General features: G+C 35.0%; 3 protein-coding genes across 3 annotated transcripts; all 3 read left to right on the top strand.

The window, feature by feature from the left end:
- Positions 1-8,905: 8,905 nt before the first annotated feature.
- LOC130798977 (gibberellin-regulated protein 1-like) lies at positions 8,906-10,989 on the top strand. Its single transcript, XM_057662066.1, has 3 exons — positions 8,906-9,474; positions 10,074-10,116; positions 10,609-10,989. Exons 1-3 carry the CDS (start codon positions 9,391-9,393, stop codon positions 10,788-10,790), a joined length of 309 nt encoding a protein of 102 aa, XP_057518049.1. The 5' UTR covers positions 8,906-9,390; the 3' UTR covers positions 10,791-10,989.
- Positions 10,990-37,046: 26,057 nt separating this feature from the next.
- On the top strand, positions 37,047-39,562 carry LOC130798901 (uncharacterized). Its single transcript, XM_057661997.1, has 2 exons — positions 37,047-38,910; positions 39,024-39,562. The coding sequence occupies exons 1-2, from the start codon at positions 37,047-37,049 to the stop codon at positions 39,560-39,562; spliced, it is 2,403 nt and encodes an 800-aa protein (XP_057517980.1).
- An 11,051-nt stretch (positions 39,563-50,613) lies between these two features.
- LOC130798976 (LRR receptor-like serine/threonine-protein kinase GSO1) lies at positions 50,614-55,549 on the top strand. Its single transcript, XM_057662065.1, has 2 exons — positions 50,614-54,439; positions 54,937-55,549. The coding sequence occupies exons 1-2, from the start codon at positions 51,028-51,030 to the stop codon at positions 55,302-55,304; spliced, it is 3,780 nt and encodes a 1,259-aa protein (XP_057518048.1). The 5' UTR covers positions 50,614-51,027; the 3' UTR covers positions 55,305-55,549.
- The last annotated feature ends 16,540 nt before the right edge of the window (positions 55,550-72,089 follow it).

Genomic DNA, 72,089 nt, shown 5'->3' with positions numbered 1-72,089 from the left:
GATTCAAAGAAAGTATATTAAGTAAAATGCATATGCCAAAAATACTAACGGCCCGTTTGGTTAGTGGTATTAAATGGTGGTTATGGATGATTTATAGTGTAAATTTTCATCAAAAATCTTATGTCATTCCCATGATGTTGAAACTTTGATCACAAAAAAGTTTTTTTTCTTTACAAATTTTCATTACCATCTAATACCACTTTTCCCAATGGTAATGCATTGGAATGAAATTTATGAAGAAAATGAGATAATTGAAGTTGGACAAGCATGACTATCAAGGATTCAAGGTAGCCAAGAGATTTTTCAATCAAAATTACACTAATTCTCATTTCCATTACCACCATTTATTACCGCCTACAAACCAGACCGTAAATAATCAACCCATGCATGTAAGGCAAGTAATGTGACCCCTCTATTTTTAAAATTATAGGTCATATTAACCTTTGACATTTGCATATACTCAAACCATTTTTGTTTGGAATTATTGTCTCAGTTTCTTGTTTTCATTAGTCATTTTGAATTGTTTTATTTTTTTTCTCCTGAAGAATCTTTCTATTTATATCTCAACTTTTAGATATATATATATAACCTTATCATATTCATTCTAATATTTTATTAATGCATATAGTTCTTAAATATTATTTACTAACTTTATTTTAACATTTCTATACTTCTATTGCTTATGTTCTTCATATGTTTTCACTAACTTTATTTGAATATTTTTAAAAAAATTTATCCCATATTATTTTACTAACTTTACTTTAATACTTTTCTAAAGCGTATGATCTGCACTTTTTCTCTATTATACAATTTGAGATAACCCTTTATAAATGATGGATTATTAAAATTTTTTTACCACACATCAAAATCCTCTTTCTCCCTCATCCATTAACCATCGTCAATATATTCCTATCTCCAAAACAACTCAAATTCCTCTTCTTCTCATACCTTTAAAATTGAAGAAAATTAGATAAAACTCAAATTATATATCTCCTTAATTATGACTTTAGTGATTATTTTTGTGCCATTGAGACTTATCAAAATTATGAACAAGTAATTTATTTTCAAGAAGAAGAAGCATGATGCTCATGATTTTCTTAGTCTATATTTGTTCTTTAGTATATTTTGTATGATAAATTATACCACTCTCTTTGTTTCTTAAAGTTGTTCTCATGATCATTTGTAATTTTGGGTTGTTCAATTTGTTGTTCCAATAAAGAGTTTTTCTATTTTATCAATAATTTTGGACACAATTAACCTTATTCATCCTTATTTTAATATTGCTTATGGTCTCCACTAAGAGTGTTCAACGGGTCGGGTGCCCATTTTGAGCCCTTATTCGATCCATTTTTAAAAGGGTTTTGTAAGGATCGAGTTGAAATTGGATCGGGCCAAAAAGGGCTCTACTATAATTAAATTGAAGCGGTCGAAAATAGGCCCTTTACAATAGTGTAATTAATAGATAATTTAATTATTATAAATGACAATACCAACAGGGATCATTAAAGTTGCTACAATCTAATTATTATAAACTAATCAATAGGGATTATTATAATTTTAAGTAATAAAAACGGGCGAGATGGGGCCATGCCCGGCTTTCAAAGCCCGACCCATACAAAGCCATATTAAATTTGAGAAAAAATTACCATTATTAATACGAACTTTCACTAATTTCCTACAATAATACAAACTTTTAATTAAGCTTGAATAATACCAACTTTGATATGCATTTTCCTCTGGCAACCTTAACCCTTTTGGAAACCTACACTTGTATATTAGCTTTCCAAAAAAAAGATAAAACAAAAGAATATTTCTCAGAGTTAAAGATGGTGAAAGCAGATGTCACAACAGTCATTGGAATAGTCAAACTAACAGAAGGATCTGGAAAAGCTCACATAATACTTCCAAATAGGACAAAACTGGTAACTAACGATTCTTTATATACGAGTAAATAAATCTTGACGACGTCTCATAAATTTCAAAGATATGCGCCAAAACATAATGAGTATTTATGCATCACACTCGAAAGTTGTGGTAATAAATGTATTCTTAAAAAAATACCAATATATTTATAAGGATTATATCGTATTGATATAAGACCAATTAAAATAAACATGGAGTCTAATCGGAATTTAGGTAATAAATAAATAATGAATATGTGACATGACCGATTGGGTCATCTTGGTACTGAAATGATGCGAAAATTATTGAAAATTCAATTGGACATTAAATGAAAAAGCCAGAATTCCCCAACCAAATGAATTATCATGTTCTACATGTTCACAGAGCACATTGATTATTAAAAGGTCTGTTAATAAAAATGCTACATAAAATCCTAAATTTCTAGAAGGAATTCACGGAGATGTCAAATTAATATCGCTTTTGGACTCTTTAGGTACCTTATGTTGTTGATTGATGCCTCAACACGATGGTCATATGTAAACCTTTTACAAATCAGAAATGTGGCACTTGCAAAATTACTTGCTCAAATCATTCAATTAAGAAATCAATTTCTAGATTATACAATAAGGCGAATAAGACTTGACAATGCTAGAGAATTTAAATCGCAGACTTTTAATGATTATTGTATGTCAATTGAAATTAACGTAAATAATCAAGTGGCTCATGTTCATACTCAAACTGGTATAGCTAAATCATTCATTAAAAGACTCCAATTAATTGCAAGACTATTAATGAGATTAAAACTGCCCTATTTTGCTTAGGGTCAAGTAATAATACATTCCTCATTGATAAGATTAAGTACAATAATACAATGCTATTCTGTGAAAATTTTTTTTAAGATTTGCTACCACTGGAATTTCATAAAAGTATGTTGCTACCATATAGAATATCCTTAATTTATATGTTTCTAGTTTTATATTAAGGGTCAAGCTTGTATAGTAAGATGTAAACTGGTAGATTCAATTATACTAAGTGTGTTTCGTTGCAGGAACCTAGCATTCTGAGGATCTGTCTCTAGCCACTCTATTGTTGCATCCTCCTATATTAATATGGATTGTCGCATTCTCCTATATGAATATGGGTTGCCGTATTCCTTAACTTCTCAGATCCTGATCATAGTTTTCTATTGGCGAAATACATGGTACGATGATGATATTGATGATGATAATAGATATTGTTGTACTCTCTTTCTTTTAACCAAGGGTTTTTTAGTTACAATTTAAGAATCGATTAACAAATTTCCAAGAGTGAAAAGCAATCAATGCTTTTACATAGAGGTGAATGCTTACAAATAATTACCTATTTTTAACTATTTGTTGGTACAATCCATTATAAATACACGAATTCACGAATCATACATACTAATAAAAATGTTGAAAAATGACAAATGTCATTAATAGAGAGCCTGAAATTATTTTATTAGATGATACATGACAATATTTACTTAATTTATAATTTGATTATTTTTAAAATTAGAGCTAAATTATTTAGTGTATTTATAAAATTTATTACAATAATTCTATATATCTAATAACCTAGATTTTAATAAATTTAATTGAATGAAAAAGAGATGTATTCGATTAATAAATTTTAAAAAAATTAGTATTTAATTTTTGCTTTAAAAAAGTCATATATTCGAAAAATTTATTAACGATAATATATACTTGCATTATTCTTTGAAGTTATATATTTATATATTTCATACTCATAAAAATTCATGTATTGCACGAGTTTCTATACTAGTATTAAATAAAACAATTAGGTAAATACTTTATTTTTCTTACTTATTTGCTTGTTTTAATGTCTTTTTATTCTCTAAATGTTTACATGAAAAGTAGGGGCGGAGCAAAGATTTTAGATGCCCTATTTATTTTTACGATATCTTTCAAAATGGAGCCCTTTATTATATCAAAAGAAAAAAAAATTTCAATCCAAGAAAAATAATTTAAGACAAAATGTATTATAGCATTATATTCTAAAATTACAGTAAATATAAAACAAGAAGAGGAACCAACGACCCCTATTGGAATACATATATCTTGACAGTCATCAACAAGATCACATGAAGAACAAGGAGAACAACAACAACAAAGACAAGCTCGTGGTAAACAAGTCAATTTCCAAACTATCGGTTAGTTTTATAATTTTATTCTTCAAATTAATTAAATTTTAAATTATTTATTTATTTAATTATAGTTTTATAATTTTAAATTATTTATTTAGATGAACATGAACCAGTAAGACAACCTTTTCCGGCAATGCCACCTCCTGGTGGTAGAGCTGTTTCACATGTGTGGTCGTATTTCACAAAAGAACCAACCGAAAATCCAGATGTTTTCTTATGCACTTGCCAAATTTGTGAAAGTCAAGGAGTAAAGCCCTTAGTTTCATATAGTTTTGCCAGAGATAAATACTTTTTAAGTTTTTTATACATACATTATATATTCATATTTTATAAAAATTTATTTAATGTGTTTTGTGAATACGTGTTAGGTGGTGGTACGGGATCTTTTAACAAACATTTGGCAAAGAAGCATGGAATCACAAAAGAAACTCATGAAGCAAGCGGCAGCGGGACCACAAGTGGAAGCCGACAGACACAGTGGGACATTCCCAGCACAGGTATGTCTTTTAGATATAATCGTAATGATATGATTGATGAATTTTCTAAGTATGTAATTTGTGATGAATTGCCTTTTAGCTACGGTGAAAGTAGGGCACACGAGCGTTTCGCTAGAAAAACTTTGCAACCACAATATAGAGCAATCCCTAGGAGCACTCTTAAAAGACGCACAATTAAATTATATGAATCATTGCGCTATGAATTAGTTGAAATGTTTAAACCTTTTAATGGTATGGTTAGCATAACAACTGACATTTGGTCTGCTCCCCCACATTTAGAATCTTATATGTGTGTAACAGCACATTGGATAGATCAAAGTTGAATTATTCAAAAAAGAATAATTGCTTTTGAGACAATGCCAGAAAGACATACCGGTGAAAACATAAAATATAGATTAGTAGAGATATGTAGAGAATGGAACTTATTAGATAACATATTTTGTTGTTCAATTGATAATGCAACCACTAACATTAAATGTATAGAACTTTTGTATAACGAACCTGCACTTAGTTTTATCCTTGGGGGTAGCTTATTACACATACGTTGTTGTGCGCATATAGTTAACTTATCTTGCCAAGCAGGTATAAAACAATTAAACGATTTATTAGAATCAATTAGAGATATAGTGAAGTGGCTTAGGATTGGAAAGATAAAGAGACGATATAAAAAATTATGTGACCAATATCAACTAAAAAAAGTGTATTGGTCATTAGATACTCCTACACGTTGGGGCTCAACCAACGATTTATTAAGAAAGGCGATTGCTTATCGTATAGTTATAACACAACTGTATAGTGAGTGTACAGATAGCTATATAGTTGATGACACTTGGGAATTAGCTATAGGTGTACATAATATATTAGAAGCGTATGACCACGCAAATAAGATTTTTTCATATGTTTATGAACCGAACGTTCACTTAATAATAAGTGAGTGTATTACTATTTTTTATCATCTCCTTAAACATACGCATGATGATACTAACCCATATTTGAAGCCGATTCTTGCAGATATGATGGAAAAATGGAAGACATATTTTACCGACTTTCCTTATATTTATGGAATTGGAACCATTTTAGACCCATGTTTTAAAACTGAAGTCCTTACTAAAGTAATAGGATTTTACTACCAATCCTTAGATCGCCCGCCTACTGATGTACATAATTATGTTGGAACATGTAAAAAATATTTAGCAGAACTCTATAATTATTACGCTAGTGTATATAACTCAAAACGCGATACGTCTAGGCGTGCTAGCGTTTCGGCACGTCCCTCTTATTATAATTCGGTAATAGCTAATATAATGAGTCAAGATGATAGTTTTGTAGGATCATCTTCTTCTTCACCCTCCACCTCATATTTAGAATTAGATAGTTATCTTAAACACCACTTTGAAATTGACCATGGTAGCTATAATATTTTAGAGTGGTGGAAAGAAAAATCTGTAAAATTTCCCATTTTATCGAAAATTGCAAAGGATATCTTTGTAATTCCTGCGTCAACAATTGCGTCGGAGTCTGCTTTTAGTGCAGGTAGAAGAGTTTTGGACGAAAAGAGATCTCGTCTTGCTCCACATAGTATTCAAATATGTGTTTGCAAGAAAGATTGAGATCAAGCGCAGATTCGAACACAAGGACTAAGGAACGATGATGATCAAGACGACGACGATGATCCATGGATGATGATGGATACATCTGCATCATCGTCAGGAGGAGAGTCAGCGGAAGCATCTAACCAACCAGATGATGATGACGAAGACGAATAGGATCAATCGGACAACGATAAATCAACATTCAACAACTATAAATAAAAGGTATGACAAAGAACTACGTGGGCTTTGATTCCTTCGGGATACGTAGGCAGCTTAGTATTCCTTTGGGTACTAGGTTCAAGTCCATTTTCTCCCTCTTTTCTTATTAATCATCTTTATCGACATTATCATTGATTCGTTTCTTATTAATTTATTTTTTTCATTCTTTTTAGTAAATATTTTAATAACGATGACAACTTGACAAGCAATGAATTTCGCTAATAATCAAGTAATCATCAAAGGTACGTCCGCAATATTATAGTATTTTTTTATTATATAAATATTTAAAGAAAAAATAAAAATGGAACCGATGGTCCGACCCGCCCGTCCCGTGAGTTGGAACCGCCGGAACCGCCTCATGAACCGCCAAGGAACCGTTTGGAACCGCCCGGAACCGGAACCGGTCGCGACAGGTTCCAAATGGAACCGGAACCGGTCGCGACAGGTTCCAAATGGAACCGGAACCGAATGGAACCGGAACGGAACCGGACCAACCCGGACCGTGGCCATGCCTACTACTATCACTTCAACAAACTTCACAGCAAATCGATTTGGCATTCAAATATAAAGAAGAAAATCAACATACAAATAGGGAATCACAATTTCATGAGTTTATGAAATTCGAATACAAATTCAATGAAATTCAAATGTAGTTTTATTTGTTCATTTGGGGAAATAAAATTTCATCGAATTGAATTGCTATACTGGAACACCAAACTTTGTAATTAACGTTTGTTAACATTTTCATGGTAAAAAGGTCACGAAGAAAGAATTTGGTAAACCACAGGATTACTGTATTGATTTTAAAAAAATTTTAATTACCACATAAAAACAAGATTATCATATAAAATTTCCTTACAATTATTTTTAAAAAGTGAAATAGTGTGAGATTATTCAAAATAGCTGGAAAGAATTGATGAGATGTTAATTTTATCTGAATGATTATGAGTTTTACATTGGACCCCACAATCCCATGGTAAAGCAGCCCTAGGATGAAAAGAACGTTACTACGTTAGTATACATCACAAAACATGGGGTGGCTACAGACTATAGTATAGTACTTCTACTCGTGCGTTGACTCCTATAAGTCCATAACCCACACGTCGGTGCCTAGCTTTAATTGATTCTACACGGAAGTTGTTTTCGACACTTGTGAGATGCTCACTTGCGTGTATAATACTTTTTATCCATTTTATTAGTTGCTATAATACCAATTACTCCTCATCAACTAGACTTGGGAAAACGGTCGGTCGGTCGGGTTTTGGGTCGGATCAATTTTGGTCGGGTCATTTTCGGGTCGGGTCATTTTCGGGTCGGATCACTCTGGGTTTCGGGTAGGTTCGGATTGACCCAACGGGTTACCATAAAACATTAGAATATCCAATCGACAAATTCAACATAAAAAAAAAATCATTAAAATGTCTAAAAAAATCATTAGAGAAATTACATGTACGATTTTCAAAAAATAGTTGGTATGTCAGGTTCATTTAAGTGCAAGAAAAATAGGGGAATTAATACTTATTTTGAAAGACTTGTAAGATACGCGCTTTATAAAAGTTATTTTGTTTATTATAATTGTAACGTTAGATAAAAATGACGTTAAAATTATCTTCACAATTTTCATGTTGGAAAGATATACAACTAACTAAGTACTTATTTCGTCTTATAAGATACGTCGTTTTATAATTTAGGGTAGCGACATTCGTTTTTTGAAAAGCTCATTCAAACGTGCGAAACGTTCGTATAAATTATATTGATTTGCTTACTGAAATGTAGAAGAATTAAAAACTCATTTGACTGATTTAACAAGATACATGTACTCAATTAAGATGATTATAACGTCCTGTTTTTAAAGAAAAATAATTACGATGGCTAAAAAGACGTTAAATACGTGTTTTTTGAGATCTATTGATGAGTTTTAGGGTTCAAGTGATATACTCAATATGTTGAGATACTTTGAAAACTAAAATTTTATTTGAAATGAATTCTAACATTGAAATTACTCTAAAAATTGATATTAAATCTGTCAAAACGGGTCGGTTTTCGGTCGGGTCATTTTCGGTCGGGTAATTATCGGGTCGGTCATGTTTCGGATTAAGTCGCTTTCGGGTCGGTCGGGTTCGGGTTTTGTCGGGTCGGGTCCCGGGTTCATTTTCGGATCGGATCAAAATTTCCCAGGTCTATCATCAACCTATCTTGGTTTATATTTCTTCATATATAATATAAAATATAATTAATTAAAATTTTGTTTGATTTTTCTTAATGCGTATTTTTATATTATTAACTTTTTAAAATTTTAATAATTGTGTTTTACATATTTTTTTATTAACTTTATTTAATTCAATATCTTTTTAATGTTTATAATCCATGTTCTTCTCCATTAATATTATTATTTAATAAAATAATATATTATCTAAAAAACTCAACTTTTTAATTTCTATAAATATTCCAAACATGAATAGGTAATACAAAGTTTATTTGTTTATTCTCTAGAAGCAAGAAAGTAGAAGTTGGTAGGGAAGTGCTCTTTTTAGTCATGATGGAAATAAATAAGAGCTCCAAATATGAGTCAATTTTATATTAGTTTATACTTTTAATTTTACTTTAATTTAATTATTTAATTTTATATCACAATTAAACAAAAACATAAGATAAATGGAAACTAAAAAGTAAATGTGAATTTTATTTTGGTTTATTGATTCTATAGAAACCATAAGTTGGTAAACAAGGGTATTTGAATTGAATTAAGAAGGTCCTAGAAGTTTGTCTCAACTCTCCCAAAAGAAATACTTTTCACCCACTCAAACCCACTTATTCTTGGCTACTTTAATTTTGTTTTTGTATGATGATAAATAAAGCTAAAATGGTGTGCTTAGCTTTCAAATATTAGCTGTAGACTCCCTTGCATTATCCCTCCTTTTTCACTCTATAAATATTGCCTTCCTTTCTATTTTTCTTCTTCACACCAAAATTAATTAATTAGTTTAGTCACTTCATGAATATGGCAATTTCTAAGCTCCTTATTGCTACTATTGTCCTCTCTTTTTTGCTTCTTAATGTGGTTCAACCTCATCAAATGGTAATATTTTATCATATATGTATTCTTATTTCTCTTCTTATTATTTTGATTTTTCTAATCTATACACCTTGTGCACATGCTTAAATTACAAAATACATAACTTTGCTGAAATCGATTTATATTATCTAAAAATTTATTACAATTTCTAATTTTAGAGAATAATATTACAAATTATATTTTAACAAATTTACTTATTTTGTAAATTAAACCTATGTATGTTTCTGGTGCATAAGTTAGAAAAACCGATATTATTTTCTATTATGTTCTTACTATCTAGAGGGTTTAACTATTTATTTTCGTTGATTATATATTTTTATCAAAACTTTAAAAATTAACAAGATGAAAATTTTAGGAAAAAGAATAAACCTTATCATCTTATTTTATCATTCTAATATTATTAATTAGTTTCATTTAGACTTTTGTCTATTACTATAATTTATTTCTATTTCTATTATTTAATACCAATAATCTAACAGACAATTGTTGATAAGTAAATTACTCAAGGACAAAATTTGTTTAGTTTGTCCGCATGGAATATCATGTTTATAACTTTTGTGTATGTATTCGTTTTATTAATAAATTTTTATTATGGGTTGCAGATTGAGAGTAGCGGTCCAAAGAGGTCTCTCCTTGGAGCTATAAGTACGTATTCATTTTTATTTGATGGTGACTGTACTGTACTCATTAGATTAACTTACACAATACTCGATTTCCCAATTTTTTATTTTATGAAAAATTTAAGCCTACTTTTCAATTTGAATTATTGATCTTGGCCTAATTGAATTGAATTATAATCAAATCACACGCTTAAAATAACGATTTAACCTCCTTATATAATATTTTTATCTCAGAAGTATTAAACATATATTTTTATAAGTTTCATATATACATGTAGTGAATTGTTATTTTGATTTTTTATTTCATGATACGTTTTTTTTTTCGTTTTTCTCAAATAAAAATTTTCAGAAAATTTTTTGCATTATTAATATTGTCAAATGGGTGGAATATTCATCTAAGACAAGCTCGAGCCTAAAGTCTCTTGAATACATGTTTATTCTATTATATCTATAATAATTCAAAAAGCGAAGAAAACATCTGATATAATATTAATGTTTGTAAATTTGAACGATGTAGATTGTGGGGCGGCATGTGTGGCAAGGTGCCGACTGAGCAGCAGGCCAAATCTTTGCCACAGGGCATGTGGGACATGCTGTGCAAGGTGCCAATGTGTTCCACCGGGTACTTCCGGCAACCAAGAACTCTGTCCTTGCTACTACAACCAGAGGACCCATGGTGGCAAACGCAAGTGCCCTTAAATCATTTTTATGAGCTATATCATCATTATATCAAGTTCATATATATTGTTTAACTTGTACGTTTTTTTGGCTGAGTATTGTTATATATTTGAAGTATTTTTAATTCCATTTGATTATTGTAATTAAGTTCACTGTTATGTAATACATAAATAAATATATAATAAAAGTTCAGTCAGATGATCTGTTATTTTACTTGGAATTATTATATTGGTGTTGAAAGAATAAACAATATGTGATTCCACATTAAAAATTAGAGAGCAGTTGACTAACATATAAGTTTATAAGTAGATTACGTGATCTTGTTTAGGTTCCTTTTGGTTGAGTTTGTTTCTTTAACAATTAATGTTCTGTACTCATTAGTCTATTTGAATGAAGTTAAAAAAATAAATGAAGCCAATTTTAAATGCTTTTTTTTTTTGTGTGTGTGTTTTTTGTTGTGAAAATACCAAAAGGAGAGCCATGTTTATATAAGCATATATCACTTTAAAACATCACCAATCACTATATGTGATTGTAGGATTTAAGGAAATTCCACATGGTAGCATTTAATTTTCATGAAACGCCAGTGGTAAAGTAAGAGTTTTCCGCATTGTAGCATCTACTTTATGCACTATCTAACTGCCGTTGCATTTTCCGCTAAATTCTTGTTAATTTCCGTTTGATTCATCGTTTTGTAAGATTTTCGCATATTATAGCATTCAATTTTTGCTCTCAAATATTTAATTCTAAGGTTTAATTCACCGATTAATTTATCAACGCCCTTAAATGCTGTAACGATTAAGTAGATATGTATCAGTGCTTGTAATACACCTTTTGAACTTATGAAATGCACCTTTTCAGCTTATAAAATGCGCATTTTGAATTATTTATTAGTGTTTGTAATGTACCTTTTGAACTTTATAATGCCAATAATTTGAATGAAAATAAAATTGTCACAACATTTAAGGGCGTTGATAAATTAATCGGTGAATTAAACGTTAAAATGGTGAATTAAACATTTGAGAGCAAAATTAGATGCTACCATGTGGAAAAATTTTACAAAAGTGCTATTATTGGCGTTTCATGAAAACTAGATACGACCATGTGGAATTTCCCTAGAATTTATAATACAAGCTATTCAGGCCTCATACAAGTAAAAAATAAGAGTGAAACCACATAAAATCAATGGACGAAAGAACACACAATGTAATGAGGTATCCTTGATACCTCTTCCCTTAAACTATATTTATTTTTATGATGATTCAACAATACAATAATAAATAACTATCCCTCTTGAGAATAATGTCATGAGTTAACCTTTTAAACCCTATAATTATTGGGAAAATAGGTGTGGGATATTCTACAAGAGACTAGAATGCTCCGAAAATGTCTAGAAAAATCTAAAACATTCTAGAAAAAAACTAGAACATTTTAAAAGAGTGTGAAAGTATCTTGAATGTTCTATTAGTGACTAGAACACTCTAGAAAAATAGGATAAGCTTAGAATATTGTAGAATGTTTAAGATAATGTAAGACTTTCTAGATTGAAAATAATATAGAGAATTCTAGAACTTAATAAGTTAAGGGGGCTTGCCTATAAATAGTGAACCAAGTAATTTGTACAAACCATTTTGGAAAAAGCCTTATAAAGTTTTCCTAAATAGTGCATACGAAGTATTCACTTAAAAACTTTCTTTTCTCTTTGCTAACATTCTTTCCAACACTTAGCCCACAAAAAGCTTTAGTAATTAGTCACTAACCTTGAGCGCTTAGCTCGGATATGCTTGACTTGTTTTAACTTGTTTTATGAAGGGAGTGTAAGCAAGTAACCCTCGTGTTAAGACTAGGAAAGAGTCCACCCATGACAGGTGGTATCAAAGCCTCACTGAAACAGCCCAAACCGGCGTAAACAATATAATAATATTGTCTACAAAGCACAGCGGAAGACTTATAGAAGTCTGGGCTGAATCCGACCTGTGGCTCGATAGCCACAGCAACCAATATCAGAGTATTTAAAAACTTTACAAAACTGTAATACAATTACTTACAACCCAGTTATAAACTAAGTTAATACATTATAAAACTATTTTTTTATTTTAAAAGACATGATTTATCAAAATATCATTATAAGTTAATCTTCCGGAAACGATGTCCTCGCTATCGCAACACATGACACATAAATGAGCAGCACATCCATCTACACTAAAAATGGCAACCTGAAAGTGGATCTACCCCCTGTAAGAGATAGACCCTATAAAAAAAACTGGCAACAATTGCATTGTTGAGTAATCCAACAAACTACTATATTTGTATACAAGTCATTAACAAATATTTCCAAATCAAATTCCTTGTTCACTTGGTAATCATTTATAAACATTATTTTATCCAAGTCAAAACTCTTATTAAAGACCGTTTGGTATCGACATAAATACGGTTATGAACCTTTAGTTCATAACAAATCAAAACTCTTTTAAAAGATCGTTTGGTATCGACATAAATACGGCTATGAACCTTTAGTTCATAACGAATCAAAACACGGCTATAACTTTACAAGTTAATAGCGTAAATCAAAATGCGGCTATTACTTTACAAGTCAATAGCGAAACAATACGGCAAATGATAAATATGATATCATTTGCAAAACGACAAAACTTTATGTACCAAACGTATTTATTCAAAACTCTTATTAAATCAATAATTTAACAACACTTAAAACGTGGGAATATATGGACCGTCAGGAAGTAGGCTTGATCTAAATCCTGAGAACACGGGTGATCGTCATCACCGAAAATACGGTTCTTGCAAGAACGAAACGGGATCGGGGGCTCGAGACTGATTCGAATAACCATTACCTATTATCAAGCTATAGGATTTCACAATAATCCGGATATAAGTATCCGTTGCCAATTCCCAAAAACGGACATTTTTCAATGTCGAACATTTCAATATAAAACAAAACAATGATTGATTTTCTTTGAAATCAACAATCATACCTCATTTTCATAATACAATGTTGAAAAGCTCGTATTTATAAAATTGTGAACATACAAAACATAATTTTGACCAAGAACTAGAAACAAGGTCAAAACAAAGTTAAAATCCAAAGTTTCGAACACCAAAAATTATACGATTTCGCTCTATTATCAATAGCAGTAATACCACACCTTATAAAATATAAATCAATTCATCATCATTTAAAATACCAATCAATTCATATGTTCTCAAATTTTATACCTGAACCAAACACTCATATTATTCAAATAAGATCCATAACCCAACATTTCAATCCATAAAAGAAAAATAATAACCCTAAATTAATCTCAATTATCCAATAAATAACCTTAAACCTCCAATTTATTTTATACTTCATAATCCCACATAATAAATTCCATTTTAGTACCATAACAGGACACTTGTTAGTAATTTGGTCATAACTCTCTCATACGAACTCATTTTGGGGCGATTCAAGTGCCCACACAACCATGACTCGATGCTCTACAAATCTCACGCAGACACCAGAACCCAAAAACAATCAAAACTATCCCAAAATAGCCAAAACAGAAGGGTCAGTATTGATTTTCATGACAGCCTGCTGGTATGTCACTGTTTTGAACATAACTCTCTCATAGGAACTCATCTTGGGGCGATTCAAGTGCCTACGTGATTGCGACTCAAAGCTCTACAAATCTCATGAAGACACCAAAACCCCAAAACGATTCTAACTATTTCAAAAACAGCAATACAAATTCGGACAGAACAAAACGGAACCTCATTGTCGATTTTTATGACAGTCTACTAGTATTTTGGACATAACTTCCTCATACGAACTCATCTCGGGGCGATTCAAGTGTCCACACGACCGCGACTCAAAGCTCTACAAATCTCAAGCAGACATAAGAACCCAAAAACAATCAGAACCATCCCCAAAATAGCCAAAATAGAAAGTTCAGTTTCGAAATTCACAATACCAAGTTTTATACTAGAAATCAAATAAACCCAATAACCAATACTAATCAACACTAGCAAGAACCCAATTACTAATTAAACTCATATACTCTAATCAAACTCAAGTTGATGCTTAAATTTGAAACTTAAAAACCCCAAATTAACCATGAATACTAAACTACTACCAAATTCAACAATCATTGTTTATGCTTAAGAACTTAAAACTACTTTAAAACATTCAATTTATACTTAAATAAAATAGTTTGTGGATTACCTCAATCACCATTGAAGGACCTTTCAACTTTCAATCTTGAACTTCAATTCACTAATTTTTCCCCAAATCAGAAACCCTAACTTGATTCTTCAATAAACCAAAACCAAAGAGGTGAAGAAGTGGTGACTGAAGTGGCGGCAAAGGTGGTGCAGCAGCTCCGTTGACGTTGGAGGGAGGACAAGAACCGGCTGCTACTGAATCGTGAGGGAGAGGAAAGGAGGCAGTGTTGAGAGTTTGAAGGAATAAAAGATGAGGATGAAGAAAGAAATGGGGAAGGGGTGTGTCGGTTTATTTGTGGTAAAATGGGTTTTTATTTTTAGCTTTGATCCATAAAATTCTATTAAAGTCGTCTCGTCGTAAGACAATCTTTTATAAGACATGCTGTAAGGGTATAATAGACGATTTATGAAATAAGTAATATTTCGTAATTGGTAGTATGAATAAGGATTGCATTTAGGAATTTATTTTTCAATACTTTATTTAAATTTATTTTTATAAAGATAAGATAGTAATCAATTAATAAAATATAATCAAAATACACTTTTATCGAAGTATTCTTTATATAAATTTTATACATTAAATAAAATATACCTCTTTCTTGAAAATGTTAACAAATGAAATACTTGAGTCAATATTATCAAAATAATAATATTATTACTCGAATTAACTTACTTAATCACCCAATCAGCTTAATAAACTTATAATTAAGCTTTATTAAAAGTAGTCTATTTCACTCACTGATCACTAAGAAGTGATTTTGTCAAAAGTTGTGGTGAGACTGCCTAAATACAAAAAACAAAATACGAGCAGCTGTGTTCTGCAACTTGAAGACTCAACTTTTTTAAATAATTATAATTTAAAATACATATTAATTAAATAAATAAATTAAGTAATTACATTTAGTTGTTTAAGTTGGTTTAAAATCATATTGGATATAAATTTAATAATTGATATATATGTTTAAGTCTGAATTATTGATATATGCTTAAATAACTTAAGCTTATCTTAAGGTTGAATTTATAAGTCTTGAAATCAAGTTCAATGTCTTGAAAGTGATTATGTTTATAATAAGGTTAGTTTCGTAATTATAACTTTGAAATATTTTGATAGGTCAAGGTTATTAAAATTAACTTTGAAATATTTTAATAGGTCAAGGTTCATTAAAATTATTTTTGAATTATTTCAATAGGTTAAAATATTGAAATTAAGTTTGTTTATACGTTTTTTATTAACGTTTGAATATTTTATTTGAATTTAAAATATGTGCTTAAAATAGTTCGATGATTAAATATCCATAGTACAAGCTAAACACGTTTAAATATTTATAATACACGTTAATATTTGAATTTAAAATATGTTGTTAAGCTAATTAAAGAGTTTCCTATAAATAAGGTAATGTTTAAATTGATACTAAAAATAGAAAATGACAATTTAAATAAATGCTAAAAGTAGGAATTAATTTGAATAAGTATTTACAAGTTATTTTAGTCTTGTTTTTGCTTAATTTTCATTATCTTGTATGAGTTCTAACGTGGCAGAACAACATTGGTTATTAAAAACAAATTACTGCACACAATGACGAAAATAGATGAGCTGTCAGTGCAACGTCAGTTTGATTTAAAGCTCAAGGTCTTCAAGACTGGCATAGAATATCCAGATCAACGAAATTAACGGATGAAGCTTTCTTGCTCTTCAAGGATATGTTAAGGCGTAATATCTATATATAAAAAACTTCATTTCAGAATTAAGGATGCACCTCTTCTCGAACTGTTCTCTCTTGACTTAAGATCTAATATTTTCTAAGTGTTCAAAAGAGTTTTAATTCTTAGTTCATCTAGCTCTTACAATTTGTAATTGGCTTAAGTGTTAAAAAGAGTTAGATTATTTCATAGTTTAATATGCCTAACTTAGAATACTTTTAAAAGTGTTCAACTTGTAATCTCTATTGAGAGATTGGGATTTGCTTTTTATTAAAGGGACTGGTAAGACGTTTCTTCAAGGGGAAGAACGTGGTGAGAGGAGATAGTGAAATCTTCTAGTTTGTCTTAAAGTCTATTAATAAAATGCGTTAAAATCCTACGGGTTGAAAGAGAACCCATAGGCGGGGAGTAGGTTGTTTAGAACCGAACCTCGTTAACGTATCGTGTGTTATTCTTTAAGTTTATCTTCCGTACATACGTTATAGTTTTATTACTCGACCTAAAAACTTTCCCAGAAAACAGCTTTGAAAGGTCACTCAATCTCTTGAGACAATCTTCTAGACAAAAATTTTAAACGCCCATACTCTCTATTCACCCCCTAGAAAGTATTCAACCTCCTATTAACTTTCACAACTATTACTACCGTTCATTACATCCTGAATAAAAAACGAAACAGAAAATCTAACTGTTGAAATTCTAAATAGCTGCCCAAACAAGCATTTCTCTTGCTCAAACGAGAAACCAAGTTCTACACCTACTGCCTGACTTTGACTACGCTGCTCGAACAAGCAACTTCAGTTGTCCATTTTTTATTTGCTTTGTTTCCTGGATCGAGAAACCACCTCTAATGCCTTGCCTTGTTCAAGGCATGGTCTAACACCTTAGTTGAATCTCTTTATACCTTGATCAAAGCCTCCCTTACTTTGTCTATTCATCTTATTTGCTTCACATTGATCACCTCATGTAGTGATCCAAACCTCAATTCTTCACAACTCAACGCATCCGCATCGTCCTTCGTATTGTGCAAGACATAACATGTTTGACTATGTGATCAAAATCATCTCCATGAGTAGGAGATTTTGTACTTGTTTAAACAATCCCCCCCCCCCCCCTCAAGTCAAATTCTCCTATAATCAAAAAATGCCACCTCATTGAGTGACTCACGCACCTCATCATCAACTTTGTGGCCTAGGTAACAACCATCAACTTGTAGCACATACAAGTTGCTCCTACTCTGTTTTTCCTTCATGAGCACCATGCTTCCTCTGATGACCTACAAAGTCCCCCCACTACCTTGAAAGTGCATCTCTTAACCTGCAATTGACCTAGTGAAATGAGGTTCTTCTCAAACTTAGGAAAATACCTTACATCAGCAACCTTTCTCTTGACAATACCTTGTGACTTAGTAATAGCTTCTCCAATTCCTTCCACCTTCTCCATTTCATCCTTTGGTAAAGTAACAAGGCCTCCATCAAATATTTTAAGCTTAGAAAATTTCTCTTTTTCACAACAAATGTGGAATGAGCAACTAGAGTTAATCACCCATTTCTTACTATGAATCTTTCCCCCATCAACTGAAAGAGCCCCATCATAGTCATCATCACCCATAAAGCCTAGAGCGAAATTTCTACTATTCTCACCTTCATTTCTACCATCATCCCTCAAGCTTCTCATGCTCTTAAGGTCTCTCTTCTTCTTTACACATCATTAATTGTGCCCTTTCTTATTACAATACTAACACTCTTTGTCATTATAGTCACCCTTGCCTTGAGACTTCTCTTTTCCTAAATATCCCTTCTGCTTGGTTCTCCCTCTAGTAGAACCCTTACTACAAAAGCCATCCCAACACTCTTCTTCTCCTCACCCTCGGTTCTCACTAGGGGTGTTCAAGAAAAACCGACCCACTTGACCCAACCCGTTGACCCGTCGACCCGTAATCTTAATAGCGAATCATTTTATTAAAAAAATTACGGGACGGGTCATGGGAAATGAAATTAATTGAGTCGGGTACCCATTGACCCGAAATATAGAGGGTAAATTAAAAATAAATCTTTTCAGCTGTTCTTTAAATTTGATTACGCATCCTTAAATGTTTTATAAGAAGATTTTTATAAGAAATTTTTTAATAAAAACACTACACTCCTCAGTTCTTTAAATATGGTTTTGCAGAATATGATTTTATGGACTACTTGAAAGTCAATTTTTTTTTTTGCTGCTCAAATTGAAGTTACATTCTTAACTCCAACCACAAATATAGTAAAACTAAAACCTATTCCATCTAAGAAAAAACCTCATAATGTTGAGTATTAGTTGAACAATTTTTGTTGGAATGTTCAAGAGAAAATTCAGAAAATTCTGTATTGTTGTATAAACCAAAAATGTTCAAGCAATAAAATTGGGTACCCAATGTTTCGGACTGATTTATCCGCGTACTCGGATCAATCAGGTCGGGACGTGAGCCATTAAAACAAGTATCTGACTAACCGGGTGCTCGGGTTTTTGGGTACCTGAAATGTTGGATACGCGATTATGAACACCCTTAGTTCTCACCATGAACCTATCATTTTCTCTCAATGCCACAAATGCTTGATCAAGAGCAATATACTCCTTTCCTATGAGCAATGTTTGAACTATATTTCTATAGTCCTTGGAAAGAGAAGCCAAAAAGAAGTAGGGCTTGCTCCTATTCTGTCAATATTTCATTCACATTCATTAATTGGCACAACAACTTATTTAATATGTTATTGGGGTCTTTGATTGTTGTATTCTCCTCTTTCATGAGTTGATATAACTCCCACCTTAAGAAAAGTTTGTTTGTAAAGGATTTGAAAGCATACACTGCTAGTAACTTCTCCAACAACTCACTGGGATCGATCTCCTTCAAGTAGGGATACTTGATTTCGGGTGCAATGGCAAGCGAGATTGTGCGTAATGCCTTCTTCTTCATTGATGTTTATCTTCCTTCCTCAAAATGTGGCGGTCTGTTTTTTCAAAAGCATCTTCAATGCCTATTGAACAAGCCAATCATCCATGAAACTTTTCCATATAGCAAAAAATATTATTCCATCAAACAATGGAATATAGAATTTTGCCGCTTTAATCATCTTGTTTCTTCACTATATAACCTTACTTTCACTCACCAAAATATACCTAAAAGGCACCCCACTTTGATACCAATTCAATAAAAGCTATTAAGGTCTCACACAAGTGAAAAACAAATTAGAAAACACACAAAAAATAATGGAAGAAAGAACAAATAATGTAATTATGTTGCATACCTCCCTCTCAAACAATACAATAAAATAACCATATATCCTGAGAAAAAACTCTCCAGGCAAAGATCTCACAGCAATGGAGATCACCTTGATACTATCGCAAAGAAAATATAGATATCTTGGTATTGACCCTATCCCCTCTCTGTTCATTAGCCCCTACTCTTGTTTATGTGTTGTGTATTCTATGAAGTTATAAGCCAATTAACTAGAGAGCATACAACATTCTAGAATCAACAATTAACACAACAATAATACAATAATAAGTTATAGATTAAATGCCCTTCATTGCACCTTTAATGAAAAACGTAACAGAAAATCTAACCATTGAACTTTTGAACAGCTGCTCAAACGAGCAATTGTCTTGCTTTAATGAGCAGCTATGTTCTGCACCTACTGCCTCTGATAAGCCTGTTATAATCACTACAACATAATTTGCTTTTAGTAGGATATATTTAGTGACATTTAATTTAAATGTCACTACTTTAAATTTTTAATAGTAAATACAGTGGATATAGTGACATTTATTAAACCCTTTAGCAACATAATAAATAAATTATACAAAAGCTTTTCACGATATAGGATCTAGTGACATTTCTTAAAAATGCCACTATAGACTATAGTAACAGTTACATATGCCACTAAAGGCCAAATAAAGTGTCACTAAATCACTTAATAGTGGAACTTAAAATAGAAACAAACAATTATTACACTTGAAATATAAATCAGTGGCATTTTTTAATGCCACTAAATTCAATGTTACGAAAAGTTAAATTTGTTATAGTGAATGAGCATAGTACTTGTTCAAATGAGCAGCTTCAGTTGGCTACTTTTTGTTTGCTTTTTCTTGTTACCTCGATCGAGCAACCTCCTTACATGCCTTGCCCCGTTTAAGGCATGGTCTAACAACTTAGTAGAAGCTCTTTATGTGTTGATCTAAGCCTCCCTTAGTTTGTCCAATGCATCTTACTTGCTCCACATTGATCACCTTATGTAGTAATCCAAACCTTATGTAGTAAGACATAGCATATTTGACTATGTGATCAAAATCATCTGCATGATTAGGAGATTTAGTACTGGGTTCGACAATAATTGCAAATTGAGTAAATTGTGTTAAATTTTTCTATTTGTGTCGATATCAAAAGATAAATAAACGGAAGAAATTGGAAGGAGTCAAAAACTTGAAGTTTGTGAACTATAATTTCTTAACTTTGTTATGGAAAAGATTACATTTTTTGTGGGTAAAAATTTGTTTTAAAAGTTTGACCATTCTTTATTTTTATTCCATGAAAATGTTAACGTGGAATATAATTTCTGCCACTAGTGCACGTCGAATTTTCGATATATTTAAAGATTTATTGTTTTTAATATAATAAATTCAAATAAAATGACTCATTAAATTATGTGTACTTCTTATTTATGTAAAATTGCACGTGATGATTACTATCAAGGTCATTCGATAACAACCTCTTTGTTAATTTTATCACTAATAAAGGTCAAGTTGCGTATAATACCTGACATTCATAAACCCCACCCTAAGTAAGAGCCACTTAATAACATTGAGTAACGAAATGATACTATTGTACGTCTAAATCTAAAGGACGAGAAATCTACCAATTTAAAAAAAGGAAAATTTCACATGGTAGCATCCAGTTTTCATGAAATGCCAATGGTAACACTTTTTTTAAAAAAATTCCACATGGTAGCATCTAGTTTATGCACAAACTAATTGCCGTAGTATTTTCCATTAAGTTCTTGTTAAATTCCGTTTAATTCATCATTTTTGTAAGTTTTTTCCACATGGTAGCATCTATTTTTTGTTTAATTCACAATTTTAACGTTTAATTCACCAATTTAATGTTTAATTCACCGTTTAATTTATTAACGCCCATAAATGTTGTAATAATTTTGTTTTCATTCAAATTGTTGGCATTATAAAATTCAAAAGGTAAGTAGCCAAGCACTAATACTAATACATATTTATTTCAAGCAAAATTAGAGATAATTCTAATAATAATAAAATGATGCACAAGTGGATACAACAAAAGGCTAAGGTTTTGTTAGAGGTTATGAACACTAGTTCCCCATCGTCTCCATCAACACCAAATCCTACTTGCCATCTTTCTGTTTGTTAACACGTTAATCATTAGCTTTTTGTAATATTGGTTTATACATTTTCTTTCATAAAGTGTAAAGAAAAAGATAAATAAATAGGTAACTTTTTTGTAGCAAATCTTTTTAGCAGGAAAATACTTGCTTTTATTATTAGAATTATCTCTAATTTTGCTTAAAGTAAATATGTATTAGTATTAGTGCTTGGCTACTTACCTTTTGAACTTTATAATGCCAACAATTTGAATGAAAACAAAATTATTACAACATTTATGGGTGTTAATGAATCAAACGGTGAATTAAATATTAAATTGGTGAATTAAACGTTAAAAATGTGAATTAAACAAAAACTGAATGCTACCATGTGGAAAAAAACTTTCAAAATGATGAATTAAACGGAATTTAACAAGAACTTAACGGAAAATGCTACGGCAATTAGTTTGTGCATAAACTGGATGCTACCATGTGAAATTTTCTTTAAAAAGTTCTACCACTGACATTTCATGAAAACTGAATACTACCATGTGAAATTTCCCTAAAAAAAGTCACCAAAATAGCAACCTTCTAACTGAAAATTCATTAACCTTACTTTTTAGTCTTCGACTATAATGGAGTATATATAACTAGGTTAATATCTACTAAAGTACTTCCTCCTTTTCATTATACTTGTTATATATTTGACTTTTTACGCAATTTAATGTGTTATTTTGGTCATTTATTTATTGAACTATACACATCCAAAAATAATAAAAAGTTAAATTATGAAAGTATGCGATTAGACGATTTAAACAAGACCCTATTTGACTATATTTTTTCTTATACATTAACCGCAATTTATAAAATAAGTTTAAACAATAAATAGTGCTTATAATCATAATGTAGCAAGTATTTCATAATGGAAGAAGCATTAAAACAAAACCGATGGATCGTATCGATTCCATATAACTGGATGCGTACACTTGTGACAATATGGTGATATCATGGATTCACAATAATATTTTTGAAATAAAAAAACTTATGTTTCTTGATAGTGCTTCAATAATATGTAGTCAACAACAACAAATATTTTCTGTTATAAACGGCTCAAGAAAATATAACTAAGTAAAGAAAATTTTAGTACAAAGCAGATAATGACAAGTTTGTCTTAGAGTTTATATTCAAAGGAAGGAGCTTTGACAAGAACTTGAATCCACTAATTTTACAATGTTAGAATCACCAGTTTTGCAGATTGAAGCTCTACCAATCAAGAATGAAAACAGTAGAACACAGAAGACAGAATGAGGCTTACGATAGAGAAAAGGAATCTTTCTTTATTGTTTTGAAATTTTTTTTACACACTTTACACCTGTTGCATGCACCTAGGCATGGCCACGGTCCAGGTTGGGCCGGTTCCGTTCCGGTTCCATTTGGAACCTGTCGCGACCGGTTCCGGTTCCGGGCGGTTCCAAACGGTTCCTTAGCGGTTCATAAGGCGGTTCCGGCGGTTCCAATTCACCGGGCGGGTCGGACCATTGGTCCCATTTTTATTTTTTCTTTAAATATTTATATAATATAAAAATACTACAATATTGCGGACGTACCTTTGATGATTACTTGATTATTAGCCAAATTCATTGCTTGTCAAGTTGTCATCGTTATTAAAATATTTACTAAAAAGAATGAAAAAAAAACTAAATTAATAAGAAACGAATCAATGATAATATCGATAAAGATGATTAATAAAAAAAGAGGGAGAAAATGGACTTGAACCGAGTACCCAAAGGAATACTAAGCTGCCTACATATCCCGAAGGAATCAAAGCCCACGTAGTTCTTTGTCATACCTTTTATTTTTAGTTGTTGAATGTTGATTTATCGTTGTCCGATTGATCTTATTCGTCTTCATCATCATCATATGGTTGGTTAGATGCTTCCGCTGACTCTCCTCCTGACGATGATGCAGATGTATCCACCATCATCCATGGATCATCATCATCATCTTGATCATCATCATTCCTTAGTCCTTGTGTTCGAATCTCCGCTTGATCCCAATTTTTCTTGCAAACACATATTTGAATACTATGTGGAGCAAGACGAGATCTCTTTTCGTCTAAAACTCTTCTACCTGCACTAAAAGCAGACTCCGACGCAATTGTAGAAGCAGGAATTGCAAGGATAAACTTTGCAATTCTCGATAATATGGGAAATTTTACAGATTTTTCTTTCCACCACTCTAAAATATCATAGCTACCTTGGTCAATTTCAAAGTGGTGTTTAAGATAACTATCTAATTCTAAATATGAAGTGGAGGATGAAGAAGAAGATGATCCTACAAAACTATCATCTTGGCTCATTATATTAGCTATTACCGAATTATAATAAGAGGGACGTGCTGAAACGCTTGCACGCCTAGACGTATCGCGTTTTGGGTTATATACACTAGCATAATAATCATAAAGTTTTGCTAAAAGTTTTTTACAACTTCCAACATAATTATGTACATCACTAGGCGGGCGATCTAATGATTGGTAGTAAAATCTAATTACTTTAGTAAGGACTTTTGTTTTAAAACATGAGTCTAAAATGGTTGCAATTCCATAAATATAAGGAAAATCGGTAAAATATGCCTTCCATTTATCCATCATATCTGCAAGAATCGGCTTTAAATATGGGTTAGTATCATCATGCGTATGTTTAAGAAGATGATAAAAAATAGTAATACACTCACTTATTACTAAGTGGACGTTCGGTTCATAAACATATGAAAAAATCTTAGTTGCATGGTCATACGCTTCTAATATTTTATGTACACCTATAGCTAATTCCCATGTGTCATCAGTTATATAGCTACTGTACACTCACTATACAGTTGTGTTATAACTGGACGATAAGCAATCGCCTTTCTTAATAAATTGTTGGTTGAGCCCTAAAGTGTAGGAGTATCTAATGACCAATACACTTTTTTTAGTTGATATTGGTCACATAATTGTTTATATCGTCTCTTTATTTTTCCAATTCTAAGCCACTTCACTATATCTCTAATTGGATCTAATAAACCGCTTAATTGTTTTATACCTGCTTGGCAAGATAAGTTAACTATATGAGCTCAACAACGTATGTGTAATAAGCTACCCCCAAGGATAAAACTAAAAGCAGGCTCGTTATACAAAAGTTCCATACATTTAATGTTAGCGGTTGCATTATCGGTAGAACAACAAAATATTTTATCTAATAAGTTTCATTCTCTACATATCTCTACTAATCTATATTTTATGTTTTCACCCGTATGTCTTTCTAGCATTGTCTCAAAAGCAATTATTCTTTTTTGAATAATCCAATTTTGATCTATCCAATGCGCTGTTACACACATATAAGATTCTAAATGTAGGGGAGCAGACCAAATATCAGTTGTTATGCTAACCCTACCATTAAAAGATTTAAACATTTCAATTAATTCATAGCGCATTGATTCATATAATTTAATTGTGCGTCTTTTAAGAGTGCTCCTAGGGATTGCTGTATATTGTGGTTGCAAAATTTTCTAGTGAAACGCTCGTGTGCCCTACTTTCACCGTGGTTAAAAGACAATTCATCACAAATTGCATACTTAGAAAATTCATCAATCATATCATTACGATTATATTTAAAAGGCATACCTGTGCTGGGAATGTCCCACTGTTGACTTCCACTTGTGGTCCCGCTGCCGCTTGTTGCATGAGTTTCTTTTGTGATTCCATGCTTTTTTGCCAAATGTTTGTTAAAAGATCCCGTACCACCACCTAACACGTATTCACAAAACACAATAAATAAATTTTTATAAAATATGAATATATAATGTATGTATAAAAAACTGAAAAAGTATTTACCTCTGGCGAAATTGTATGAAATTAAGGGCTTTACTCCTTGACTTTCACAAATTTGACAAGTGCATAAGAAAACATCTAGATTGTCGGTTGGTTCTTTTGTAAAATACGACCACACATGTGAAACAGCTCTACCACTAGGAGGTGGCATTGCCGGAAAATGTTGTCTTACTGGTTCATCTTCATCTAAATTTAAATATAAAGACATACTCAGATATATACCACAATATATAAATAAATAATAATTCAAAATTTAATCAATTTGAAGAATAAAATTATAAAACTAACCGATAGTTTGGAAATTGACTCGTTTACCACGAGCTTGTCTTTGTTGTTGTTGTTGTAGTTGTTCTTCATGTGATCTTGTTGATGACTGTCGAGAATTATGTATCCCAATAGGGGTCGTTGGTTCCTCTTCTTGTTCTTCTTCTTCATCAATTTGTATTTCTCTTTCCACTTCTTCTACATAATTGTGTAATTCTTGGTCGTACCCTTCTGGATAATTTGGTTCATAATTATAATTACTAATCGAAGGTGTTGTTGATACCGACGGAGTTGAAGTGGCCTTTCTTTTAGAGCTAGAACCTCCCAATGATTTTGCCACTTTAGTAACATTTTTAGAGGCTTTTTTCTAAAAAGAAAACATGATAATATTGAAATAATAATAGAATTAAAAAAAAAATAAATAATAGACTAATTATGTAATTAAGAGAATAATTGTGTAATTAAGTAATTAAGTAGAGAGAGTAAGTAGAGAGAGTAGGAGAAGAGATGAGTTGTGAATGAAAATGATTGAAAGTGATGGGTATTTATAGAGAAAATGGCAACGGCTAGAAACGGCTAATTTTCACGGTTCCGATTCCATAGAACCGTTGGGCCGGTTTACCAGGACCGGTCCCGGTTCCGGTTCCATGGAACCGTTGGACCGGTTCACCCGGATCGGTTCAGGTTCCAACCCGCGGTTCTGAGGTCCGGTTCATGCAGCTTTTTTCAGGCGGTTTCACGGTTCTGGCAACTTTTTTTCCGGCGGTTTCACAGTTCCGCGGTTCGGGCCGGTTCGGAACCTGTCGCGAACAGTTCCGGTTCCGGATCCGGTTCCAAGCGGTTCGGGACCGGTTCGGTTCCAGGTAACCCGCCCCGTGGCCATCCCTACATGCACCCTTCTTTTATAGAAGAGGTGGTTACAAAACAAAACAGAAAAGTATAAAATACATGGTAAATATTATTACAGTACTAGTAAAAGGAAAAGGTAATATATCAAGATCCCCCTCAAGCTTGGGTGTAGTATGCAATTCAAGCTTGGATAGTAGCTGCTGAAAATGAGTGGAAGGAAGTATTTTGGTGAAAATATCAGCTAGTTGATTGGAGGTAGGTAGATATGTTAGTTGTAACAAACCTTCCATGACCTTTTACCCTGTAAAGTGACAGTTGATTTTGATGTGTTTAGTGCGATTATGAAGGACAAGATTGTGAGCAATATTTAAAGTAAATTGATTGTCACAGTGTAAGGTAACTGTGCGTAGATTAATGATCCCTAACTCTTTAAGGAGACGAACTGTCCAGGTCACTTCAGAGGCATCGAAGGCCATGGAACAATATTCAGCCTCAGATGATGATTTAGAAACGATTGTTTGTTTCTTGGACTTCCAACTGATGGGAGATTGACCAAATAAGAAGAGATAGCCAGTGACAGACATACGAGTATCAATGCAAGAACCCCAATCCGAGTTAGAAAATGCCTATAAAGAGAGATGATCAACAACACGAAGAAGAATGCCTTGGCCAGCAGTGCTGTATACATAGTTTAGAGTATGTTGAAGGGCTTGAAAAGGAGCTTTGGTGGGAGCTTGCATATATTGGCTTAATGTTTGAACAGTGTAAGCAAGGTCAGGGCGAGTATGGGTGAGGAAATTGAGTTTAACAACGAGAGTACAATAGGGAATTGTAGTATATGCATTATTTTAGATTTTGTGAGAGTTTATCAAATTTTTTACGGAATTAATGACTTGAACTTGTAAAGCATAAATGAAAGAGACACAAGATTTTACATGGAAACCTTATAGGCCTAAATAGAAAGAAAAACCACGACCCCCCGGGATTTCAAATACTTCACTATGTTTTAGGCAAATCATTACAAACTTAATGCCCCTAAACTTAAACTCTTTCTCACGCTTCACCTATGAAGATCAAGCTTCTACCATGAAGCTCACCTTCTCTCAGCTTCAATCAAGCTATCACGAGTCAATGGCCTTCTATTAAGTTACTCTACAAACTTAATGCCCCTGGGAACCACCTCTTGTTTCCAGTCTCTCAGCTTTGAGCAAGCTATCACGAGACACTGCCTTCTTGAACATAACTCTAGGTTCTCAGTTTTCTTTTCTGGATTCACGCAAATCCCTCTTACCCAAATTACAAGAGTTTACTACAAACTCTCTTACCCAAATTACAACAGTTCACTACAAACTCTCTACCCTTCTCTTAAAGAACAAACTCATAGCTTGATGAGAATAAAACTCTACGTATGATGAAACTTTAGAACATATTAATATAAGAACATACCATGACTTGACAGGAACTTTAGGAATAGACTTCAAATATGAATTTTGGATATTACTTGAAACTCAATATTTATGAAGCTCATTGTTTAATGAAGCAAACGCTCTTGAGGAATGAATACCCCATGGTGGAGTTGTGGAGACTCACTTTCTAATTGATTAAAGGAAGTCTTTCTATAAGCATAGAAATAACTATTTTCGGTAAGTTAACTTCCCACTACTACCCATTAACTTCATAACTTCCTAGATCCTTATAATTAGGAAAGTGGAAAATAGTATCAGTTAATTCATTCCCCTTAACACCCATGTTCCTAAGTTTTAGTGTGGTGTTTATGACTTTTACTTTTTCAATGCTCCTTTTAATTTAAGTAAAACATAATTTTGTTTTATAAAAAAATACTTTTCAAATAATCCCATAAAAATATTCAACAAAAACATAATGGAAAAGATATATTTTTTCTTATAAAACAATTAGATAAAATAGCTATTCAAAAGATGAGATATTTTCTTCTAAAAATAGAAAAATAGAAATAAAAATATCTTTATTAAAGGGTCACACGTTTTTTCCATAGTGGAGAAAAAATCTACTATTTTCTCTCCACTTTTATAGTAGAGTAAACTCCACTTTCTAAGGGAACGATTTTTCTAAATTAAGAATTTGATTATTTCAAACAAAAACCTCTTAGTAAAACATGGCTATTTATAGCAAATTTTATCTTTTAACTTCTTATTTAAAAATCATTTTAATAATAAATAAATTATTATTAAATTACTATTTTTATTATTTTATATCTTATTATGTTTAACGCGTTAACTATTAGCCATATATTCGTTTGGGTGACTCGTTAAACTGAATAATACTCGTTCTATTAGGAACAATGACTTGTTCTTAAACTGACTCGTTCTTGGATAGACTCTTGTTCCTTCACGTATAATTAATTTATTTTATGTTTCATCATACTTACATGAATCCTAGTACACTCACGTGAATATTCATGTCTTCTGTCTTCAGAATTTCTCAGTTTGACTTTAAACTTCCAAACTTGATTCCTGGAAACATTGCACTGTCTCTGACTTATCAACACGAAATACAGACTATCAACTAGGAACAGTAGACCTCTTGTCTACCCTTTAACATCCTACAACAGATTTCAGCTTTTCTGGATATCACATATTATCACAACTTCCTTGACCAAGTCTTTACGTACTCTCATCAACGATCCTACTCCGGATCGGATATCTTACTTGTACGATCTCTTAAAAACCAATTTTTCATTTATTTTGTTTTATGCTTTAAAACAACTCTTCAAATTATTGATGCTCTTGGGAACTTTCATATTCATAACCTATAACTTGTTCATGCACATCTTAATACACATATTAGTTTGATAATCAATCATTTGTTTATTATCATCAAAACCAAACATAACTCAACATTGAATGGGGTAGGGGATGGTTTTGGGGTAGGTTTGTAGGATAGGGTGTAGTAAAAGTTAAGGGAGTGGATGTGGGTAAATAGATTGTAGGAGAAGATGGGTTAGTGAAGGTATCTTTATGGAAAGGAAAGTTACATTCATGAAATATAATATTCTTGAAAATGCTAATTTTGTGAGTGACAAGATTATATACCTTGTAGGCTTTTTGAGCAAAGGGATAGCCCAAAAAGACACACGGATGGGCTCGGGGTTGAAATTCTTATGACCTTGTTAAGTGTAGAGATATAACAAAGACAGCCGAAGGTGTGGAGATGAGTAACAGTAGAAGCATGACCATATAATTTCTCACAGGGTGCAAGTGTTTAATAAGATTGCATGCACAAAGAACACATTCGCCCCAAAATTTCATTGGAACATGAGATTGAAAATATAGAGCACTAGCAACCTCGAGTAAGTGTTTATGTTTGTGCTCTACAAAACCATGTTGTTGTGGTGTGTCAATGCAACTCTTTTTATGAATGATGACTTTGGATTGATATGTGTAGTGTGAGACCTTCACATAACTCTTTGACATTATCGGAACAGATGGTATGAACTTTACTATTAAATTGTGTAGCAACATATTCAATAAAATGTGTAAGATGAGAAACAGATTCAGACTTGCTCTTCATTAAGAAAATCCATATACATCATGTAAAATCATCAACAATAGTGAGAAAATAAGAACAAAAATTGTATGTTTGTTGAGTGTATGAATCGCCCAAATCTATATCTATTAATTGGAAAAGGACAAGAGTTTTAATAGAACTAGATGAAAAAGGAAGTCTAGTTTGTTTAGCCTTTGGAAAAATAGTACAAAGGACATAATGCTTCAATTTCTTTGTATCAACATGGGGACAAACTAGCTTTTAATTGTGTAAAGAAGTGTTCCCTAAGCGAAGATACCATAACAAGGAAAAATCTGGCTTATTGTTATAAGTTATGAAGTTGGCCTCGGATGAAGAAGGAACGGTTGCGATAGGCTGCTATGGTGTGCAGTAAAGACCATGAAAAAGCTTACTGAGAACCTGAGGCTTTTTCATCAAGGGCCTGAATAAAACAATGAGCTAGTGTAAGTGAAATGTAGAGTAAGAATGTTATCAGCATATAAACGTTGTACATAAAAAGATTAAAATGAAATTGAGGAACATAAAGAACATTGTTAAGAAGTTGTATGTCTCCAAACCATATTTACACGGAGCTTTCGACCATCAGGTATAGTAGTATGATGATTTTGGCCTGTGAGTTGTTTGATATTGATAAATGATGATATGGAATAGCACACATGATCTATCGCACCATTATCTAAAATCCAAGTAGAGGAGTCATGTGTAGAGATAATGCAAGGTATACTTGCTAGGTTAGGATTGGTGATAAAATTTGTGGAAGTAGGGGCCTAGTCATCAATATCAGTATGTTTGTGTTTGTTAAGAAGAAAAATGAGAATATTAAATTGAGTAGTTGTAAGACCAGTGTTTTCAACATAGGAAATATTATCATCAGCAGTACTGTGAACAAGAACAGCAACAAGTTTTCTGAATTTTATAGAATTAGGATATCTATGGATCTTGAAGCAACGCTTAATGGAATGGCCACTAATTTTGCAATGGTCACAAAAATAGCGTAAAGGACGTTTCGTACCAGAAACATCAGCACGTTCAGTCAGTTTGTTGGAGGAAGAATAATGGCGATGGTAATTAGGTTTACGGTCCAAAACAAAAGCCATGGAATCAGGTAAAGGAGTGGATAGTTGTGTTAATTCCTTTTTGATGTTGCTCTTGAAGAAGAAGGCGATATGCTTAAGAAATAGTTGGAGCTTGTTCCTTCGTAAGAATATTGGTTCTTACTTACTAAAAATTGTCATTAACCTTCATGAGAAAATGCATCATGTGTTGGTCCTCTTATAACTTAAGAAACTGTTTGGTTAAACCACACACCCAACCATTGCATTTACAATAAGGAAAAGGACTTAGATGATCAAGTTTATCCCAAATAGTAGTCTTCATTTTGGTGAAGTAGTCAGCAATGTGTTGGTTTGTTTGTTGAGACATGTTTGTGAGTTGCTCTTGAAGAGAATAAAGTCGTGCCATATATCTTGACCAAAACGCTCTTCAAGATCAGACCATATTTCTTAAGCAGTACTAAATTACATTATACTCTTAGCAGTTAAATGATCCATAGATGCGAAGAGCCATCAGATTATTATATTTTTGCAACGAATCCAAGCTTTGTGATTAGGAGAGGTAGAAGAGGGTTGAGGCAACGTGCCATCAACAAAAGACATTTTGGTTTTTGTAGTAAGACCAATAATCATCGAGCGTTTTCAATCTGTGTATCCGGTGCCATCAAAAGTTGTAGATACAAACTTAGAACCAACATGGTCTAATGGATGCAAATAATAAATGCTTGAAGGATCTTGTGTTGGATCAAGAGCAGAATTAGTAGGCATTGTTTTAGGATGTTTAGGGTTCAAGAAAGAAAGAAAAGGAACAGAGAAGAAGGAGAAGAGAGAGGTAGAAGCAAAAGGATAACAAAATTTAGAGTTTAGGATCGAGAGAAGGTCACCATTGTTGCACATTAAAGCTCTACTAATCAAGAATGAAAACAGTTGAGCACAGAAGGAAGAATGGGGTTTAGGAGATAGAAAAGGAATCTTTCTTTATTGTTTTGGAATTTTGTTACACACTTTACACATGTTCCATACACCCTTCTTTTATAGAAGAGGTGGTTACAATACAAAACAGAAAAGTACAAAATACGTGGCAAATATTATTAAGTACTAGTATAAGAAAAAGGTAATATATCAAGATACAATATATAGAGTAAACATTAATCACGACTATAACTAAAATTATAAATTTACATCTCACCCATACTACTGAGAGGTGTGCATAACATGTCGTCTAGCAAGTTTAACAAAAATTCATTCAATCTAAGTCAATCTTGAGCTTCTCTACCTTTATCTCTTGTGCACATTGGCATCTGAAGTTCTTATAGAGTTCCAACCAAAAATAATTACATGTTCTTTCCTACTGTAGTGGGTGGATTCTCTTGAGTGACGTATGTGCAGTTATCAAAACAAAAGTTTATGGACTTTAACTGCTTCATTTAAACATTGTTTGATTAAGTCATCTGGTTCAAGGAACCCTCGCTTTAATGAGGTATCATGAAATGTCGAGCAGAGCTTATTGTTTACTGTACGTAAGTCATCAAAAGAGCGTTCACCCTCTGAAGGGGCAACAAATGCAAGTCTACTAATTACCTTGCTCTGAAAGATTTACACTGTGCATGCCAAACATGGTGCTCCGCAAACTCAGGAAAGCAATATTTTGGCTAAAAAGGATGTGTTGCATTGCATGCAAAAAACACTGTCAAAACGGTTTCAGCTCTTGATTCAATACTTATAACATGCTCAAAATTCTCCAAAGTGTTAAAACAAACACTTGGCTTATTCGGTAAATGAACCTATAGCGGTAGAACAGCAGGCTGTATGTCATACAAATCAAACGAAAAAAATCCTCCAAGCAGCTTCAGGGGGAGACACCCATCTCTTGGATTGGAACCTTTCGACCTCATCAACAACATGCAGGTCATCTTTAGAACCAATACTAACTGATATTTTATCATGGCCTTTGTAGACATACTTATAAAGGTATTTGACGGCCTTAATAGTTGAGCAGATTTCTACATTGATATGGCAATCAAAAGACCCTAGAAGTGTAACACCCGAATTTTCTCCCGTCCTTTACGGTTTTAGTTTCGTACAAGGGGTCGGAAATTTCATATAAGGGGTCGGAAATTCAGGGGTGTTACAAGAAGATATGGATTATATGGAATAACCCAACGATTATCTAATTTCACACCACATATGCGCACAGATTTACCAGTATTTCGTCGCATATATGTCGGATAGCCATCATCGAAATGCGCTATGAATGTGTTAAGTTCCCTTGAATTCCATTGCCAACACATATGCTTACCATCACGCTTCACCATACATGGGCACTCTAGATTAAACGAGCCACATGGACCATGCATCATATGTCGTAACACAAGGCCCCTCAAATAAGTAAGCAACCGATGGTCTCTCTGCACATATAAACTGATTGACCAGCTGTGGCTACGTGATCTTCGATTGAGGCTGCAAAATAATTAGAAAGTGTGCATGGGGAAGACCATACCTCTAGAATTCGATTACAGGTATCATAAAAATAAAAATAAAGCTCAGGGAAGATGCCAGAATGGTGCTCCTTTTCAAATTGGTCATCATAAAAATAAAGCTGCAAGAGCTTCGGCTTCTCGGCTTCTTGAGGCAAAAAATCAGGTACATAGTGATGAAGTGGTCCATTGAATTTCAACACATAACTGCATTTGTGTGTACGCGCATCAATAGACCCTCTAAGTGAACTAAATGCAAACATATTATTGTACAGGCGACAATACTTTCCGAAATGAATTTTGATTTCACTTTCACTTGAGAAAAGAGCAATAAGTTGTTAAAAATACTCATTCATAGCAATCTTAATTATGCTATCACCACAACAAAAAAAAGTTTTGATTCGTAAGCGAATTTGCTTTGCACCGCAAGATGCACTCGATTTAGGATCAACAAGTTTAATTGGAGAAGTAGAAAAACCCTTATCTGCAAGAGTGGTTAAAGAGGTATAATAACTTTAACGTAGTTTGAATAATAATATAGAAATATAATTTGTAGGTAAAGCATGTACATAAATGTGGTTGAATTGTGTATACAGTACAACAAATAAGAACGCAATGGCAAAAAAAAAGTACCCATGAATATATACTCCTTGAAATCACCTACAACTGAATTTGGATCATTCTTCGGTTATTAGTGGCAAATAGTATTATTTATACTAATCAGTCCAACAACTAAAGAAGATGTACTTCATTAATGGGACTCACAAATATGTGAATCAAAAGAAGCTTTCTTTGGTGGGTGAATGAAACACGATGTAATCCGAGAGCAGCGGTTTAGAGGAATTGATGTGCAAACTACTAACCAGCACCATACTTCCAGTTGTGTGCGCTTCCAGTTGTAATACTAACGATGGTAATGATAAATGCATTCGGAAAAAAAACCGGTACAAAAAATCAAGCGTATGTGATAGACTGGTTCCTCAATTGTAACACAAAATATCATAATAGAAAACACTAAATCGAAAGGAGTTATACTAAGGCGACACATGAAGATGGGCGTGGGAAAAAGGAAAGTAAAGTCCATAACTAGCACAAGAACAGGCTGTAATGTAGATGATAGTGCAGTATAGCAAACAATGCAGCAAACATAATCTCCTGAATGCTTTGATGACAATGCGATCGCGAAATTTGTTGCTAGCCAGTAAGTTAATGTTTATTGAAGTTCAGTTGTTGTTCCTAAATCTCCAATTAACAACTAATATTGCTTTCTAATATGAGTGCATATGATAGATGAGGCACCTTACAACTAAAAGGACAAAAAGATCGAGCGTACATAACAAGACATATGTTGTTCATATTTAGTCTAAAAGACAAACTCTCTGAGCATCAAACCTCCATCATAAGAGTAAACATGTCAAAATAAACAGAAGCAGTCCACAAAGAACATGCATGCGCAAAACCACACTAAAGAATGCGTATACCGTATGATGGTTGGTGAAACATTTATGTTAAAGGTATCCAAATAATGTTGTAACGCGTACCGTAATTTCACAAGCATCATGATCAGATGACGCTACACTAAAAAATTTTTTTAGCAGTATTATTACTGGTTAACACAAGCAATAAGGAAGCACAACTAAAATTTCCATAGCAAACTGAAAGCAAACACTCAAATACGAAAGCAATAAAAAAACAGTATAGTAATATTTATTTTAAATTGTTAATTAGCATATGTCAACAAAAAAATAAGGAAATAAAATTATAAACTCCATAATCCACAATTAGGCTACTCTGTACACTTCAATGTGCACTCCCGTATTAGTAAAATGATCGATGATCTATGTACATAACGATATAGAAGAATAGTGCATAAAAATTAGTGTTGATCTTTGGCTCAACATCCCAACAACAACAGCAAAACGGTATGGTAAAAAGCACCATAAACGAAAAGGTGAACATAACCGTATGTTCAAATACGGGTGCAAAGTGTAATGATGCTAAGCACATTAATTTGAAGTGAACTCTTGCTGATGTTGTATTGTTTCTATTGCAGCCTAATATTCTTTAGATTTTATTATGGTATTGTAAGCTTGACGCAGTCAACTTTTTGCGTAGTTATTTAAGTATGTTAGATTATGAAAATAAACATACCCGATATATTTAATTAGGGTTAGTGTAGAAGTTACTTATTACAGCAGTTACATAGTAAGTGTCGGTTACTTAGAAAGAGCAGTTATGTTATAGTGTGGCAGTTATGTAGTGCACTTGTATAAAAACAAAACCCTATGATTGAATAAAGAACAGTAATTCAGAAAACAAACTCTCAAAATCAATATTAAACCAGAAATCATGGTATCAGAGCAGCAACGATTCTGAATCGTTTTTTCTGCTTCATCATATACCGACTAACTTACCTTAAAATTCAAAATGGAAGAAGAACCAAGAACTGTCATAACACCAGACCAACCGGTCACGATGGGGCAATTGTTGCAACTGATCAACCAGTTAAACACCAACAAATTACCCACCGAAAACACCAACACCCTCTCAATATCAGAGAAGCTAACAAACCAGAATTACATAAAATGGTCCAGGCAGATGCACTTAGCCATTAGTGGATGAGGTCGTCTAAATCACATCATCGAGGACCCACCATCCAAAATCGACCCAGCGTACAACCAATGGACCAGAAGTGACTCGATTGTATCTCATGGATTTTGGAGAATATTGACTCAGACCTGGTGAATCAGTATCTCGATTTCCCAATAGCCAAAGCGTTGTGGCAAGGGATTGAGACGCTATACAGCAGTGGGAGAGACGGCCTGCAAATATTCGACCTAACAGTCAAAACCAACAAAACTCAACAAGGCACAAACACAATCGAGACCTACTACAGTACACTATTCATGCTTTGGAAGGAAATAGATAGAAGACAACCAAACCCCATGAAGGATCTAGAAGACATCATCATCTACAATCAATTAACCCAACAAAATCGTTTATACCAGTTTTTAGCCGGAATCAATGAGTCATTTGACAAAGACAGACGAGATCTTCTTCTTTTAGACCCACTCCCAACAGTGGAGGAGGCCTATGCTAGCATAAGGAGGGAGGTAATGAGACGCCACATCATGAAGAAAGAACCCTCATCAGATCTTGACTCACTGGGCACAGGTGGGACTTTCTCAGCCAAAGGGAAAACTTATCGGAGGGATGATGAAAAAACTCACTTAAAATGTACCTACTGTGGTGCTACTAGGCACACAAGAAACGAGTGCTTTAAACTCGTGGGTTACCCGGAGTGGTGGCCGGATACCAAGAAAAGGGGAGAAAGAAGACCGGCTCAATTTCTAGATCGACATCGGACGGGAAAGGCAGCCGTAGGATGGAGCACAGAAGATCCAGCACCAATGGAAGAAGGGGAGAAACAAGGAGAAGCCATGAATGTGACAGACTCCAAGAAAAACGAGGAAGAAGGTACCAGAAGCAGAGAAGGAGGCGCCCTCACCTTAGGGTTCAGGGGAGAGGGTGAGAAAAGAGGGAGAGTCCCTCCGCCTTTTAAAGGGGAGAAAGGGTCACGTGGCTACTCTCTCCTATGCCAAAACTTTTCGTCCTCTTTTAATACATTGTCTTATTTTAAAGGGGGTTGGATCTTTGATTGTGGTGCCACCGATTCAATGTCATATGACCCGAGCGATTTTTTAACTTGTGACAAACCCATGAAAAACATCATTAAAACAGCTAATGGGGAAAAAGTTGAAGTGAGCGGAGCTGGGACTATTTCTTTTACAAAAAATCTCACTTTAAAAAATTGTTTATTTGTCCCTGACCTGTCACATAAATTATTGTCGGTAAGCCAGCTCACTAGAGACCTCGATTGTACTGTTCTCATTAAACCTGGATGTTGTTTTGTGCAGGATGCCCAGACAGGGAAAATTATTAGGCATGGTATTGAGAGAGGTGGAATATATTACTTGGAAGAGGAGACTAAAAAAGGCAAAGCGGTTCTTGTTCGCGAATCAGAGGAAGGACAACTATGGACGTGGCATCGATGTTTAGGACATCCATCAGTAGGGTATCTAGAAAAACTTTTTCCTAATTTTGTAGGGTTGAAATCTAAGTTTAAGTGTGAAACTTGTATTCTTGCAAAAAGTCATAAACACTCATATTCTTATAGTTTGAATAAAGTCGATATGCCTTTTATGTTGGTTCATTCTGATGTGTGGGGTCCTGCTCCCGTAGTAGGCTTACATGGGTTTTCATACTTTGTTATGTTTATTGATGATTGCACCCGAATGAGTTGGATTTACTTCCTTAAACAGAAATCTGAAGTGTTTCATGTGTTTGTTGAATTCTATAATATGATCTGTACCCAATTCCAAACCCAACCCCGCATGTTCCGAACTAATAACGGGAAAGAATACATTAACTCTAACATGCAACAATTCTTTAAACAAAAGGGACTTATACATCAGACCTCTTGCCCTAATACACCTCAAAAAAATGGAGTGGCAAAACGAAAAAATCGCACATTTCTTGAGATGACCCGTGCTATGATGCTTGATTCCCATGCTCCCACTAATCTTTGGCCTGAAGCTATCGCCACCGCCAACTACCTTACCAATAGACTTCCCACAAAGAGTCTTCAATACCATACACCCTTAGCCACACTCCAAACCCATTTTTCTGTACCTTCCTCACACACTCTACATCCTCGTATATTTGGGTGCATAGTTTTTGTTCATTGTCCAGCTCGGGTACGAAACAAATTTGAACCAAGAGCAATCAAATGTGTTCTTATCGGATATGGTAGGAATCAGAAGGGTTACCGGTGTTATGATCCCTTAACTAGAAAAGTCTACACCACCATGGATTGTGAATTCATCGAGAATGAATACTACTACCACCATCTTCGATGTCAGGGGAGAAGCAAAATGACGATCTCAAATGGTTAGTCACTCCGTTGTTGTCTAACCTAGACCCAAAAGATCAAGTAGACGATGCTACAGAGCCACCTCACCAAGATATTTTGTCCACTCGTCTGCCACTCCCAATCCTGTCTGGTCATCAGGTGAGTCATGCAAATCTTGATAGTATTGTTCCAGAAGACACTAATAATGAAAATGTGATTATTGACACTTTGAATGATGAAAATGTGGTTGTTGACACTTTGAATGAGGAAATTGTCGCAGATACAATTGAAACAGGGAATCATGATAGTCAAAGTGTTGATAGTGAATCATATGTTTTACCCCCTCATTCCACTCGAGGAGTTCCTCCAAGGAGATATGATCCAGAGTATGAAGCAAAACGTTCGAGATATCCCTTTAAGAAGTCTGACACAGGAAATTTGTCACGGAGTGCCTTAGCATTTAAGGCAATCCTAGATGCAACCAAAAGCTCGACCACGGTCGAAGAAGCCCTAACTTCCACTCACTGGAGAAAAGCTTTGGAGGAATAGATCAAAGCTCTCAAGAAGAATGACACATGGGAAAAGTGCACCTTACCGAATAGAAAGAAAGTTGTCGGTTGTAAATGGGTATTCACAATCAAATACAAATCAGATGGCACAATTGAAAGATACAAAGCTCGACTCGTGGCAAAATGATACACTTAGACGTATGGAGTTGATTACTCAGAAACCTTCTCTCCAGTTGCTAAGCTTGATACAATTCGAGTTCTGTTCAACATTGCAGCAAACATAGACTGGCCCCTTCACCAATTTGACGTGAAAAATGCGTTTCTACATGGAGAACTACAGGAAGAAGTGTACATGGAAGCCCCACCAGGGTTTACATCTGGGTTCTCAGAAAATGAGGGGTGCAGGTTGAGGAAAGCTTTGTGTGGGTTGAAGCAGTCTCCTAGAGCATGGTTTGGAAGATTCACCTCTACGATGAAGAGATTTGGTTACCGCCAAAGCAACTCGGATCACACCTTGTTTCTCAAACGAAGAGGAAGGAGAATAACATGTCTGATAATATATATTGATGACATGATCATCACCGGGGATGACAGGGAAGAAATAGTCAATCTAAAGGAAAAACTATTCCAAGAATTTGAGATGAAAGACCTTGGCAGACTGAAATACTTTCTAGGGATTGAAGTTCTCAGATCAAACAAGGGAATCTTCATATCCCAGAGGAAGTATGTTTTAGACCTGTTAGCTGAAACAAGGATGCTGCACTGCAAGACCGTTGAGACACCAATGATGATGAACCATGGACTTCAGATGATTGAAGAAGGGAAACTGGCTAATCGAATGCAGTATCAACGCATGGTAGGGAATTTAATCTACTTAGCTCACACAAGGCCTGATATTGCATACGTAGTAGAAGTAGTTAGCCAATTCATGCACAGACCGCAGGTTCAGCATATGGACGCAGTTTATAGGATTCTCAAGTACCTCAAAGGATGCCCTGGAAAGGGAATCTTATATTAGAAGAATGGTCATCTGAATCTTGTGGCATATACAGACGCTGACTGGGCAAGAGACAGAGACGATAGGAAGTCAACATCAGGCCACTTTACGCTATTAGAAGGAAATCTAGTCACGTGGAGAAGCAAGAAACAAAAGGTGGTTGCTATGTCCAGTGCAGAAGCTTAATTCAGGGGTGTAGCAAAGGGAATCACAGAAGTTCTATGGCTGAGAAAGTTACTAACTGAACTGGGGTTCACCCCTACGAGGAGTTGTGAGCTATACTGTGATAATCAAGCGGCTATCAACATTTTAGAAAACCCAGTTCAACACGATCGCACAAAACATGTAGAAGTCGAAAGACATTTTATAAAGGAGAAACTAGAAGCACAGGTGATCAAACTTCCACATGTCAAGTCAAAAGATCAACTAGTGGATATTCTTACAAAGGCAGTTGGATCTTAGTTCATTGAAGAAGTTTTACGCAAGTTGGGTGTTGGTGACCCGACGACCCAACTTGAGGGGGAGTGTTAGATTATGAAAATAAACATACCCAGTATATTTAATTAGGGTTAAAGTAAAAGTTGCTTATTACAGCAGTTACATAGTAAGTGTCGGTTACTTAGAAAGAGCAGTTATGTAATAGTGTGGCAGTTATGTAGTGCACTTGTATAAAAACAAAACCCTATGATTGAATAAAGAATAGTAATTCAGAAAACAAACTCTCAAAATCAATATTAAACCAGAAATCAAAGTACAACTAACTGCAACAAACTACGATTATGTCAAGGAAGGCTATTATACATTGGCCTTTCATAAACTAATAAGACACCAATTGTAAAAGCATAAGGAAATGTAATGTAAGACTTGAGCAATTAGATGAAGGAATTACCAAGAACTTGAGCAAATTTAAACGTAGGTAGATTTTATTAAGCTTATAGAAATGGCCATTACAGCACAACGCAAAGTTGATTCAAAAAGGGTTACAAAAGAGCAATGGTGTTATGCATTGGACAATATAAGCCTAATACAATATCTACTTTCTTACAAGCTAACAACATAACGATTGCATTAGTATTCCACTATTACCACTACAGGAAAAAACAATAATCTAAACTAAGGGATGACAACTACTTGCACAATAGCATAATGAAGTATTGTGAGTTAGCGGCCAACCTTTTTCTTAGGAAACAAATCAAGAAAATTAAGAGGCAAATGAATAAGCTGAGGAGTATAGAGGACTAATACAGGAAGCCTATTGACCCTTCATTTTTTAGTGGGAGGAGGAGAAAGGGTACATCAGAGGATTTAAGAGGCAAGATGAGTTGGAGTCAAACAGTCATCCCGAGAGGCATGCAAAAGATTTCAAACACTGCTACAATAAAGGTCGTTCCTTCAAAATTCCCCTTTATTGAGCACAACACAATGTATCTCGCACACTGTTTACAATTCTCACACTTGTCGGTGTTCATATGTTCAATTCAAAGGCCAAAGTCTTTTACAAGAGTTTGCAAATAATGTTTAGTCATCGATTCCTCTGAGGCAATCAAGTCCATAGAAACGTGTCCAATTCTAAAATAAAGCATCGCTCCTTTGCTGGTTAAAATAACTATGCAAGCCACATTTGATTACCATTCGAAGTACCATTAAGGGGTTCAAAAAAGCCAAAAAGCTTTGTCATATCGTTAAGCATTTTCTTGTAAGAACCGGTGGTGCTTTTTTTGGCAGCTAGTCATAACCTGTCGCTTCAAAACGTATTTTATTCTTTTAATGTCTAATCTTACGCATGAAAGGTGCCTAAAATTTAGACGTAATAGCACTAAAAGCTTACTAAATGCAGCAATGAAAATTAGCAATCGCATATTGTTTACATATCATCAACAAATCACTTGCGTATTTCGTGCTTATAGGTCATTTCTTCGTTCAAACCATATATCCATTGCTAATGTCAACCATATTTGTATTTTGGTCTAAAAAAACTACAAAATCCCAAAGTAATTCCTCTTAAATAAGTAGGTAACTTAGCATTCACATATCGTTGGAATAACATCAGCATACCACTTGCATAATTCTTGGTCCAAACTACTATACATCAACCATATATCAATTGCTATTAATTGTACTATATGTTAGAAGCTTTGAGATGTGGGAGGAACTGATGAGCCGCCCGAAAAACATGAAAAGCTTCATTGAGCAACTAGAATTAAATGAAGAGAGAAGATAATAGATGGTAGTAGGAGGAAGAAGAATCATCATTTGGATTTTCTTTCCGTTGGGTATTAACCAGGAGGTAGTGTGAAAAGAGGTAGTGTGTGAAAGAAGAAGAGTCAACAGTTAAAAAGGAGAAAGAAAAGTCAGCAATTAAAGGGATAGTGTGTGAAGGGAGGTGGAAGAATACTCTGCAGCTAAAGTGATGACATTGCAGGCGACATTTGGCACTGAAACCGTTGAATTTGGCAAGACATGTGCTAAAACACTGTTCATTAAGGCACAATGATAAACAGTATTCATGCTTTGCAAGTTTTTTATAGTTAGAGGATATAAGAGTAGCAAGTTCAAGGATATCTTCTTTTGTGTATGTGCTAATGTGTATTAATATATCCATCATATGTTTCTTATGAATGTTACACCTCATTAATGAATAAATGATCATCACGGTTCAGTTAGCATTTGAATGTAAACTTTTTACATGAATTTCCACAAAAAAATCATTATATGACACAAAAATGATTCCAATTTAGCATAACCTATTTTAAGTTTTATTTTAACTTAATATATCTGGCGCCTTTAAGTCAATCTGAATCCAAAATAATAAGTCAGAAAATTATCAATTTAAATTTAACCTGAATGTGATAGATTTAGCTTGAAGTAAACTTAAACCTAAACATAACCCACTTGAAGTTAACCCAATAGTAAAAATGACCTAACTCATAGTCTAACTAAACTCGAATTGACCTGGAGTATAACCGACATAGAATCAAAAAAAAAACAAAATCCAAATTGAATTTAACCTGATAATTCGAAATTGAATTGGACTCAATATGGTATTAAATACCGACGACATACACTTACACATGACAACCTTAGCCCATAATTGAACCAAACCCAATGAAATTGTTGGTTCGCCCAAAAAAACTCAAACCAATAGAACTCAAATCCCATAAAACCTGCCCGAGTTATCAAATTTATAATCTTCCCATCTAAATATCTAACATTGACAACCTTATTATGGACATTTTAAACAATATTTGAATTGATCAAAATTATAAAATTAATATTTGAATTGATCAAAATTACAATACTGCAATTGTAGAAGTTACCTAGAAAGGTTATACTTGCTTGCAAATGATAATAAATTAAAGCTGCAGCTAATTTAGCTAAGGGAAAGAGAAAAGTGAAACCAAGAAAATCAAGAAAAAACACCACCAATATTGAAGTTGTTAATTACTCTTAACAAGCTAGTGAGTACTCTCTTAGTATCATTTCTTTACGGCACCCCCATAGTAGGTTGGATTCTAATTATGGGATATCCTTTATTTGTTGATTCCAATAATTATTTATTATGGATGGATCATCATTAACCGATTATTAACTTAATTATCATATTTAAAAAAACAGATGTATAGTTGATTATGGTAAAGGTTATCCATCATTCAAGTTACTTTTGTTTCATAAAATAAAAGACAAGCCCTACCTACTGTTGAAATTCCTTCCTCTACTATTAACTTGCTTACTCCACCAATGATCCTTTACTATTAACAAGAATCTTTTGTTTTTTTTTTTTTTTTTGGTATAAGGATAGAAAGAAAATAAAAAGAGATAAATAGTTATAATTATGATACTAAGTTAAATAAGTCTTTGATGTAGATTATATATTTATGCGATGAGTGATATACCAATCAAGCATTCAAGTGGAGCTCAATTAAAATTGAAAGGCTATGCACGATCAAATGAGCCACCATGCACTATATAAGCTAGTTTCTTGAGAGACCGTCTCTTTAAGAGACGTTTCTCTCTCAAATGCAACCCATTAAAACTTAATGCCTACTTATCTTATTTTTAATGTCTATTTGCCGTATCTTTAATACCTACTCACAATATTTAAATGCCTACTTACTTATTTTTTATTGCCTACTTATAATATTTTAAAACATATATGTTGGGCTGGTCCAATTAAAGATGGTCTCTCAAAGAGACCGTCTTTCACAAGAATTTGTGTTTGAGCTATAATAAAAGTTACGTAATTGGTTGATCAAGGTAACTTAGCTTTTATATACTAGATCGTATCACCAATTTAAAAAAACAATGTCTTCAAACTAAATTGATAATTAAAATCTTAAGATATATTATATATTCTATAAATGTCGATTTATTTGACCACAATTTTATCATTTTGGCACCCAATTTTCACCCTTTTTTCTAGTGAATATCTATTTTATTCTCATATTTCTTGTTCAGGGTGAAAGAGGTGGGTCTCATCACCCCTTTCTTTCTTGTACAAGGGTTCAAAATGTTATCACCCCTCATTCTCTTTATTGATTTCACTTTAGTTTAGCACACTAATATTTCATTTTAAAACCAATCGCTAATACAAAAACTAACCTAAATATATTTATACATTGGTTAACTTTTTAATTTTTTGATATAAGATCACATGTTAATTATTTTTCCAAAACAATCACTCATCCTTAAAAAGGTTACCATTACTTTCAAGGTAACAAAAAATTATCATCTCACTATACATGCTTTTAGACGGCGAGAAGAAATTGGTGCATCATAGGATAAATTTAAAAAATCGTTATATAAATGCGATATGTTAGATTGTGTAACAGTTATTCATAGAGGACAGTTATTTTATTAGTGGAGATTAGTGGAGCAGTTACTAGGACAACTAGGAGCAGTTACCTGAAACTTTAATAACCAAAATTCTCGGTGTTTAACCGGAAAACAAGGTATCAGAGCAGCAACGATTCTGAATCGTTTTTGCAGCTTCATTATTTACCATTAACTTACCTAAAACCCAAACATGGCAGACGAATCAAGAACTGTCATAGCACCAGATCAACCGGTCACAATGGGGCAATTGTTGCAACTGTTCAAACAGTTAAACTCCAATCAACCGCCCACTGAAACCGTGACCAACACCCATACCCTCTCCATCTCAGAGAAATTAACAAATCAAAATTACACAAAATGGTCCAGGTTGATGCACTTAGCCATTAGTGGACGAGATCGTCTCAATCACATTATAAACGACCCGCCTTCCACAAACGACCCAATGTACAGCCAGTGGATCAAACATGACTCAATTGTTATCTCATGGATCCTAGAGAATATAGATTCTGACTTAGTGAATCAATATCTTGATTTCCCAACAGCCAAAGCTTTGTGGCAAGGGATTGAAACTCTCTACAGTAGTGGGAGAGATGGCCTGCAAATTTTCGATTTAACAGTCAAGGCAAATAAAATCCAGCAAGGAACAGACACAATCGAGACATATTACAGCAAGCTTCTCATGGTATGAAAGGAAATCGACAGACGACAACCAAACCCAATGAAAGACTCAGGTGATATCGTTATTTATAATCAACTAATTCAAAAAAAACAGATTATACCAATTTTTAGCCGGAATCCATCAAACTTTTAATAATGATAGGCAAGATCTATTACTGTTGGATCCACTCCCCACAGTGGAGGAAGCATATGCAAGTATCAGAAGGGAGGTATTAAGGCGGGGAATCATGAAAACGGAGCCCTCATCAGATTTAGAAACATCGGGCTCCGGTAGAGTCTTTACGGCCAAAGGGAAGACTTACCGGCGGGAAGATGACAAGTCTCACCTCAAATGCGCCTACTGTGGAGGTACAAGGCACACGCTAAATGAGTGCTTCAAACTCGTTGGCTACCCTGAATAGTGGTCGGATCCGAAGAAAAAAAGGGAAAAAAGACAAACCCACTTCTCCGATCAGCACCGCACCGGAAAAGTAGCAATGGGATGGAGTGCAGAGAGGCATGCATCCATGAATGAAGATGAATCCATGAATAAAGATGAAGAGAAGAAACCAGCAGAGGAAGGTACCAGAAGCAACAAAGAAGGGAACGGCGCAGTAGGGTTTAAATCAGAGGGTGAAGAAGAAAGGCTCAAAGAGCCTTTAAATAGGGGAAGGAGGTCACGTGCCTCTGATCCCTTGCCCCCACCTTTAAACATTTCGTCCTGTCTCAATACTTCGCCTTATTTTAAAGAGGGTTGGATTTTTGACTGCGGTGCTACCGATACAATGTCATTTGACCCTAATGATTTTTTGACTCATGACCAACCTAGGAAAGACGTCATTAAAACCGCGAATGGGGAAGGGATTAAAGTGAGCGGAGCCGTAACTATTTCTTTCACAAAAAACCTCACTTTAAAAAATTGTCTTTTTGTACCTGACCTGTCACATAAATTGTTATCGGTGAGTCAACTTACGAGAGATCTTGATTGTACGGTTCTCATGAAACCCGGTTGTTGTATTGTGCAGGATGCTCAGACAGGAGAAATCATTGGGCGTGGTATTGAGAGCAATGGACTGTATTACTTGGAAGAGGAGACTCCAAAAGGCAAAATGGCACTTATTCGCGGGCTAGGGGAAAGACAACTATGGCATCGACGTCTAGGACATCCTTCTGTGGGGTATTTAGAAAAACTTTTTCCTAATTTTGTAGGGTTAAAACCTAAGTTTAAGTGTGAAACATGTATTCTTGCAAAAAGTCACAAACATTCGTATTCTAATAGCTTGAATAAAGTTGATGTGCCCTTTATGCTTGTTCATTTCGATGTGTGGGGCCCTGCCCTAGTCGTAGGACTACATGGTTTTTCATACTTTCTTACATTTATTGATGATTGTACCCGCATGAGTTGGATTTATTTCCTTAGACAGAAATCTGAAGTTTTTTATCTGTTTGTTGAGTTCTATAATATGATTTGTACCCAATTTTGAACCCAGCCCCGCATGCTCCGCACTGATAATGGTAGAGAATATATCAATTCGGACATGGACTTATTCTTTAAACAAAAAGGCCTTATACATCAAACATCTTGTCCTAACACACCCCAACAAAACGGCGTGGCAGAACGGAATAATCGCACACTGCTTGAGATGACCCGTGCTATTATGCTTGACTCTCGTGTTCCCACTCATCTTTGGCCGGAAGCCATCGCTACTTCCAATTACCTTAGCAATAGACTTCCCACCAAGAGTCTCCAATACCACACACCCCTAGCCACCCTCCAAACCCATTTCCCTATTCCCTCTACGAATATTCTACCTCCTCGTATATTTGGGTGCACGGTTTCCGTTCATTGTCCAGCAAGGGTACGAAACAAATTTGAACCACGAGCAGTGAAATGTGTTCTTATTGGATATGGTCGCAATCAAAAAGGTTATCGGTGCTATGATCCCTCAACTAGAAAAGTCTATACCACGATGGATTGCGAGTTCATCGAGAAGGAAAACTACTATCACCATCTTCGCCGTCAGGAGGAGAAGTATCATGACGACGATGATCTCAGTTGGTTAGTTAGTCCATGGTTGCCCAACCTTCACCCAAAAGATCAAGTTGACAATGCTTCAGAGTCACCTCACCAAGATGGTCTCTCCACTACTCCTCTACCACCACCAATCCTGTCTGACCATCAGGTAAGTCATACAGCTCTTGATCAAGTTGTTTCAGCAAGCACTAACAGTGATAATGTGATAGTTGATATTGATACTTCGACCGAGGAATTGACACAGGCAACAGTGATAATGGGTTAGTTGATACTTTGACTGAGGAAGCTGCCACAGATACAATTGAAACAAGGGGTCATGATGTTTCATATATGTTACCTCCTCGTTCCACTCGAGGGGTTCCACCAAGAAGATATGATCCTGAATATGAAGCACAACGATTGAGATATCCCATTGAAAAGTCGTCCGGATCAGGAAATTTGTCACAGAGTGCCTTAGCATTTAAGGCAACTTTAGATACAACCAAGAGCCCAGTCACAGTCAAAGAAGCCCTAATGTCTGCACATTGAAGAAAGGCGATGGAGGAAGAAATTAATGCTCTTAATAAGAATGGCACATGGGAGAAGTGCATCTTACCGAATAAAAAGAAAGTCGTCGGATGTAGATGGGTATTCACGATCAAGTACAAGTCAGATGGCACGATTGAAAGGTACAAAGCTCGACTGGAGGCAAAAGGGTACACGCATACGTATGGAGTTGATTACTCAGAAACCTTCTCTCCAGTTGCTAAGCTTGATACAATTTGAGTTCTGTTCAGCATTGCAGCAAACTTAGACTGGCCCCTTCATCAATTTGATGTTAAAAATGTGTTCCTGCATGGAGATCTACAGGAGGAAGTGTACATGGAAGCTCCACCAGGGTTTACATTAGGATTCTCGGAGAATGAGGGGTGCAGATTGAGGAAGGCTCTGTATGGGCTGAAACAATCCCCCAGAGCGTGGTTTGGAAGATTTACCACTGCAATGAAGAAATTTGGCTACAGGCAAAGCAATTCAGATCACACCTTGTTCCTTAAACGAAGGGGAGGCTAAACAACATGCCTGATAATTTATGTTGATGACATGATCATCACCGGGGATAATAGAGATGAAATTTCAAATCTGAAGGAAAAACTGTTTCAAGAATTTGAGATGAAAGATCTGGGTAGGCTGGAGTACTTTCTAGGGATTGAAGTTCTTAGATCAAACAAAGGAATTTTCATATCCCAAAGGAAGTATGTTTTAGACCTGTTAACTGAAACAGGGATGCTGGACTGCAAGCCCATCGAGACACCAATGATGATGAACCATGGACTACAGATGATTGAAGGAGGAAAGTTAGCTGATCGCATGCAGTATCAACGCATGGTAGGGAAGTTAATCTACTTAGCTCACACAAGACCAGATATCGCATATGCAGTGGGAGTAGTCAGCCGGTTCATGCACAAGCCTCAGGTTCAGCATATGGATGCAGTTTATAGGATTCTCATATACCTCAAAGGGTGCCCTGGTAAGGGAGTACTTTATCAGAAAAATTGTCACCTTGATCTTGTGGCATATACAGATGCAGATTGGGCAGGAGATAGAGATGATAGGAAGTCAACATCAGGCTACTTTACTTTAGTGGGAGGAAATCTAGTCACGTGGAGGAGCAAGAAGCAAAAAGTAGTTGCCATGTCTAGTGCAGAAGCTGAGTTCAAGGGTGTAGCAAAGGGAATCACAGAAGTCCTGTGGTTGAGAAAGTTACTAACTGAACTAGGATCCCCTCCTAAAAGGAGTTGCGAGCTGTACTGCGATAATCAAGCGGCTATCAATATTTCAGAAAATCCAGTTCAACATGATCGCACCAAACATGTAGAAGTAGACAGGCATTTTATAAAGGAGAAATTAGAAGCCCAAGTAATCAAGCTTCCGTATGTTAAGTCCAAGGATCAGCTAGCAGACATTCTTACAAAGGCAGTTGGAACTCAGTTCTTTGAAGAGGTTTTATGCAAGTTGGGTGTTGGTGACCCTACGACCCAACTTGAGGGGGGAGTGTTAGATTGTGTAACAGTTATTCATAGAGGACAGTTATTTTATTAGTGGAGATTAGTGGAGCAGTTACTAGGACAGTTAGGAGCTGTTAGCTGAAACCTTTTGTATATATTATCATCATCATTATTGAATGAAAATAACAATCAGAAAACAAATACAGAAACTTTAATAAACAAAATTTTCGGTGTTTAACCGGAAAACACGATATAATAATTATATGTTCTATTTTCAGTCAAACAAGTATTTTGAAGGGTTTTAGTGAAATTGAATGGCTTTGTTATATTGGAGTTGTTTTTACTGGTGCAGTTGTTGTTGCTGCCAATGTCCAATGCCATGGTTGTCCTGTCTGCATTTTTCTTTATCAGATTAGGTCTCTTCATATTTTTCTGGTATGCAATTTTAATATGTTTTTGATAGTAGTAGTTGTTCCTAATTTTATCCCTTGAAAAAGTCAACTAGTTTTTAAATGCATTTAAACATATTTATACATTTTCTCATTATTCTGACTACTTTCTCTCTCTATCTTTCTATCATCATTTTCTCTCTCTTTCTATGAATGGAATAGTAGTTCGGTGCTCATTTATGATTTGCATGTATGCAAGATTTCATCTTTGATTTGCATGCATCATGTATTAATATCAATATATGTACACACTCTCTCTCTAGACTTTTCTTTCTCTCTCAAAAATCTTCCATTCTTTTCAATACTACTTCAAGTTGTAGTGTGCATGCATTTATTCAGCCACAGTGCATTGAAACATTCAGTAATCAATAATCCTTCTTGATTGTAGAAACCTCCATACTGATTTCTACCACTATGTCTGTTTTTTGGTGCTATTTTTCATGGTTTTTCTCTTGAAGAATTAATTTACCCTTCAAAAAGAGAGTATTTTGAGCCAAGATTGAGTCTTTCTTCATCTAGTGCAACATTGATGATCTGGGTTTTTGTCTAATGGGGATAAAAATGGCATATTTATGTTTTTTTACTCTATTTTTAGTAACTGTGTCATTTGGGTATGTTTCATGTTTGAGAAATACTACTTTAGAGACTCTTTTAGAGGTAAAGAAATCCTTTGTGGAAGACCCAAATGGTGTACTGAAAACCTGGTCTGATAAAAACCCAGATTTCTGCAAATGGAATGGAATCTCTTGTGATGATGACTCAGTTGGTAACTCGGACCGAGTTGTACTGAGTCTTAACCTTTCTGGGTCATCACTCACTGGGTCACTATCCCCTGCACTTGGTAGTTTAAAGCAACTACTCCACCTTGACCTCTCTAGTAACCAACTCAGTGGTCCCATCCCAACAACTCTTTCAAACCTTTCCTCCTTAGTATCTTTACTTCTTTTCACAAATCAGCTAAGTGGGCCTATCCCTACTCAACTTGGCTCACTCACAAGCCTCAATGTCATGAGGATAGGTGACAATGATCTCACAGGTCCAATCCCTACATCATTTGGCCAACTTTCTAATTTAGTCACCTTGGGTTTAGGCTCTTGTAGTCTCTCTGGTTCAATACCTTCCCAATTAGGAAAGTTAACCAAGCTTGAAAATTTGATCCTGCAAGAAAACTATTTGGTGGGTCCAATACCAGTTGAGCTAGGAAATTGCACAAACCTTGTTCTTTTTGCAGCAGCTGAGAATATGTTAAACGGCAGTATCCCTCAAGAATTGGGTGAGCTTCAGAATCTTCAAAATCTGAACCTTGCAAATAATAGTTTATCAGGTAACATTCCTGACCAAATTGGTGATATGGGTCAGCTTGATTACCTAAATTTGATGGGTAATCAGCTTGTGGGTCCCATCCCCAAATCATTGACCAAGTTGGGTAATCTTAGAAGCATTGATTTATCAATGAACAAGCTCACTGGATTCATACTTGAAGAGTTTGGACAAATGAATCAGTTAGTGAACCTGGCTTTATCTGGCAATACACTTTCTGGTACAATACCATCCAGTATTTGTGCTAATGCAACAAGTCTTCAGAGCATGTATCTGTCAAATACCCAACTTTCCGGTGAAATCCCACCAGAAATTAGTCAATGTCAGTCACTGGAAATCCTTGACTTATCCAACAATACACTCAACGGGTCGATACCCGTTGAGTTATATCAGTTGGTTGAACTAACTGATTTGTATTTGTACAACAACAGTTTAACTGGTGCAATTTCTCCTGCTATTGGAAACCTCAGCAATTTGCAGAGTTTGGCAGTTTACCTGAACAAGCTTGGAGGAAATTTGCCTAAAGAGATTGGTATGTTGGGAAATCTTGAGGAAATTTTCATCTATGACAACCAATTTTCAGGGGAAATTCCTTTGGAAATAGGCAATTGTTCAAGCTTACAGATGATTGATTTCTATGGGAATCACTTCAATGGGAACATACCTAGTACCATAGGTCTTCTTAAAGAATTGAATTTCCTGCATCTCAGAGAAAATGATCTGGTGGGTGAGATTCCACCTAGTTTGGGTGAGTGTCAGCAGCTTTTAATCCTTGATTTGGCTGATAATCATCTCTCTGGTGGGATTCCTTCAACATTTGGAAACCTGAAATCTCTGCAGCAGTTTATGCTGTATAATAACTCACTTGAAGGTAATATCCCTGATGAACTGAAAAGCTTGTCTAATTTGACAAGAATTAATCTTTCCCATAACAAATTGAATGGTAGCATTTCTGCATTGTGTAGTTCCACTTCATTGCTTTCTTTTGATGTCACTAACAATGAATTTGATCATGTAATTCCTCCTCAATTGGGGGACTCACCCTTGCTTGAAAGGTTAAGACTAGGGAACAACCATTTCATTGGGGAAATCCCTCCAACATTCGGGTTCATTGGCGAATTATCCCTTTTAGATCTTTCCAAAAACTCGATTTCTGGCTCGATACCCTTTGAGCTTTCATCGTGTAAGAAACTATCCCATCTTGATCTTAATGGAAACCGTCTCACCGGAAAGCTCCCAACTTGGTTTGGGAGTTTGCCCATGTTGGGGGAACTCAAACTGTCCTTGAATTCGTTCATTGGTCCTTTGCCACCCCAATTATTCAACTGTTCTAAGCTCCTTGTCCTTTCCCTGGAGGACAATCAGTTGAATGGTACATTACCCATTGAAATTGGTAATCTTGGTTCTCTTAATGTCCTTAAGCTCAGTAAGAATCAAATTTCTGGCTCTATCCCACCTTCAATAGGGAAATTGAGCAAACTCTATGAGCTACGACTGTCGGATAATCAACTCAATGGTGAAATCCCAGTTGATATTTCTCAACTTCAGAATCTCCAAATCATGCTAGACCTTAGTTCAAACCGTCTTACCGGATCAATTCCACCACAAATTGGACTGCTTTCTAAGCTTGAAGCTCTCAGTTTATCTCACAATCAGCTCACAGGAGATATACCGCCTCAGATCGGTGAAATGAGTAGTTTGAGCCTTCTTAACCTTTCATACAATAACCTTGAAGGGAAACTTGATAAACAGTTGTCAAAATGGCCATCTGATGTTTATGAGGGGAATAAATTACTCTGTGGAAAGCCTCTTCTTCGTTGCGATTCAGATAACCCGAGAAATAAACATACACCAGGAGCATTGATACTTCCAACATTTCTAAGCATTGTTGCTGCGATTGTCGTACTACTTGGTGTCGCCATTTGCATTAAACGAAGACGAGAGATTATGCAGAGATCGCGGGTTTTAGGAGGGAGCACTTTCTCCTCTAGTTCTTCGAATACAAACCGGCGTTTACTCAATCTGAAATCACCTAGGAGGCAGTCAGAATACAGATGGGATGACATAATGGAAGCAACAAAGAATCTGAGTGATGCTTTTATAATTGGTTCTGGTGGTTCTGGCACAATTTATAAGGCAGACTTATCGTTCGGAGAGACAGTAGCCGTGAAAAAGATAGCACGGAAAGATGATCTGATGTTAGATAAGAGCTTTTCCAGAGAGATTAAAACTTTGGGGAGGATAAGGCACAGACATTTGGTGAAACTAATAGGGTACTGCAGCAACAAAGGCGAAGGCTCGAATCTGTTGATATATGATTATATGGAGAATGGGAGTGTATGGGACTGGCTGCACGGACAAGGAAGCAGCGGCAAGAAGGGGGAAAAGAAGGGACTCGATTGGGAGACGAGGTTGAGAATCGCTGTGGGGTTAGCTCAAGGTGTGGAGTACCTGCACCATGATTGTGTGCCGAAAATCATTCATAGAGATATCAAGTCAAGTAATGTGCTGCTGGATTCTAACATGGAGGCTCATTTGGGCGATTTTGGACTCGCGAAACAACTCCATAGCAATTATGAATCTCTCAATGATACTGAATCCAGTGTGTTTTTTGCTGGATCCTATGGATACATCCCACCAGGTAAAACTAAATTCTGCTTAAGATTTTGCTAATCTCTAACATAAACATATAATCTGTTGTTTATGTGAAGCTGCAAATGATATTCACCATTCAATGTCAATTAGAAACAATTCATTACTATACTTAAAACCCTATGATATATTTGTTCGAAATACTTCACATGATCTCACATCGCTAAACTAGTTGGTTGTAGACTTAAAATAGTTGGTTGTAGACTTGTATAATGCTTAATGGGTAATCTTTTTGATATCATATGATTTTGAGAAAGAGTGAACCTCATCAAATGTGTATGCAAATGCAAGTTAACACTCATTATTCATGGGTTTGTGGGTCTGAGCCCATGGGTGCCCCATAGGTGTTTCTACACGAGTGGGCCCATCGGATGTTTACGTATTGGCCTAACAATATTATATACTCTACCTTATATTACACAGTTCACTACTATTTGCACTGCTAACTTATTGTCTCTTTACTTTGGTATGCTTTGTCTTGGGCAGAGTATGCATACTCATTGAAGACAACAGAAAAAAGTGATGTTTACAGCATGGGAATTGTATTAATGGAGCTCGTAACTGGAAAAATGCCAACAGCTACATGCTTTGGTACAGATATGGATATGGTGAGATGGGTCGAAAACCATATGGAAATGGAAGGATCAGAACAGGAGAAGCTGTTCGACTCGAGATTGAAGCCTCTATCCCCCAATGAAGAAAATGCAGCTCTTCAGGTTCTTGAAATTGCACTGCAATGCACCAAGACTTACCCTGCCGAAAGGCCAACTTCGCGCCAAATCTGTGATCAACTCTTGCAAGTTTACAGGAACAGGACAGTCAGTTTCACCAAGAGTGACAGTAGCATAGTTTGAAGTTATCCTGAATCTATGTTATTAGTTTAATCCAATGATCAGTAGTTTGCTTTGGAAGATTTTTTTTAATTAAGTATTTTCAGGATTTGATGCTAACAAGCAACAAGAAACTAATTATCTGAAGACTATTAGTTGACATTGGTAACTTATTATATTTATGAATTTTGCTTGCAGCTATTATATGATGTAAATAAATATTTCAATGAAATGAAGATGGTTTTTTATATCTTTGGACGGTTTAGTTGATTTGTTTAACCAATTAGTATTATCTGTTAGTTTTGGTTTTTGTTAAGCTATCTATCATAGTGTAAAACTAAGGCCACATCACCATATCACAACCGTATGGTGAAGGCTTTTGATTTTACCGCGATTGGAATATAGGCTGCATTGACCGAGAAATCATCTGTATTGATCGCGATTTCCGTTTTGTGACCGTGACCGCGACCGTGAACGAAATCATATTTTTGCATTATGCTAGTTGTATAAGTCAATTGATGATGGAGATATTAGTTTGGCATTTAATTTGAGGAAAAGTTTGTCAACAAGCTCAAATGCAATAGAAAGAGTTGTTTGTGAGTTGCGACAATTCTTTCTTTTTGTTTTGTCTTAAGTCTAAGTTTCTCGACTGACTTAAAAATTGTTTGAGTTGGTAAGGCAAATGCCAAAAATCAACCAACTAACTAACGAAAAAAAGTCAATAATAAAATATAGGCTATATGTGAATAAGACTAAAAAGCAAGGATAATGAATGGAAGTGTAACAGGTGCAACTATTACTTACTACTCTTTGAACGCAGAACATAATAATATGCTTATGATTATGACTAAGCAATGTCTAAGGCATTGGTGCAACAACTCTCTTTTGTTTAATTGGGTGTGAAAGGTGTTCTGAAAGCTTTCAATAGATACAAACACAACAACAGTCAAACAAAAGCTTGCAACACAAACAAACAGAATAATAACATTCAAAAAGATGAGAAATATTAACCAAACAAATAAGTCAAATTTATACATGTAGTACTTATATGAAGTGAATGGGGGAGGAATTGGTAGGGGTTGCAATTATTGAGATAATATCTATAAATTAAATGAAATAAATTGAATCATATTATGAAATATTTCAATTGAAAATTTTGAAATTGAAATTTTGTTTTATCTTAATTCAATTTGATAAATGAAATATTCGATATTTGATTGAAGTTAAAAATATTGGGAAAATTTATTTATTTACAAAGACTTAGATGTTAAATCATTTTAAAAGAAGGAAGACCAATCCTCATATAAATTTTATTGTTAGAAAATTTTGAATGAGGTCGTCACTCTTTGCTAATAGACCAATCCTCGCATAAATTTTAATCACCTATAAGGTGGGAAAAAGCAGGGGGCAAATAGACTTTTAAAAAAAATAGTAATGTAGCAAATTTTGAAAATAGTGGCATTATAACACATACATTTTCTCCCTTTGTGTTGTTAGAAAAGCAAACTAAATCAATCCAATCAAACAAATAATAATAATCCCACATTGAATCACAATTAAGTAAAAATGTAAAAAGTAAAATACACACGATATTTTTACATGGAAACCTAGTAAGAGAAAAAAAAACACCGAACCGTAAGCCAAAATTTTTCACTAATCACTAATAAATTAATGTGTACAACCAAATCCTATGTGGTTAACCAGGCAAACATTCAACACTGAATTTAAGAGAGATACTTGAGACATCAGTGAGATATTTCTCCTGCATACCTTTCTTACTCATATGGCCAAGTTTATCATCCATAACTCACAAGAGCAATCATCTGAAACATTTACCTTACCCCCGCAAAACTTAGCTTACATCATATAAATTTAACTTTGCTTTTTATATCGGGCCGCTATAAGATTTCCTTTGCAGAGCTTCCACTTATCATCATTAAAGTGGCTGGACTAACCCTCTTCATCAAGCCTATATATAGAAATGAGATTCAATCTGATATCAGAAACATGTCTAACATTTCTCAAAACTAGCTTCCAACCCGTGGAACAAGCCAAGCAAATAGTGTCTTTGCCAACGACCTTGGATGACCCATTATTTTCCATTCTAACACTATCAAAATTACCACTAGTGTAGGAAGAGAAGTATTGTTTGCGCGGAGTAAGATGATATGAAGCACCACAATCAATCTGTCATCACAAGATACACTCAAGCACTCTTCATCACCAATGAAGAAAAAATCATAATCACTTATTGCTAAAGCTCTAGTATTTTCTCATCTGACTTCGCCTAAGAGGAATCACCATTTCTTTAGTTCGACTTGTCTCTTTTTATCTTTCTACAGAACCTTTTAATATTACCCAACTTGTTGCAGTAATGACAAATTACTGTACTCTTGGATTTAGAATTGTCCCTAGAATTGTCTCTATCTCGAGAAGCTCGACTTTTGCTTCTCCCTCGATTGGACTCTTGTGCTAGATAATGAGCTTCAGAATGATTGGAGAAACCCATCTCCTTTCTCCTAGTCTCTTTATTCAACAAACTAGTTTTGACACTATCCTTGTCAACTTACCATCAGGAGCAGAATTCCTAAGTGATAAAATTAGTTTGTCCTAACTCTCTAGCAATGAGCATAGTAGCAATAATGCCTGCAACTCATCATTCAAAGACATTTCTAATGCAGACAACTCATTAGTCAAACCCTGAAATTCATTCAAATGTACTAACATGCTATTACCATCATGCAATTCTAACTTTACCAACTTTTTCATCAATAACGTTTTACTTGAGGCATTCTTCCTTACATACATAGCCTCAAGTTTCTTCCACAATTTATAAGCATTTGTGTCATTTGCAATATGTTGGAGCACATTAATATCAACAAATTGTTTAATGGTTCCTACTGCATTTCGATTCCAAACTTTCCATCTAGTTTCATCTTGACTAGAGGGTAGGGATGGCAATGGGTACTGGACCCGACCCGGATCCGTGTATCCGTATCCGTTTTCACGGATCTGGGTCTTAAAAATATAGACCCGTCGAATCCGGGTCGGATCCGGATCCTGTTAAATTTCACGGGTCCGGATCCGGATCTGGGAAAAATACCCAGATCCGGACCCGCGGATCTAGAGGACCCGTTTTTTTTTTTTTTTTTTTTTTTAAATTTTTTTTTATATCAGTAACCCACTAACCCCTAACCCTAGCCCTGTTTTCATTTTGAGATTAAACTTTGAAACTTTGAAATTTGAATACCCTCCTTCCTCTCCTGCCTCCTCAGTCCTCGCCACTCCCAGACCCCAGTGCCGCCGTCTCCCACACTCGCTCACTGTCGCAGGCTCGCAGCACAGTCCCAGTCCCAGACTCCCTCCCTCGCTCCCTCTGCCTCGAGTATTAGATCACAGAGGTGAAAATCGACATTGAAGAGAAAGGAGAATATCAGATGGCTGAGAAACTAGATAATCAAGTAAAAGGAGATGAACAAACGTCAAAGATTGAACGAAAGCTCAAGGAAGTTAGTCTGACTACAACAAAGTCGAAAAATGAACGATCGACGGCTGAGATGAAAAGGTTTAGTACGGTGTATCGGGGTCACACAAGAGCGAATCACAGGGGATTTAATATGCCGAATAGGGACAGGCGAGCGAATCAAGGTGAAGGAAAAGGGGATTGGAAATCAATGGCTGCCATTCAAGGGTCAAGTAAGGTGTATGGGGATTATGGTAGGGTTGGGAACAGAGGAATGCGCAAGAATTGAGAACTTAAGAGAGAGAAAACGGGTGAAGTGAATAAGGACAGAGAAAAACAAGTGTTTTTGAGGGGAAGTAGATCAATGGATGCATGGCAAGGACAAAGGAGAAGGGATGAAGATTGCAGAAGATTTGTGTGGATGAATGGCTGCTAATGGTTATGTTTGTTTGAAAGGATGAGAATCTGTATTATTGAAAAGCAAGTAAAAAAATTAGAATTTTATTATTAATGTTTACTTAAAAATTACCACATAAATTAAAACAGGACCCGTTTTTGGACCCGGATCCGGTACTGGATCCGCAGTACCCACGGATCCGGATCTGGGTCTTGTAAAATTGGACCCACGGATCCGGGTCCGGATCTGGATCCTGCTCTTGAAAACGGATCCGGATCCGGGTCCACCTGGACCCGGCCCGGATCCGACCCGTTGCCATCCCTACTAGAGGGCATAGACTCATTTAAGATTGGTTCATACAAATCTTTCATATAAAGAATATCCTCCAACTTAGTTTTCCACACAACATAATTAGTAGAGTCCAAATAAATCATACCGTACATACTAATTTTATCGTCCATCATAAAACAACACAAGAATGACACCCTAAGTAATATAAACCTTACTATTGATACAACTATGTTGAGAAAAGTGCCATTATAACACACATTTTCTCCTATTGTGTTGTTAGATGAGCAAACTAAATCAATTTAATCAAACAAGCGGTAATAATCCCACAATCAAGCACACACGATATTTTCACGTGGAACCCAGTAAGAAAAAGAGCACAGGACCGTACGTGGTACCAAACTCTTCCACTAATAACTAATAAATTAATAGTTACAATCAAAATCCTTTTTAGTCAATACTAAAGTCAACACAAACAACAAACAATCCTAAAACATCACTCATAAGTGGTAAAATAACAATTAGGAAAATTATGGCTAAATACAAATTACCCACTTACAATGCACAAGACGACAATCAACCATCAGATATGAAGATTGGATATGTTGGAACACCATGCTAAAGTTTGACGAGAAACAGAGTACAAATGACCTGCGATTGGGATGCCTCACCAAGCAAAAAGCCGTTCTCTTTTCCCTCTAAACTCTCTGCCGCACTCCCTCTTACTTTTCCTGTATCTGTTTTTGTGGGTATAAAACAAAATCCCAGATGCTGTAAGCTTTTTTCACTTTTGTTTCCATTTTGTTTGTTTTTTAAATTTCTTATCATATTAGTTCATTAACTATGAAAACGATCGCCAAATACTTACGATGTTAAGAACAAACAACAATGAGCAAAATTAAGTTTGACAAAGTAACAAACAAGGACACAAAGATTTAAGGAGGTTCACCCAATGATGGCTACGTCCTCCGTGGTGTGTAGTTTATGTTTATATTATATCAAATGAATACAAACAACACTTCAATATGAATTATTACAATTGAGATAGAGATAACAACAATAGGCTATATGTTTGGCTTAAGGGTTGTGTTTGATGTGTTTTGCATACTTGAAGTGTGGGTATGAGAGCCCTATTTATAGTGCTAGGTACTTGAAGATGAATGACTCACATAAATACATAGTTAATTTAGGGTAATGAATACTATGAAATAACTCTAAGAACTTGAAAAGGCATTATCTCAAGAGTCACACACATGAGACTCTTCACCTTAATCTTCATTAACACCAATAATTCCCATGAATACTCTTCACCTTATTACACCCTTTTGGATTCCACAACTCAAGAGTCACACACATGAATTCAACCCTTTAATGTGCACTCAAGTCACACATTAGTATAGTATCATTTATAATCACATTAGTATACTACCATTCATAACAATCTCCACCTTGACTTGAGTTCACCCAAGTCACAACATTCATCAATCCACTTCATATTCAAAAAACATACACACCTCAAAATGCCCAAGAGGGCATTATCTCAAGCAAGTAGCTAAACCTACCAAGTCAACACATAACTCAAACTTGGTAGTAGGTAATGACTTTGTCATCATGTCGGCCGGATTTTCCGTAGTGTCAATTTTCTTCAATAACACCCTTTTGTGCTCAACTTCATCCCGGATAAAGTTATACTTAATGTCAATGTGCTTGGACCTTCTATGAAATGTATTTTGATTTCTAGCCAAATGTATTGCACTTTGACTATCACAATGCACACTTACCTCACACACCTTATTGCACATTTCACCAACAAGACCTTTAAGCCATTTTGCTTCCTTGAATGACTCGGCCACGGCTATGTACTCCGCTTCGGTTGTAGAAAGAGCAACCACATCTTGCAAAGATGATTGCCAACTAATCGCCGAACCACCCAAAGTAAACACAAACCCACTTGTGGACTTTCTATTATCTAGATCACCACCATAATCCGAGTCACAAAACCCGGTTAGCTCACTTGAATTTTTCCCATACATGAGACAAACATTTGAAGTATCTTTCAAATACCTCAATAGCCATTTTAGTGCCTCCCAATGTCCCTTACCCGGATTAGACATATATCTACTCACCAAACTCACCGCATGAGCAATGTCGGGCCTAGAGCATACCATAGCATACATAACGCTACCAACGGCACTAGTGTATAGAATTCTTACCATTTGCTCTTCTTCCTCTTTTGTTTGTGGACACAAATTCTTGGACAATTTGAAATGAGAAGCAAGAGGAGTAGACACACCTTTAGCATCATCCATGGAGAAACGTTGAACAACTTTCTCAATGTACTTCCTTTGACTAAGGTATAAGACACCCTTAGCCCGATCTCTCAAAATCTCCATCCCAAGAATCTTCTTGGCTTCACCAAGATCTTTCATATCAAATTCACTTGAAAGCAACTCTTTCAAGTCCTCCACCTTAAGCAAAGAGCTACATGCTACTAGCATATCATCAACATATAAGAGCAAATATAGTAAAGAACCATCTTCAAATTTCTTAAGATAAACACAGCTATCATAAGAACTTCTAACAAAATCATGTGAAATCATAAAGGAATCAAACCTTTTGTACCATTGCCTTGGAGATTGCTTCAACCCATACAATGACCTCTTCAATCTACACACATGATTCTCCTTACCGGCTACCTCAAAACCTTCCGGTTGCTTCATAAAGATTTCTTCTTCAAGCTCACCGTGAAGAAAAGCCGTCTTTACATCCAATTGATGTAACTCCAAATCCTCCATCGCCACCAAAGCAAGCAATGCCCTAATAGAAGAGTGTTTCACGACCGGAGAGAAAACTTCGTGAAAATCAATACCCTCAATTTGAGAGTATCCCTTTGCAACAACCCTTGCTTTGTAGATGGGAGGAATATCACTAGAAGGACCCTCCTTCCTCTTGAATATCCACTTGCACCCCACAATCTTCTTTTTCTTTGGTGCAACAACGATATCCCAAGTTCCATTCTTCGCAAGAGATTCCATCTCTTGTTTCATAGCAATCAACCACTTGCTTGAGTCATTTGAGGCCATAGCCTCCTTGTACGTACTTGGTTCATTTAACCCTTCGACTTCGCTAGCAATGTTGAGAGCATAAACAACATAATCACACTCTTCAATGTACCTCCTTGGAGCCACGATCTTCCTTCTTTGCCTAGTTGTGGACAAAGGAGGAGACCTTTGTTGAACATCATCATTTTTCTCATTATCAACATTGGAGGATTCAACCTCCACTTGTGCTTCATTATCATCATTATTAAAAGGTTTTTCAACATTAGATACAAGCATGCTATCTTCATCAAAAACAACATCTCTAGAAACAATAATTTTCTTTGATTCATTACACCATACCCTATACCCCTTTACACCCACTCCATACCCCACAAAGATACCTTTTCTAGCCCTAGGTTCTAACTTACCATCATTTACATGAATATAAGCTGGACAACCAAAGATTCTAAGACTAGAATAGTTTACCGGAGTGTTGTACCATACCTCTTGTGGCGACTTGAACTTCAAGGCGGTATGAGGTTAACGGTTGATCAAATAACATGCCGTAGCCACCGCTTCGGCCCAAAATTGTTTCCCCGAATTTGCTTGATTTAGCATGCATCTTGCCCTTTCCAATAACGTTTTATTCATCCTCTCCGCAACACCATTTTGTTGAGGACGACCTGCACAAGTTCTATGTCTAACAATACCTTCATTAGAACAATAATTGAGAAACTTGCTATCAACGAATTCAAGACCATTGTCGGTTCTCAAGGTCTTGATGCTCCTGCCGGCTTTCTTTTCAATCATCTTCTTCCATTCCAAGAAGACATCAAAAACTTCATATTTATTTTTTATAAAGTAACACCAAACTTTTCTAGAGTAATCATCAATAAAGGTCAACATGTAGCTACAACCACTAAGGGAGGGCGTTCGTGAAGGCCCCCACAAGTCGGAATGGACATAATCTAATATCCCCTTAGTGTTGTGGATGGCGGGTTTAAAACTAACTCTCTTGTGTTTCCCATAAACACAATGTTCACAAAAACCAAGGTTCCAAAATTTTTTCCATCAAATAAACCTTGTTTAGAGAGTTCAAACATACCTCTTTCGCTCATGTGACCAAGCCTCAAGTGCCAAAGTTTGGTATCACGATCGGACATTGTGCTTGTGGATACATTCGCCGAGCCAAGAATGGTTGAACCTTGAAGAGCATACAAACTCCCATTCAACCTCCCCTTCATCACCACTAGTGAACCCTTGGCTACCTTCATAACTCCACCTTCACAAGTGATTCTACACCCGATCTTATCAAGAGTACCCAAAGATAAAAGATTCTTTTTCAAGCCCGGGACATACCTTACATCGGTTAAGGTCCTCACAATCCCATCAAACATTTTAATTTTAATGCTCCCAATCCCAACAACCTTACATGTGGTGTTGTTTCCCATGGTAACATTTCCCCCATCAACACTTTCAAATGTATGGAAGAAAGTTTTGTTGGGAGTCATGTGGAATGTGCACCCCGAATCAAGAATCCATTCATTATTACCTTTGTACTCATGAGTGGCAACAAGAACATCGCCATCATCACTATCATTCACGTAACTAGCATTGGCATTGCTAGTTCCTTCCCTTGCCTCTTCTTCTAGCTTTCTCTTAAGCTTCCAACAATCCTTCTTGATGTGGCCCTTAAGCTTGCAATAGTTACAAGACTTATTTTTGTTTGGCCTCACGGACTTGGACCTTCCTTTACCCTTGTTTCCACTCCCACTAGTGGAACCTTTCTCTTGTGACCTCCCTCTTACAAACAAACCGTCACTAGCATTGCTTGGTGACTTTTGTGACAATTGTGTATCAATGAGATCCCTTTGAGTCAAGGCATTCTTCACATCATCACTACTCAAATTATCTCTACCATAAAGTAGAGTTTCTCTAAAATTTTTATAAGAAGGGGGTAAAGAACATAAAAGATAAATTGCCAAGTCTTCATCATCAAGCTTAACATCAATGTTTTGTAAATCCATAACAATGGAACAAAACTCATCCAAGTGAGGTTTTAAAGGTTTACCTTCCTCCAAGCGTAAGTCGTAGAGTCTACTCTTCAAAAGTAGCCTATTGGTAACACTCTTGGCCATGTAGAGTGATTCCAATTTCTCCCATATACTCTTGGTTGTTGTTTCTTTAACAACCTCTCTTAGAACTTCATTGGATAAGCATAATTGGATTGCCGATAACGCCTTTGTGTCTATCTCTTCCCATCTCGATGCGGACATTCCTTCCGGCATCTTCTCTACACCATCAATCGCCTTGTGCACACCATTTTGAATCAAAATGGCTCTCATTTTGACTTGCCATAAGCCAAAGTTTACATTCCTATCAAACTTCTCAATATCGAGATTCATTGTAGTCATGATTTTCAAGTAATAATTTCTTAAAACACCGCAAAATAACCTTGGCTCTGATACCATTTGAAAACGATCGCCAAATACTTACGATGTTAAGAACAAACAACAATGAGCAAAATTAAGTTTGACAAAGTAACAAACAAGGACACAAAGATTTAAGGAGGTTCACCCAATGATGGCTACGTCCTCCGTGGTGTGTAGTTTATGTTTATATTATATCAAATGAATACAAACAACACTTCAATATGAATTATTACAATTGAGATAGAGATAACAACAATAGGCTATATGTTTGGCTTAAGGGTTGTGTTTGATGTGTTTTGCATACTTGAAGTGTGGGTATGAGAGCCCTATTTATAGTGCTAGGTACTTGAAGATGAATGACTCACATAAATACATAGTTAATTTAGGGTAATGAATACTATGAAATAACTCTAAGAACTTGAAAAGGCATTATCTCAAGAGTCACACACATGAGACTCTTCACCTTAATCTTCATTAACACCAATAATTCCCATGAATACTCTTCACCTTATTACACCCTTTTGGATTCCACAACTCAAGAGTCACACACATGAATTCAACCCTTTAATGTGCACTCAAGTCACACATTAGTATAGTATCATTTATAATCACATTAGTATACTACCATTCATAACAAACTATTTTAAAATCCATATTTAAAAATTAAGTGCACTCTTCTTCCAATAAAAAGTAATTTAAAATAAAGATATGAAAATAATAATAGCAAATGATAATCAGTGTCGAAGTATTTGTTATAAGAAAAGGTCTTAGTACGGTCAATGTTTTGTTATTTTAATTTATCGTTTTTGATTTTCTTGTATTTTATTATTATTTTTTTTGTCTTTTTGTAGTGATTTAAAAATTAAGGTGATTAATTAGGAATTTTTGTTTGTTATAATGTTTTGGGTTGAAAATGGTTTTTTTTTAATAACACATGCGGACTGCAACAATCATATTAAATCAAGAGAAACCAGAGTTACAAGTATTTGGGGAAAAGGATACATATAAATAATTTTCTCGAAAGAGCCCAACTTCCAACGAGCTACCATATGAGCCACGGTATTATCACAACCAACAATACTACTATTAAAACCAGCAAGAGACAAGACGAGGAGATGCAGTTGATAAAGAAGGAAGAAAGGAGAGCATCCAGTCAGCTTACTATTGATAGACTTCATAACATTTAGATTATCCCCCTCATGTTGGACGTAGGAGTACCCCAAGAAAATGGCTAGCTCCATACCATACACAGCTGCGGCAAGTTCACTAATGTCAAGAGACCAGAGCGCACACACCCTCTTCACACCAGCAGCCAGGAGTGTTCCATTGCTGTCACGAATAACCGCACCCAGACCTCTATTCGCCTCCATAGCCACATGAGCATCCACATTTATCTTGACCCAGTTTTCCTCCGGAGGAGACCATTGGCAAGGCATAGTTTGAGGGAGGTTGCAAGAATAGAACACTTTGGACGTATAAGAGTTGTGATCAGGAACCATAGTGATAAACTGAGTTACTGTCTCGACAATATTCAGAGAAGAACCTTCGATAGCAAGTTGATTTCGTACAAACCAGATGGCCCAACATGCGATAGCAAGATTAAGTATGTTGGAACACCATGCTAAAGTTTGAAAAAGGTTGGGTATGATAGGAAATATTATAATTTATAAATCATAAATATTTGTCTTTTTATTTGGAATTAAAAATTAAAGCAAGAGTTATTTGACTTCTTATGCTTTGTAACAAGTTTTATGAAGCTGAAGCTGGGCTTCTCATTCGTAATTTTCTTACCAGAAAGGATTTTTTGTATTATTAAACTAGCTGGTCAATGTTTTTATAAAAATATTTTCTCACAGGGGGTAACCGATCCGTTTTAATCGGGTCAGATTGTGGAAAACATATTAAATATTCGCCCCTATGCGTTAACCGTTTAAGAAAACATATCTAATTGAATTAAGTAAAATGACAGTTTTGAACTTTTCATTTCAAAACCACATGATGATTCACAAATGGTAATATCTGCCGCTATTGATCAAGAATTATGGCTAATGAGCAAAAATGAAGAAATACATAATTGATAAATGATAATAACAATGGTAATATAGCTGATTAGCTGTTGGGTGTTATTGTGTGCCGCAATTCAATTTTCTGTATTTTTTTAATTGTTTTAGTTTTATTTATGTCTTTTTCATCAATTCAGAAATGAGAGCCCTTTGGTATTATTTCAGTAATTGTTTAGATTTTCAATGACAATACGAATTGATTTTATTTATGACAACTTTGGTATCAACAATTAAATTTGAATCATTAAATCCGAGTACTCAGTGTCCCCACTCGGTTAATCCGGGTACCCAATAGCCGGGAACCCTGCTAAATAGGATATATATATATATATATATATATATATATATATATATATATATAGGCAAAATGTTAAAAAACTACCTAGTATATACCCCATTTTGCAAATAACTACCTTAAATAAAAATTTTTGCAAAAAACTACCTTACATAATACAATTGTTTGCAAAACACTACCTTATAACGGATTTTGGCATTTGACCGGTATATTTAACCGTTGACCAGCACGTGCCAGGCGCGAGGGGTACTTTAATTAACCTAACTCTTCTTCATTTCACTTCAGAGCATTCGAAATTCTTTTCAATCCTGCCATTTCCAGCCATTTTTCCATTGCTGTAGCTTCTCATTTCGCTCCCATCCACCTCGTAACTTCATCTCATTGAAATTTCTAAGCAAATCCGGTATGTACAACTACTTAATTATGATTTTGTACTTCATTGTTGTATTTTAGGTATAATTTAAAATTTATTTTGTTTTTCAGATTTGCTTCCTTTTGCATCGATTTTTCTATTGAATTTGTTGTTTCATATCTTGTAATTTGTAAATTGATTGTTGTTGTATGTGAATAATGTATTAGGGTTCTTAAAATTAGCTAAATCAATAAGATGAAGAAATTGACAATCCGTAAAAAAGCCAGTGATTCGAAAAAGAAGCAGTCTGAGTTGGCAACTGAGGTGGGTAATGTAAGGGTAGATGAGGTGGTCATTGAAAGTTCTGAGTTGGTTTTAGCAAATGTAGATGGTGATGCTGATTAGGTCGAGGATAGTAGTGATGATGATTATAGATGTGGTAATGAAGATGAATATGAGGATGATTCTGATTTGTTTGCGGAAAATGTAGTTTATGGTCTTGATGATGTGTTTATAGATAATGAGGAAATTAGGTTGATAGTAGATAAGGAGGTTGATGAACAAAACAATAGAGACATATACTTTAATGATGATGAACCGCAGTCTGATGATTATGATTTGGGTGCATTGAATGATGATGAGGAAGGTAATGTGTTGAATTAGTATAAGTGTATGAGTTTGAGGTTGTAATGTGTATGAACTAAGAATGTACTATGTTGAACTGTATTTTAGCAAATGAAAGTTGTGTTCAATTAGTTACTGTGTTCAATTTAGCCAGTGCTGAAAATGAAAGCTTAAGTTCTGTGTGCACCTGAGCCAAATGTGCACTCTGAAGTTTACAGCAACACCAACACAGTGTTTACAGCAACCACATCAATTAAATTTTAAGTTTGGGTGCTGCAAACACAGCAAACACACCAAAACCAAATGTTTTTACAGACACCACATCAATTACAGTACTCAAAATGTTTGGAGATGCAGCAAACACAGCAACCACAGCAAACACAGCAACCACAGCAAACACACCAAGATTTTGATGTAATTGTAATTCTATCAACCACAGCAAACAAAACATCCACAGCAAGCACAACACAGCACACACAGCATACACAACACACATTACATAAACACATGTGTATTTACAGTACCTGCAAAGAAATTAAATGGAAAAAATAAAAGCTTAATTCATTCATTCATCATGATCAAGTTACAATACCCAAATCACTCTTACAATTATTCTTAAATAGGTCCTAAACTTCAATTACTAGCCTTGATTAATACAAGAAACACCAAAAAATAACAAAAGGAAAACCCTAATACAAAGCTTGTAATCTGATTTCCATGCTTCCTCTCATTCATCCATTTCTTCTTAATCCTTTTAATTTCTGAAAGTGCTTGTTCCTTTTCATGTTCCAAGCAAGAAACCCTTGATGTCAAAATCTTGATTTCGGTTGCCAATTGTCGCTTCTCCTCCACAAGCTTGTTAGTGACTTCTCTTTGCCAAACAGCCATTTCAGGTTCATCAACCCATTTAAACTTTTTGCATCCCCTCCATTTTGTATCAGGATCATAAAAAACGCAAGTGTTAAACCTTCTTCCTGGATTTTACTTGGTCCATGAAACCCTCCTTGCAAAGGGAACTCCACACCCACATTTTTCAAATGAAGAATTTTCTCTTGAAGAACAAGAAGACATAACTAATTAATTGGAAGAAAATGATGATCTTTGAATGAATTAGGGATTCGAATGCAAGGTGAATGAAAGAAAGAGGAAAGAAAGAAAATTAGGGTTTATCGCTGCAAATAGGAGGAAGAAGGAATGGATTTTCGAATGCTCTAAAGTGAAATGAAGAAGAGTTAGGTTAATTAAAGTACCACGTGTCTGGCACGTGCTGGTCAACGGTTAAATATACCGATCAAATGCCAAAATCCGTTATAAGGTAGTGTTTTGCAAACAATTGTATTATGTAAGGTAGTTTTTTGCAAAAATTTTTATTTAAGGTAGTTATTTGTAAAATGGGATATATACTAGGTAGTTTTTTAACATTTTGCCATATATATATATATATATATATATATATATATATATATATATATATATATATATATATATATATATATATATATATATATATATATATATATATATATATATATATATATATATATATATATATATATATATATATATATATGTAAGTATATATACCCTATAGATCCTATATCTATCTATATGAAGAAGAAATCATGTAACGTAGGGGATTCTTATTTGTACAAATGGTATTTCGAACTTGGAAGGAGCATGAAGAAATTAACGATACTTCTTTATCTTTTGAGTTGTTCTGCCGGATCGGTCGCTCAAGATCTTTGGTCTCTACCCGAACTCGATAAAAAAAAGGGATCACTGTTTATTGACTCGTTGAGAATGATTCTTATGTAGTTCATGGCCTATTAGTAGTAGAAGGCGCTCTTGTGGGATCCTCACGGACAAAAGAAGATTGCAGTCAGAATGGTTGAGTGACGTTGTTTCTTTGGTCCAAACTAAGGGATCCTTTTGATATGATGCAAAATGGATCATGTTCTATTCTTGATCATAGATTTCTCTATGAAAAATACGAATCGGAATTGGAAGAAGGGGAAGGAGCCCTCGATCCGCAACAGGTAGAGGAGGATTTATTCAATCACATAGTTTTGGCTCCTAGAATATGGAACCCCTGGGGCTTTCTATTTGATTGTATCAAAAGGCCCAATGAATTAGGATTTCCCTATTGGGTCGGGTCATTTCGGGGCAAGCGAATCATTTATAATAAACAGGATGAGCTTCAAGAGAATGAGTCGGAGTTCTTGTAGAGTGGAACCATGAAGTACCAGACACGAGATAGATTTTCCAAAGAACATGAATTTTTTTGAATAAGCCAATTCATTTGGGACCCCTCGGATCCACTCTTTTTCCTATTCAAATATCAGCCCTTTGGCTCTGTGTTTTCACATCGTGAATTCTTTGCAAATGCAAAGATATCAAAGGGGCTTCTTACTTTCCAAATGAATCCTCCTACATCTATATTCAACGCTAGTTTCTAAAGAATACGCAAGAAAAGCACTTTGAATTGTTGATTAATCGCCAGAGATGGCTTAGAACCAATAGCTCATTATCGAATGAATATATGGGCACACATTGATAGATCGTATTAGAAACCAAGAGTTTAGGGACAAACTAGGGGTAGACCCTATTTCTGGAAAAATGCGCGAAAACAGATTGAGGTGGTTTGGAAATATGCAGAGAAAGACTTCCGTGGCCCCTGTGAGAAGGGTAGAAATCATTATAGTAGAGGGTAAGAGGGGTTGAGGAAGACCCAGGAGAACTTAAGATGAGCAAATAAAAGTGAATTGCATGAGTTAAACCTCTCTGAGGGCTTGACTAGGGATAGGGGTAGTTGGAGGCGCCATATCCATGTTTTAGAGTACTGATTGTCCTCTTATATTACCTTTTGGTGTTCTTGCCATCTTGCTTCTCTCAGTTCTTTTATTATTAGTTTTTGTTCTCTTTTATCTTGTAGTTGGTTCTACTTATTTATTTTATTTGTATGCATTTATTTTATCTTTACCGTGTAGCTACGTCTCCTATCTTTCTCGAGCCGGGGGACTCCTTTTGGTCGCGCTCTCCTTTATGGGTTTGAGTTGTCGCCATCCTTCCCTCCCCAGACCCTGTCCATAGTTCTTCTATGAATGAGATACACTGGGTAGAATGATGATAATGATGATGATGATGATAATGATGATGACTCTATTCAAGAGTTATTAGTATTTATCAAATCTGTTCCTGTCTAAGGGAACACTATTGGATCAAATGACAAAGACATTGTTGAGAAAAAGATGGCTTTTCCCGGATGAAATGAAAATTAGATTCATGCAAGAGTAGAAATATTTCCCATTGGATAGAGAAGATCACCAAGATTTCGTGATTCACTGCCGAAATTATTCCAATTCCAAAATCTCGGATCGAATTAATATTGATCCGAGATCTTAAAATTGCTTATTCAATGAGCATTCTCAATATTATACCTTGAAGAGGACTTGAACCTCCACACTCTTGAGCACGAGATGTTGAGTCTTGTGTGTCTACCATTTCACCACCAAGGCATCTTGAAAGTGATTCGTATTCCATAAATATGACATCTATCTAGTGTGATGTATAGATTATATAACAAAGATGGAGTGTTGGAGTATTTCTATTGATTGATCATATAGGTCAGGGGTCGAACATCCAATTGCTTCGATTTGAATTATCCGAAGGATACCTTATCCTTATATATATCAAAAATATGGATAATCAACCCTATTTTTCGATTCAATCGATGCCTAAAGAGATAAATATGGTCCCAAATAATGAGAGATGTAAAAAGCGGGTCCGATTTTGCCTATTCCTAATCCTATATGGAATGGAACGACGTGGGGATCCATATGTAAACATAGTCTCTA

This window comes from Amaranthus tricolor, chromosome 13, assembly GCF_026212465.1.
Source record: "Amaranthus tricolor cultivar Red isolate AtriRed21 chromosome 13, ASM2621246v1, whole genome shotgun sequence".
NCBI classification, from domain to species: Eukaryota; Viridiplantae; Streptophyta; class Magnoliopsida; order Caryophyllales; family Amaranthaceae; genus Amaranthus; species Amaranthus tricolor.
Note: the sequence above shows the minus strand (reverse complement) of the source record. Positions and strands in the feature narration are given on the sequence as shown.

What these genes read in the sequence shown, in the direction of transcription:
- LOC130798977 (XM_057662066.1), top strand. Translation starts at nt 9,391, where the DNA reads ATGAATATGGCAATTTCTAAGCTCCTTATTGCTACTATTGTCCTCTCT. An exon ending in TGGTTCAACCTCATCAAATG is followed by an intron (nt 9,475 to 10,073) that starts GTAATATTTTAT and finishes TATGGGTTGCAG; the next exon opens with ATTGAGAGTAGCGGTCCAAA. An exon ending in GTCTCTCCTTGGAGCTATAA is followed by an intron (nt 10,117 to 10,608) that starts GTACGTATTCAT and finishes TGAACGATGTAG; the next exon opens with ATTGTGGGGCGGCATGTGTG.
- LOC130798901 (XM_057661997.1), top strand. Translation starts at nt 37,047, where the DNA reads ATGAAGGATCTAGAAGACATCATCATCTACAATCAATTAACCCAACAA. An exon ending in ATGTGTTCTTATCGGATATG is followed by an intron (nt 38,911 to 39,023) that starts GTAGGAATCAGA and finishes CTTCGATGTCAG; the next exon opens with GGGAGAAGCAAAATGACGAT.
- LOC130798976 (XM_057662065.1), top strand. Translation starts at nt 51,028, where the DNA reads ATGGGGATAAAAATGGCATATTTATGTTTTTTTACTCTATTTTTAGTA. An exon ending in CTATGGATACATCCCACCAG is followed by an intron (nt 54,440 to 54,936) that starts GTAAAACTAAAT and finishes TGTCTTGGGCAG; the next exon opens with AGTATGCATACTCATTGAAG.